At 34.4% G+C, this 60,948-nt stretch overlaps 4 protein-coding genes across 4 annotated transcripts in view; 2 read left to right on the top strand and 2 right to left on the bottom strand.

The window, feature by feature from the left end:
* Nucleotides 1-3,014: 3,014 nt before the first annotated feature.
* Nucleotides 3,015-8,239, bottom strand: LOC136039378 (dynein axonemal light chain 4-like). The gene is made up of 3 exons (XM_065723053.1): nucleotides 8,106-8,239; nucleotides 7,231-7,314; nucleotides 3,015-4,355 (listed from the first exon to the last, which is right to left on the bottom strand). The coding sequence occupies exons 1-3, from the start codon at nucleotides 8,154-8,156 to the stop codon at nucleotides 4,191-4,193; spliced, it is 300 nt and encodes a 99-aa protein (XP_065579125.1). The 5' UTR covers nucleotides 8,157-8,239; the 3' UTR covers nucleotides 3,015-4,190.
* On the top strand, nucleotides 8,202-28,076 carry LOC136039377 (large ribosomal subunit protein eL18-like). The gene is made up of 5 exons (XM_065723052.1): nucleotides 8,202-8,334; nucleotides 15,334-15,420; nucleotides 18,745-18,951; nucleotides 23,036-23,159; nucleotides 27,891-28,076. Exons 1-5 carry the CDS (start codon nucleotides 8,332-8,334, stop codon nucleotides 28,010-28,012), a joined length of 543 nt encoding a protein of 180 aa, XP_065579124.1. The 5' UTR covers nucleotides 8,202-8,331; the 3' UTR covers nucleotides 28,013-28,076.
* Nucleotides 28,077-37,036: 8,960 nt separating this feature from the next.
* On the top strand, nucleotides 37,037-54,564 carry LOC136039376 (N(6)-adenine-specific methyltransferase METTL4-like). The gene is made up of 4 exons (XM_065723051.1): nucleotides 37,037-37,670; nucleotides 40,555-40,729; nucleotides 49,448-49,616; nucleotides 54,400-54,564. Exons 1-4 carry the CDS (start codon nucleotides 37,090-37,092, stop codon nucleotides 54,543-54,545), a joined length of 1,071 nt encoding a protein of 356 aa, XP_065579123.1. The 5' UTR covers nucleotides 37,037-37,089; the 3' UTR covers nucleotides 54,546-54,564.
* Nucleotides 54,565-57,002: 2,438 nt separating this feature from the next.
* The window catches only part of LOC136039375 (uncharacterized), a 23,458-nt gene continuing 19,512 nt past the window's right edge, over nucleotides 57,003-60,948 (bottom strand). The window contains exon 3 of the mRNA XM_065723050.1: nucleotides 57,003-57,157. Within this exon, the coding sequence (XP_065579122.1) occupies nucleotides 57,070-57,157 (88 nt within the window). The 3' untranslated portion in view covers nucleotides 57,003-57,069. The remainder of the gene's footprint in view (nucleotides 57,158-60,948) is intronic.

Genomic DNA, 60,948 nt, shown 5'->3' with positions numbered 1-60,948 from the left:
AGAAGTAGTCAATTAAGATATTTTAAGATAATTTTTAGGTTTGAAGGATTCATTTAGTTCAGTGATACTGAAAAGAGATTTGAGGCTTTTCACTTTAAGAAAAGTTAGATTTGTTAGAATGGTGAAATTCTGGGAGAAAATAATCACGCTACTTAGAGTTCGGCTTCTTAAGTCAGCTAGTTTGGAGAATTTCAAGGATAGTAGACGTGATTCGTGGCGAAATCAGGTCAAGATATTACTGGACCTTTTGGAGATGTGGAATGAAGGAACAGGCCCAATGGGCGAAATCGTGTCAGCATGGAAGGAAGTCAAGCGAACCCTAAATGACCAAGAAATCCCAGAGTGGCAAGCTCACAAGGGCCAATCTATGTCTTTGAGGTTTTACTCCCAAGCTAAAAAGTGTTAGGCAGAGGATGTTTATTTTAAATTTGGGTTGAATAAAGAGGATTTGTTGTTGGTAAGAGGGGATACTTTGGATTTAGCTGAGAGAAAGAAATATGTGGGAAAATTTAGGCTGGCGACTCGCCTCTATTTTTGCCCTCTGTGTGGATGTGTGACTGATAATCTATTTCATTTTTTATCCGAGTGTGAAGAGCTGTCTCAGTTGCGGATTGAATGTTTTGGACGAGTGTTTGGGGGTGAATGCTGGTTAATTGAGCGGATGGCTGAGAGGAACGCATGTGCTATTAAACAGTTGTGTAAGTTTCTTCGTTTAGGGATTAAATATAGGGAATCATGTTTGAGGGGACAGCTTGTTACGGCTTTTAGGATTTGAATTTTATTATGATTGGTGTAGATAAAATTGTTGAACCTTGATGTGTTTCTTTTTTGTATTTTTGTTGTTCTTTTTTATTTATATTATCTAAAGTTGTATTTTGTTCCTGAGCTTTGTTTGTAGACTATATTCTGTGTTGCTATGGCCCGCAGGCTTTTTGCAATAAATCTTATAATATACGCCTCTCTGGTAGCAGCAAACTGAAAATAAAATCAATTTTCTAAACATGTTGCCATGGACCATGGTTTAAGGTTTTAAGTTTAAACCAGTAAATGGCATAAATTTATATGAAATTTGAGTTTTAACAGATTAAGGTCTCATTTCATTCATTCCTGTCTCCGTTCACTCATAGTTTTGCCATTAATGTCATTTTATTGGTAAATATCTAAACCTAAAAATAAACTGACCATCAATTCAACGAATGAATTAGGTCTTTCAGGTAGAAGCACTAGCTGTTTTCATAACCAGGAGGGATACAACGTTGCTAGGAAGGATAAGCTACCAAACACAATAGTAAATATCTTGACTAACGGAGTATTCAGATAGCTAAGAAACGAAACTAAATCTAGAATCAGAATTTTATCCTTAATCCAAATATGATTGTTTCCGCCACATAATTCAATTTTAAAGACCCTCAAAGATGGTACATTTTTTATTATTAAATACGGCTTACATGCCTGTGTTCTTGTGAAAACCGGTTTATCCTTAGATTGAATCGACGGTGATAAAAAAAAAAGAATAAAAAATGCATAGAAAAATATATAATATAGGCAATATATTTGGATACGGTTAGAAAGGATAGGTTAGGCTAAAATTGACTTTGTGACGGAAACAAAGGTCATATTTGGATTCTAGATGAAATTCTGATTCTAGAGTTAAGTTTGTTTCTTAGCTATCTGAATACGTTAATCAAGATATTTACCATTTTGTTTGGTAGTTTATCCTTGCTAACAACGTTGTATCTCTCCTGGTCATAAATACAGCTAGTGCTTCTGCCTGAAAGACCTACTTCATTCGTTGAATTGATGGTCAGTTTATTCATGATATGCTCTGAGGGCCCTTGAGACATCCCTTGTGACAAATATTATATTCGCGGCATTGTGACATTGACCAAATTTGAGGCTTTTGCAAATTGGATTGTCGGATGGGATAACTGCTGGAGTTAATCTTATGAAAACCTCGCACAAGGTGGTAATCCTTGGGAAATCATAGTTTTAAGTCTTTTAGATACGACCGGGTAGGGCAACAATGTCTGGTCTTGTAAAGATTATAAATTTATGTTTCAAATCGAACAAGATACAATTAAGAAATACCAGTTGACACTGCGCTTATTTAGTTCATAGCAGTCATAACTGTGTGTCCCGACATTCTGATAGTCACAACGTTCTGAGATAGATCAAATTCGAGGCTTTTGCAAATTGAATAGGCGGATGGGATAACTGCTGGAGCTGATCTTATGAAACCTCGCACAAGGTCATAAGTCCTGGGAGATCATAGTTTAAAGGCTTCCAGATGTCACCGGACAGGGCAACAATGTCTCATCCTATAAAAATTATAAATTTATGTTACAAATCGAACACGGGGCAATTAAAAAATACCAGTTGACTCTTATTTTTGTTATATTTGATGTGCTTATTTAATTCATAGCTGTCATAACTGTCTTTTTGTCAAAGCATATTTTCTGAAAGGATATTTTTTGGAAAATAATTTAATTGGAAGATACAATAAAAGGATAAAGTAAAAGATGTGAAATAATATAAAATATGTCAAAGATAAGTTATCATCCAAAACTACACGAAGATATCACGTTGATAACAAGATTCTTAGGGTCATAACGAGAAAAACTCTTTACAGAGGAGGGGGCTCGAAAATTTTATGTTTGTTATATACCTTGACTGTAAAAAAGAGAAAGATATAAACCCAAATTCATGGATATGTCCTTAAGGTTGTGTTTAGAAAATTTTGGGCCTAGTCAATTAAATTTTGAGAAAATAATTCTGACTTTAAAACACGAAACTTTGCAAAAAACAAAAAAAAATCTTAAAAACACTTTAAGCAATGTACTAAAGGTCCTTAAGAATATATACATATCTTCTCTTTTTATGACGGTGACATTTAGTCTTGTATACCTTTGAATAAGTTTAGTAGTTTATAAAGAATGCTCTATAACAGTAGCTCAATGATAATATGACATTTAACCTAGTTGCAAAAAGGTAAAATGAAACAACAAATCCTAGAATAGAGCTCAAAGAGATATAATTTAAAAAGGCAATAAGAATTTGTCAAAAAGGAACAAAAAACAAATGGCAATGAATTTTTTAACCACGACACAAAGAATGTATTCCAAGTGAAAAAGCCTAGAAGTTCAAGTTTAAGCCGTCCAAAGACAAAAGTACGTATAAATTACATATGGTTCAGCTTTGAATATGTTGACACAACCGTATTAAAAGTATAAACTTGACCACAAAGTATATGCAAGAAGATTATAATCCTATTTCATTAACGAATATGTCAAACGGATATAGCAAGCAGATGACAAATTCATATTATTTCCAAAATGAAAGAATTTCACAAATAACCCTATCATTAGTAACAAAGAGTAACGACAGGCAGTGATGTCGATTGGGAGGGGGGCATTTGCTTTTGCCACCCCTATATTTTATGGCTTTCTGTCATTTTTTATGAAAAAATCCCCCCTTAGATTTTTAAAATTACATTTGCCCCTCCCCTCTAATTTCCGTGAATTGGCGCTACTGATGACAGTAACAATTTAATTAGTTCTTGACTTTATTCAACCGTTTCAGAGGTCCACTCGACAAAGCCAGTAAAAAAAAAGTGAGGAAAATTCAAATCAAAGATTGTTTGCTAGTTTTAGTTTTAACACATTAAGCGCTAGGAGGTGAAAATGTGGTTTCTGGTTTTCTTAATGTATTTACGAATAGAGAATATTTTTAATGCATAAAGTGTGGATTAAGAATTGGATTTCTACGAGCTTATTCAATGGAAAACAACTTTTTGCCATTTTTAGGTACTAAACCTTATGTTTAGGTATTTTTTTTTTGCGGCCTAGGGGTCAATCAGGTGTTTTGATGCAAAAAATCCTCAAGAAAAAAGAAGACAATATATTAACATTAGCTTCTGTATATTGATTAAAACTGAGTTAGGTACTAAACCTTATGTTTAGGTATTTTTTTTTTTTGCGGGCTAGGGGTCAATCAGGTGTTTTGATGCAAAAAATCCTCAAGAAAAAAGAAGACAATATATTAACATTAGCTTCTGTATATTGATTAAAACTGACCCTTGATTATGTACTGAATCAGCTGAGATCATTAGTGGATGTTTAAAATTTCGGAAAAATTGAACCACGCCTTTTCTAGGAGTATATACGTACTTTTGCTTTAAACAAACGATAAATTCAAGAGCATCTCCATGCACAAACTGCAAGCGAACCACTGTAAAACATATAAAGTAGATTATTTTGTTCGTGACTGACTTCAAATCCAAAGCTTTCTCCAACGACGACATGCCATGCAGCCCCAAATTTTTTATCTAAGGTTTCTTTTATTAGTCTTGCAGCACCCTAGAAAAAAAGAATGTTTGCATTTGGCTATAGCTCAGGCAAGTGCTATAAGCACGTGAAACCTGACATTTTACAGAAAGATCTAAGTTCAATTTGGAACTAAAACTAAGATCAACCTCACTAGTTTGGTTTCTAACTTGATTTCTAAATAAATTCAGTAAATTGCTGTCTCAGTTCACATACCAATATTTTCTTTCTGTAATTCAGTTCAATTTCTGTATCACCCAAAAGAAAACACAAAACTTTGTAATATAGTACTCACAAGGGTGCACAAAATAAACAAATAAAGAACCTACTGAAGTTCACAATGAGATTTTAATAGTACCAAGGCTTAGCTAGAGCTCATTTGAACTAATCAGAATTTTTCAGACAATTTGAAAATTCTACAGAACTTCGTATTGATTCATATTGGATCTAGCTAAATCTAGGCATCAGTAAAATCTCATTGTGAATGGGCCTTAAACCCTCTACGGATAAGAAAATATTCAACTTGTTTAAACTGAAAACAAAACGACTGTGACTCTGCTCAGATGTGGGTAGGACCTTACTTATTCCTTATTCTGAAACCGTAAACTTAGTCTACAAAGTCTACAAGCCTTAGTCTTAGTCTACAATAGTCTACAAAGCAGAAGCTTCACATAATGAAAATATACTGAGGAGATATTTTTCTTATCTGTAAACTTTCGTCAAAAGTCAGTCAGTTCAAGAGCATGGGGCATTGCCAACACGTTTGAAACGTAGACCCTGTGAACCCGCAGCTCGAGCCCTGTGGCTATTACGTTCACGCTAATGTAAAACTTTGAGTAAAAGCGGAATTTGCAGAAGAGATCCTTGGATCTGGCATACATGTATTTTATTTAAAACTTCCTATTCGGGAATGCCAGCCATAACGAAGACTTATGCTGACTTATGAGTCCCGTTCGAGCACTGCAATAAGTTATTATAGTAAAATTTACCTTGGATAGACCAAAGGATAATTTTAGATTATTTTCTCATATCTCACCATAGTCAACAACCATAGAATTGTTAAAATACCATTTATTGTTACGTGCCAGAAAAGGTTTTAATATATTTGACAGCAATGCCTTTGCATTTTTACTTTATTTGACGTTTTCAGTTTGAACAGAAACGACCAAACTTGTATTGTAAATCTTGGGATTGGAAATATACCGAGCCTGCTATCTCAAGCAGATCGCCGACACTTGGTCAAAACAGAAAAACTATGTATTTTCTAAAAGCAGAATTATTAAAGAAATCAAACCTAGGAGTTTTGTGGGCCACCAGTAGTTCAGGGACCAGGACAACTCAAAACATCTAATGATGTATTGCGGTAATTATTAATGATGGAGTGATAGTGGTGACGATATGGTAAATGGCGACAGTACCTGTGAGGTGATGAGCATATTGGTGATGATTACGATACTGGTATCAATGAAAAAAAAAATACCTGGTATTGGTTTGATTCAAGACACTAATGATGTTTGGTATCAGGTATGATACGCTGGGGGTGAACGAGATTATGCTTTTTTACACTAGCCATTTACACCCCCCTTTTTTTTACCAGAATTAGGATTATTTAGGGTATGCTAAATAAGCTTAAAAATAGCCCAGAGTCTTCGCTAACCAGTGACCTTAGTATTAGGACTGTCTGTGACGAAAGCTGAGTATATGTTTCACTGCCAAGAATACTAGAGCAACTACGGTTAACATATTTTATTAAATATGCAAGAACCCACACAATATACAAATTACAAGACACTGAGTGAGAGGGCTCTAGAGGCCCTGTTTACTCCACGCTTGCCTAGCTGCAACCAATCAATATATTGACATAGTTTTCACAAAATTTAGTTCACTGTTTTTGGAGCATTCTAGTTTTAACAAATTAGAGGTGACACCTTAGCCTTAAGTGAGGGGTGTCGAGCGAGCAGCAACTTTTTTCTCATTAATGATCATTGCTGTTGATAGTAAGTTTTAAAGTTCTTCTATTCTTCGTTTGGAATCTGTTCATGAATATGTCAGGTAAAGAACAGTTCTTTTTAAAGTATCAATGGAAAAACATGAATATGAAATTATGATCTTCTTTCTACTTGTACCCTCATGCAGAATTCTCAGTTTAAAACTCTTAAACTACTTATTTGTATAGACAATAAACGAACATAAAAATTGTCAACACCCTGATTTTTTTTAGTTACTATTTCGCTTTAGCTACCATCTATTTTCCTAAGCATGTTAATGCTCTTACAATGTACGAACATATTGCTTCCGATCAATGAGGTTAACATAACATTCATCGCTTGAATGTCTATCTAATCACTATAAAATTTCAGACAATTATTTACGATATTCAATTTCCAAAGAAAGAAACCTAAAAACCCAAGCTTTTCCAACTCAGTCAATATTAAAACTAAGTTTAAAAAGCGCGAAACAAAAATGTTTAAAGTTAAATGAGGAAATATATAAAATACAAACAATTATTTATGTTCTTCTTTGAAACCAATAAAAACTTGCATTCAATCGGGCAAAACATAAGCTAAATTCTGATGTAACACACAAATTTAGTCAAGCATGAACAACTAAGTGACGGCGGTATCTGAATTCTGGCTTGCGATGTACTATTCGACTCTTTGCAGAACCTGCCGTTTTCAAATTCAAAGTGGCAAGGTAATTATTGTTTATTTCGCAAGCCACCTACAGCAAAAATTAAAAAAATTCATCTTTGACCGTGTAAAAATTAAAAAAATTCATCTTTGACCGTGTAAAAACCTTGCAGGACCATTAGTCATATTTTATAAGGATAAAATCATTTTTTATCGTGTTTAAAAATTCGTATTGTAATTGCGGCTTTCGCCATCAAGAGAAACAACCGTAAACACACCTCATTATCTCCCGAGTTTTTGTCACAAGCAGACACGCATAGCTCAACAGCATCATTCTTCAAATCTTCTGGTAATTCACAGTGCTGAAAAATAAGACATTTGTATATAAAATGCTCAACAATGAAAGTGTAAAAATTGTTTTACCGTACTTCCATTATAGTTTGTACATTAAAACGCACAAAATGTTTACATAAAACAGCAAATATTTCCCTTCATCCCATTCCTTTTATGAAAAGAATAAAAAAAGGCTAAATCAAACACAAGAAGCATAGAAAGCCTTCTAGTCTGGTGTGGGGTAGGAAGGGTTCCCAGCACCAAATGTAAAAACAAGAGGTTAAAATAAACAAACTTCCCTTGCATTTTTCTTTTAACATACTAATTGAATACATCCCTTATACTTGTTCACTTATATGTGAGCAAATGCACACTTCCATCTTATGATCAACTTTTGTTTTAAATGGAATTATCATCTCAAGCCTGTTTTAACTATTCTTGATTTGTCTGACTATGAAGTTATGTCTTTATGAGACATTCAAAAGTGTTTCTTCTGGGGATAAAAAATGGGATAAATCGGAAAAATAGCAATACTTTCAGAGGGAAAGGTAAAAACATTTTTAAATACTAGCTTAGATATCTTAATGAAAATTTTAGAGCCCTCTCCTCACGCATATATTTATTATTCTCTTCAAACATTATGTTTCCCTGATACGTTTTAAGGCTTGGGAAAGAACGAAATTTATGGTCAATCTTCATAGTAGCGCTACCTACAAAAACAGAGTACTAAAAATGTTAGGTCCTTTTTAAATTCATAACTTGAATTAAAAATATTAAAAAACATAACTCTTCTCGCCCTAAGAATTACTATATTACTTACCCTTACTAGAGGGTAAGAATGAATAATTTTTCTTTGAGCTTCTAAAGCCATATTATATCTTCCAGAATGTTTAAATACTAAACGGCAATTACAAAGGATAGAAGGCACTTAACAAGTAATTTTTACGCTACCTATAGAATAAGCTGCGATAATCGTGCCATCTTTAAAATAGCTTATAACTTTACAGACCAACAGCAATTCTGAAGTTTACTTTTAAGAATTCATAATGGCAAGTTTAAAATCTTCTTTAATCGTTTTTTTCTGTGTGTAGATTTAATCCAACAACCTGTCATATAGCTGTTCATTAGTTTGAGTCACTTGTAATATAAATTTGGGTTGAAGTTTATAAGAGAATTTGCAGCTCACTTTTTGAAAATAAGACTTTTGTCACAAAATCGACCATGGCCTAGATACTTTGGTAAGACAGCTTATTCTTCTAACGTTGCACCCAGGGTTTATTTTGTTGGCGTCGGAATTGGCATACAACCTATATCTGGCTTATAGCCTGAAATTTTGTTTTCAGTCTCAGTATTTTCCTAAATAGGTTTGATGGAATGCAGCAAGAGTTATTGTATGATTTGTCTTTGAACCACAATTTTAAAAACAGACTATTTCATAACTGACATGACGAAGGTGAACACCTGGGTCAATTCCTTTTTTAGACTATGCTCATATAATAGTTTCACTCAAATACATCTCCCCCCTGATTGATGGTACTTAAAAGAGCCTTGTGAATGTATTTCTTCATTACTTTAATCAAACATTAAAGCCATTATCATGGAATTCATCATTGTGATTTACCAAAGTTGATATAGGCTATTATTTGCAGTGATTTCAAAAAGTTGATAATCATTGAAGAATTCATGATAATCTGAATATAAGATACATCCTTTATGTTTTAATAGTAACCTTGGTATATATTGAACAATTCACATAAATGACCTAGCCTAGAAATAAAGTGAACATACCACTTATTACCTTTTTCATGTTCTTTTTAATTACCAATGCTCTTATTCTATGACTATCTGAATTAAAATGACAGTAAGATTCTAGTTAATTGACTTCTTGCTACCTTGGAAAGGTTTTAGGTTAGGAAAATGAAACTCAGGGATGGGTCTACCAGCTAAAGTATGTCCCAGGAAGGTGTTCTAAAGTACCCACTTCCTCTCCTTCTCCCTCTAGAGGGCCCTGAAATTTGTCTACATGACAGGTCTATACCTATTGAAATTTTGACAAAACAACATTTTACCTTAATTTTCAGTAATTAGTTGCTTTTTCTCTGCCTTTAGTTCAGAAAATGCAACTCCTGTTATTTGAGTAGAATTTTGAGCCATATCAATGTTTTTTTTCAAAATTTCAGAAATGTATTTGCAAATCTTTAAAACCTTATAAAATGGAATTGAGCTAAGTTATGAAGCTGAAAACAATTGTATTGTACTTCAATTAAGCAGAAGATCTCTTTTGCAAGGTTTCACATTTATAACACACATGTTTTTTAAAGGTCAGGGCCCTTTAGAGGGAGAAGGAGTGGAGGTAGTTGCTTCAAAATACCTTCCTGGGACATACTTTAGTCTGTAGATTCATCCTTGAAAGTTTCATTTTCCTAACCTAGACCCTTACTGAGATAGCAAGAAGTCAATTAACTAGAATTTTACCAAAATGACATTATTTTGTACAATCATGAAAAGACCATCTATCTTGGCTTTCTTGTGAATTAGCCATGGCTCTTAATTTTTTCATCTAAAATACAACCTTTTATGGTGCAAGTACAAATTTAACCTAACTTTGCACATCTTACCCAAATACATAGCCCATATTATATATTTCCTGTGCATTTATTGATTCTCAAATTCGTCACTGATTTAATATATAGATAAATTGGTTTTAACAAGTGATGCTAACAGTGGTGTATATGCTATATCTTGTATAAGAGAAAATGTTTTCAACTTGTAAGGGCTCAAAATTGATTTGCACCAAAGGCAATGTTCAGAGAGAGCTTAAAAACAGCATTGATTGGTATGTTTACTTTATTTGTAGGTCATTTATGTGAATTCAGGCTATGTATCAAACAGTTCATGGCAATGAACTGTAGTAAGCTGCAACCCAGCTCAATAGTAACCAAAACTGTAAAATTGGAATTTTGATACCAATATATACATCAAAAGGATTGGATTTCTATGCTGATTTTAAATATATAAGTTTCATCAAGTTTAGTCTTACCCATCTCAAATTACAAGCCTGAGAAAATTTGCCTTATTTTCAAAAAAAAGATGGAAACACTGCCTAAAAGTCATAGAATCTTAATGAAAATGACATCATCAGATTCAGCATATGAGGGAACCCAACTGTAGAGGTTTCAAGCTTCTATCTACAAAAATGTGGAATTTTTTTTTGTCAGAAGAAAGATCACAGATTCATGTTTATTTATTTTTTTTATTTTTTTTTCATGGGTGATCATGTCAACCCAGTGATCCTAGAATGTTGCAAAAAGGTCCATTCTAATGGAAATTAAAACTTCTAGTCCCCTTTTAAGTGACCAAAAAATGAAGGGCAACTAGGCCCCCTCCCATGCTCATTTTTTCCCAAAGTCACCAGATCAAAATTTGAATATATCAAGTGAATACATCAATTAATGCTCATTGCAAATTCAATCATCACTTTTAGTGCAAATACCATTTGAGCCCTTATTAGAGCCTCAAAAAGGTACCTTATTACCTTGTCTATTTTTTAGACTGTATTGATAAGTTGAAAACTAATTAGATATAAAAGTTATATTTTAAGCAATTCTATGATGTTTTTATTTAAAGTTAGGTCAGTTTGTATTATTGACCTATGAATAATGTGGTGATGAGCCTCCTGTAGAACATCTTGCTGGTGGTGTGACATGGCTATGGTTTTACATCCCATGTTAGCCTGCACTTTGCAACTGGCCCAGTCCTGATCAACTCCTTTCTTGAACTTGTCAATAGTTTGGGACTGAATGGTGGCTTTGGAGAGGCTGTTCCAACAAGGGACAGCACATAGAGAGATGAAGTGCTGGTGCTCATGTTGATGGCAATGGGGGACTTGTAGCTTCTTTGTTTGACCTCTGGTTGTACTTGCAAGGGATTATATGCAGAATGACTGTAGTTGAACACATTTTGACTGTAGCTCCACTATACTTTACCCCCCCCCCCCCTGCTGTGCAAAAAAGTCAAACTTTATATTTCTGATGTGTTTTCTGGTTCTGGATTTTTCTCTGTTGATATATTATGGGTAGACGGGTTTACAAGAGTTCTGCTAACATTAGTGTATAAGCAGTATGTAAAATAAGAGAAAAGGGTATCATCTTCAAGGGTTTATTAAGGACTTAAAAATTTTACTTCCAAGTAGAGCAATTATTTGTTCAAAAAGAGCATAAAAAAAGGCATTGAATGATATGTTCATCTTATTTTTACATCAGTAATATAAACTGCCCCAGATTAATTGATGTTTTGGCATGTTAGTGACAAAGAAAAAAGTGGATGCATCAGTGCTTCCCATCTTAAAAAAGTGTGATTTTCATTGTTGTTCAATTGGGGGGCTGTAGATTTTCTATTTTGAGTTTTCAACAATGGTGTACTCTTGTTTTTCTAACACTTGGGATTCCATCAAGCCCATGTTCACTGCTTAAGGCATGGAGCCAGTAAAAAAAAAAATGCTCAAATGAAACTATCAAATATATTTGTAACTAGTCAATTAATTGCAACTTGACTCCCCCAGTGTGAATTAGATGGTTAGAGCCTCAACAGGTTGATCCTAGTTTGGCATTGTGGAGTGACATGCGTGAGAGGTGTAGCAAAAGTGAGAGATGGTGACAATAGTGATGAGGGGGGTAAAATGAACCATGACTTGATGCCCACTTAATTAGACTATCTATCTTGGCTTTTTCTACAATTAGCCTTGACTTGCCAACACCAGAACTATTCCATTTTTTAGGAGTTTTGGGCTATTTTAAAGTTTCTGCAAATTTGTAGTCAAAGTAAAATTTGAATACTGAAAATAATAATTACCATTCCTGAATCAGCTACAAATTGCAAATTTTCAAACTAGATGGTTTTTGAAGAAACATATGGTAAAACTTATGGCTATTTTCAGCCCCTTTAAGAGCTCAAAATGGAATTTGTCCCTGAACCAATTATTGAATTTGGAAAGAATATAAAAGAGACATTGAGTGATATATTCACTTTTCCTAACTAAATTATATGAATATATATATATATATATATATATATATATATATATATATATATATATATATATATTTATTTTATAAATTTGAAATTAATTTTCCAATTGAAAATTAAGGTAAAATATTTTTTGTCAGAATTCTGATGGGCATAAACCTGTTATGTGTGCAATCTTCTAAGCCCTGAAAATCAGAAAAGGTTGGATTTTCCCATAGTACATTTTTGGCTCTGGATTCATTCCTGAAAGATTCATGTCTTTCAACTACTTTAAAAGAAAGACAATTTTAGCAATATTATTTATTCAATATCCCTTTTGACTTCTATGTGGTGTCCTATACCAACAGATTTGATCAAGAATTATGAGACTGAGTTTCATTTGAACACAATATTTTTGTTTATCCCAGATTCAACAAACTCAGGTTGAACACAAGCTGTGAACTGCTTTTTAGCACAACATATTCTTGTTGACACCAAAGTTCTAAAAACACATATGCCTCTAAGACTCTTTCTGGATATACTAATTGATAACATTACAAATTCCATTTTTAGCCCTTAAAGTGATATCTTGATCTGAAAAAGAAAATATACTGTAAGATTGTATGTTCAGTGGTCTTTCCAAATACAACAATTACTATTGCTGAAATTGCATCTTAGCACCCCTAATTGCACCACTATAACCATAAGCTCTATGCAAAGTCTATTGATTATTGTTTTTCTTTTCAAATTGGCTGTATGTGTCATTATAATTGAATGTGTTGCATTGAATTTAGAATTTAAGGGTATATTTGTTTGCTACCTTTAGTAATTGCTGGTGTTGAAATTGTATCTGAGCCCCCCTAATTTGGATACTCAAAGTTTTTTTTTTTTTTTTTTTTTTTTTTTTTTTTTTTTTATGGATTAGGGGGACTATATATTGTCAATTTGACATTGAAAACCAACTGTTTATGTAAAATAGGCACAAAACACAATACCAAACTGTTTTTATATTTCTAATACAATATCAGCAATTAATTGGAAAGAAAATTGAATAGACAATCTAAAACTTTTTTTTTTTTTCTTTTTTTTTATTCAGTTATGCCCTATTCTATATCTTTGTCAGTTTTTTGGCATATATAAAATCAAATGTTAGTCTGTCTGTGTGTTCTGTATGCACTACTAGATTGTTCATCTGATTACCAAGAAACTTTGAGAAGTTGTTGATTACACTCTTGCAAAGATTTTAGATATAAAATCCTCCTCTTCAAGGTTTAGATACTTTTAAATACTTTTCACACTGACTGAAATTAAGAGACTCTTCAGCAGAAAAGTTCCCATTATTCACAGCTTCTGGATATTGATTGTCCAGTAGTACCTGATGGTTAAGTCAATAGCTTAATCTTTTTATAATTTTTTGAAAATGTCTTAAGTAAGATAAAAAAGATTTTGTTTTACAAGTGTGGTGAATTTTCTATGAAGGAGGGGTTTCCTGCAGGGGGAGAATTGTCTGTGAGGGTACATAAAAAACCACGTTCACCATACCCTTTGAAACCCATTTTAGAGCTCAAATTAAGGTATACAATAGTAGCAATGGGTACAGGAGTTTACAGCCAATTTTGGCTGTCTAGGCCTAAACAATATTTTTAAGGAAGTCTGGGGGCTTTCAAACTACGGCCATCAAATTAATTCAAACATCAAAAAATTTACCAAAATATATTTACTTAGTTTCTAATCATCATCTTGCAGCAATCCTTGTCTAAATAAGCTAGATTATAATAACAATAATAGAGCAATGGCATTCAATTCCCATTTAATACTCTTTCCAAAATTGGTCTGGTAAGACCTTGGAGTTTTTCACAGATACAGTCTGAGGACTGGTCTTACTTCTTAGGCTATTTGTTTGAAAATCGAAGCTTATTCTGCTCCGATCTTTTGTTTAAGGAAAGTGATAAGAGTATCACCAAAGTCCTCTGATCAATTTCTATTGGTTGTCGAAATTAGGTTTAAGCGCCTTTGATTAAGGCTATTTTGTGTCCCAAGATCTAAGCACTATGATTAAGCAAAAAAAAGGACCAGAGTAACAGAAAATCAGAGGAGTAAGATATTCAAAGAACAAGTATTTCTAATTATATGTAGCCTAAGGCTAGATACAGGCATTATAAGGGGGGATTGAGACAGAATTGTCATAGTAGGCCTAGGAAATAGTTTATTTGAAAAGAGAATTGAACAGAAAACTAAATATTATTATGTTTTATTGTAGCTGATTTAGAAGAGGAGTCTCGAAACAAGATGAACCATCTCCTTCTCACTGTTATAGATTTTAATTAATATCATAGCATAATGATACCTATTTTGGAGAGATTATAAGTTCCCCATCAAATACTGTGGCCTCTGTATCCAACTTAAAAGTTTCTCTTAATATCTGATGGTTATAAAAGCTTTGAATTCTGGTTACCATAGACTTGATTGGGTCAAAACAAGCAGATGTAAAACCGCTTTGATTTTGGTTTGGAGACATGGATAAAATTGATTTGTCTTTATTTAGAGTTGAGTTTTGCAGTTATTGGATTTTGAGTGTTGAGTTATGAGGGTACCAAAACAAAGATTTAAAAGGAGTAGTTCTCTCTATTAACTGTCAGCACCAATAAGTCATTTCTTAAATGGCATTTGATTGCAATATATCTTACCTCTGTTATTACATCCTCATTTTAGTTACCCTCCTATTCTTTCCCATTTAATGGTGGGTAAACTAACCATAAAAATGAACTTATTAGATTTCCACTTGGAGGTATATATAGAACTTATAAATTAGATGGAGTAAATCATACAAAGTGAAATTCATATCTTTTTGGTAATGGGTATGATAATATATTTTCTATATTGGTCATGCTAGAAACAACGAATTCCTATTATGTGTATAAAAAAAAGCTGCAGGATATATGTGTTTAAGAATACTCTTTATGAAATTTCAAGTAATTTATTTGTATTTCAGTAGTATTTTTTTGTGAGACCAAAACTGTAATTAGTTTTCTATATGTTTTTAGGGTATTGACATCAGTCACAGGTATGACAGAAAAGTTATCAGGAGGGAACCAAAATCCCAGGATGTTTACTTGCGACTTCTTGTAAAGGTAAAGTAATAATCTTTCTTTTTTCAGATTGAATTGTAGTTTAAGCCTTTCCCTTTTGAAAAGACATGTTATATCTAAAATATCAAAAACAATCTATTGGAAAAGGAAAATGTTCTTCTTTTTAGTTACTTTAAAGCATCATAATATTAATTAACATTTTGTAATTTCTGAGGATAGTAACATGATTTGCCCTTAACTCCCGTAGGTTAAATTGGGCAATTTTTTAATGCATAAATTAGCAGTGTAAATATGTCAAACTTCAACAGATCAAATTTTGTTGATATTCTGCTGGTAAGTTCCTTTCTAGACATTTTTTTTTCTAATGTAGATGGACAAACCTTGATCTTTTAAGAACTGAAGATAACGTTGAGATCTTCCCAAAATAAAATTCCTTATGTTTATTTTTTTTAGACTGATTTTGTAAATTCCCTAAGTAAGCTAAGCTATTCAGAAATTAAATAATGCTGAACTTCATATTGTGTCCTCAGTAACCTAAGCAAAATTTTCGTATCTCTAAAATAATTTTTTAAATGTTTATTACATCTTGGACTTTTAATGTCATGTGAAATCAGCTAGAAGACTTGCACTCTAGCCATACACTAAGAAATAAAGGTTCTCATAATGAACCATTTCATAAATGTCCATTAACTGCAGTAAATAATACTAAGTCTTAACATAGACAAAAACAAAACAGTGTGGAAGCAGAGTTTGACTACTGTCTTTTACATACAGAACCTATTGCAGAAGTTCTCTGATTACATGTTGACCTTACAAATGATAACTTACAATAAGCATAATGCATGTGCTAACGTAAAACGGAAGCATAGACATTGATTATGTGATCCATGGATAACTGCTCCAACTCTCCACTGAGCCTTGACGTTAGTAATCTAGATAACTTGTTAACTGGGATTTTTTTTTGGAATAGGATATGACGAGTCTGCAATTCTTGTTTCAATATAGAGGAACACAAGGAGTCAAAACAGTCTTTAAAAAAGATACAAAAATCAAATATTGTTATGTTTGCCAATTTGGAATTAAAAGTGGATTTGTATACAAAATCTCTGTTATCTAGGGAGAGTAGTAAGACAAGGCAAATGAAACGATTTTGAGATCATCTTAGATATCAATTCCAGAAAATCTATGAATATTTTCATCGAAAAAAAAAAACCAGACAGCTACAATTGCTGTAATCTGTAACAATGTTTATAGCTTTTGAAAAAAGAGGATATGTTTCAATTAATTTTTCGGCCTTTTTATGGCAAAAATGTTGGCCCTTGTAATAAAAACAGTGCGTGCCTGAGTTTGCAATTAAACTAGTTAAAGAAATTACTTTATTCTGCGACCCATGAATATAATCATAGGAATGTCAAAGGACATTAATGCCCATTCCTTTGCTTAGATCATCAGAACCTACAATTACCTTCACCTTAGTTTGCATTTATATTGAACGAAAACAAAAAACTAATAATATGATCGATGGAAGGGAGAAGAGCCAATTATTTCAATGTTGTAAACTAAGTTGGAGTATTGTTTGTGATCATAGGACCCTTTGAAGAGTGAATTTGATATTTCTCCTGGGAGGGGAGGGGATTTAATAGGATCAATCTTAGTTTCTCTCTCTCTCTCTCTCTCTCTCTCTCTCTCTCTCTCTCTCTCTCTCTCTCTCTCTCTCTCTCTCTCTCTCTCTCTCTCTCTCTCTCTCTCTCTCTCTCTCCTTAATCTTCTATGTGCAAATGTGTCCATAACGTACTATCAATATGACCTAGTAGTACTTGAAGGGCTGATGTTAAAGTGGAAGAAATTGTGAGAAGTAGGATATTCTGTGGGGCAATAGGTTTCCGAAGTTAAGCAAGAGCAAACGCTTATTTTCTGCTAAAAAGTTGCGTTTCCAGTTCAAATTTCTCTAGGCGAATTTGCCTTGAGACGCATGATAGCTATCCGTCAAAGGATGGGAACAAAAACCTTCCACAAAGGGAAGTGGGGCTTCGATCACACATTCTATGAAGTGCAGTTCGATGTTATGAAGTACTTCAGCAACACCATAAGTATGTCCACTAGCAAATAAGCTTGAACTTAAAACGTTTATTCTCTGGTCCCAAACTATGGGTAGTAACCCACCAGTGGGTCATGGTCACAAGCATTATTATTGGTAATGCTCATATTCTGTAGTACTGAGTAATGAAACCTACTTATTCTAATTAAAATGTTTTTTTTCTTTTTACAAATGTTACCAATATGAATTAAAGACTTAAACTTTTTTATCTCTTCCCCCAAATAGTCATCGAAATTATTTTTTACCAGTAATAAATGACGTGAAATTTCAGACAGTATGTTCTTATTAGGCTGCTCTTAGTTTCCAATTATAAAAGATTCAAGTGTTTTAAAACAGTCACACTTGCCATTACCTACGCAACTTTTCCATGCCATAAGGGCTTTCAAAAACTGCAAAAATGTCTGATCCATTTGAACCTTACAAATGCAAATTGAGTTCGTATTATTAAGTTTTTCCTTCCAAGTAAATTGTAACTTCATTACGCAATTCCACTAATCATGCGAGTACGTTTCCCCTGGATAACAAGCGAACTTCTGTATGCAGAAGAAGGCATGTATCACGGCTACCCATTTCCTCACACAGTTTTTGGAATAGGTGGGCTTTTATGGGTTTTGCTTTGACATAATTTATAATTTTCACAATTGTATCCAGTACTGTTTTGAAATCATCAGGCAATGCTTTGAAAACCAGTGCTTCTCTATAAAGGCAGGGTGTCCACAAAGTACACGGACTCACAACCACGCTGCTATTTTTTTCCGTACATAGTCCGCGGATTGTCAGTGCATATACCGACACAGTTCTTCCACAGTAAAGCTTTTTCTTTTATATTTGAAAATAAATTGTATTGGAAATTACCTCACTAGTTCCACGACTTATTGGCTTGCGGAACAAGATGTCTTCATGCATGTTTTTCTGCCATATATAACGGACAAAAACAAGCAGCGGAGATATGCTCTGCACGTCGGTAGACTCGTCTAGCCTCAGAGTATAATATTTACTACCTCTTTTCTCTAAGACAGCAAAAATGTGTGGTCCAAGATTAGAAATTTTTGTTAGATGGGCTGGAGCCCTATGAACTTTGAGAATCACTGCTCTGTACGATATAGGGTTTCATTTGTGTTGGGGTCGTGATGCTTGGATAATGGCAAAACAACGATCTGGTCCACTTTAATATCTTGCAGTATGAAAAGAACCCTTAGAAATAAATTGCTTTTTTGTTTGTGAAATATTTTAAATTCGTTGTCTTAATAATGTGTGCACTGTTTTAGCTTTACAGATTCTTGGCTCGCCGCACCAGAGCCAGGTTCAATCGTATTATCATGAGAAGACTTTTTATGTCGAAAATTCACCGTCCTCCCCTGTCACTTGCCAGGCTTAGAAGATTTATGGCCAAACCTGGTAGAGAAGAGAAGATTGCAGTTTGTGTTGGAAGGGTAACAGATGATGCCCGATTGTTCAACGTCCCTAAGCTTACTGTAAGTCCCTGCTTGTACTTCACTAGTTCTAGTCTCTATACTATTCTGGATACTCTAATAACAAACATTTTTCTTTCTCTACTAGCTAATTATTTTTAAAGCTGGACACCCAGTCCAGTTCAAGGCGTCCACTGGCGTTCGACACTGATCTGCCGGTTTTCATCTGTTGGTGTTTGTAAAAATGATTAGTATACAACTGTCAAAAGATTTTTCTATAAGAACTTTTTAGATAAAGTAGACGATGATCAGGTCTATTATCTCATTTAATTCCATTTAAACAACGCATTTCCAAACTGTTTTAATGTTTTCTTATGTGAAGACTAAGGGTGAAAGGCAAAACCGTTTTTTTTTTTTCAGTGTTAATCGTTATTTAATGAACAAGTTTCTGTGTGCACGAAGGCAAGCTTGAATCAAGCGCTTTGGTGCTCAAAACTTCAAAATTCTTAGGAGTTCCCCCGTGTGTCCTGTGGCTCAGGTTAGGCTGGAAAAGCAAACAAAAAGTCTGGTCACTAGAGACTTTAACATTAAAGTCATTCAGTTCATTTATCAATGCTTTTCACATAGTTACGAGTGATACACATAAAGAAAGACCAGCGATTGAAGAAAATATCTGGCTTGGCAGCAGAAAAAAAAATCTGGAGTCTAGTCTTCAGTCAATCATGAGGCAGTCGATTTTTAACTAAAATCATGGTTTAATTGTAGAAAAAGCCAAGACAGATAGTCTGGGTGAGAGGTAAATCTGGTAAAAGCCTTTTTAAGGATCGTATAAAAATGATGTCATTTCACTTGTTGTTAGATAAGTTTATCATCCATCCGTCCATACACCATACAGCTGGGGAAAGGTTACTAGATGTGGAAACCATAATAAATTTACCAAAAAAACTAGAGCTTAAGGTTATGAACATTCAATGGTTAAGTACGACATAAGTCAGCTAGAACGAAAGTCAGTTTTTTTGTAACTGTTGATTACATTGTCCTGTTCAATAACGCCACGCGTCAGGCTAATGGAAAATCATAAATGTCGCTATTTTGGATGCCATCCGATTTAGGCTAGTTAAGATTTTTTTTTTGGTCTTCGAGTAAATATTTGGGCTAACTCCTGTTGAGTCTATTTGTTTTGGCATTTTGACTCAACAGGACTGTCATGTAGCTGTAAACTTTGGTAAATATTTTACTTTGGAGCTATGCATTTTGAACTCATGTCTAAGTCTAATCTTGTCAAGTCTAGTTTAAGCCTTGCAATACTTTCAAGAGTTAATTGATGAACTCACAAAGTAGATCACTAAATGGTAGAATGCTATCTCTTTTGCAAAAGGGTAGTTAGTTACATGTGTTCAGCAAAACATAGGTTATGCTAGACCAATGTTTTTAGTAAAAGAAAGGATTCAATACGTTTGTTTGTAACCCTGTCGTGGGTTACTATTGTTGGACGAGAGCACTTATTTACACAACAAGAGAAATTGGTGTAAATGCACCTAAGCTGAGAGTGGGATGGAAATCGAAATACTAGGATTTCCTTAAGAGGGGGGGAGGTCAGTATCAGAAAACGAGAGTGTCTTTAGGCTAAAAATTTCTCAAATGGGTTTGGCCATTTAGACTAGTTTCAGAACACTTGTATCCTTCCGACTATGTGGGTATGACGGTAACATGGATAGATTAGTGCCATGTGTGAATGAATGAATATAGCGTATAATTATATACAAAGAATAATATTGACCATCGTCCTCCCCAATTCGGAGAAAGGGTTAATCAAAAATGAATTTGAGAACAAGAAAAAATCCTGTAGGGAATCCGTCTATTAATTGCATGTGCATGGGCATATTTAGTTGGTATGAAGTAGATGAAACCCACCATCTATAGGAAAACACTCGAAACCCACATGAAAACATATTTCGTCGCACCTTCTGCATCTAGATAATAATATGCATTACATAGAAAAAAATCCTGGTGTTCTTTTGTTCAACAATTCATAATACATCGTATTATAGCTGAAAAACATCACTATTATAGAGACGCATGGAGTTGATAGCTGTAGTATATGAGTCGAGAAGTTTTTAATGTATTTTTAATCTACCTAATATATCCCTGAAGTGCTATTACCATAAATCCACACATACTTCATTGCTGTGAGCTTGAGATGAGCTCCATATTTATGCCACAGAAAAGGGAATAAGAAAGAAAAACAAGAAGTTCTGATTAAGTTAATTCTCAAATATTCTAATCTGAGAGAATTTTTTCTTGCATTTTCTTGCTATATGCAAGAAAAGTTCTCTCAGAGGGCGCATACAACAGAAAAAGCATTTGATTTATAAATAAAAAGAGCTTTTCTTTATTTTTGCAAGTTGCACGACCTTTGAAGAGAATACACACAGGAGAAAAAAAACATTTGAATATAAACCCTACTAGAGAGCATTTTCAACAATTCTTCTTAGGCATTGAAGGGCCATTCATGAGCCAAACCATTTGAGTGTGGAATTTGCAGGACAGATCCTTGTTCAACGTTGAATTTCAAGTTCTGTTTCAAATACCCTAATTGTGAGAAGCTTTTCTTGCATTTTTCATGCTGTATGCAAGAGAGCCTCTCACAATGTGTACATTTGGGTATGCACTAAAGGGTACTTTGGTACCAAAGGCCAGAGACTGACAAGAGATTTCTCTCATTTGCAAAGATTGCACAACCATTGAAGAGTATACATGCTGTATATAAACTATTTGAAAGCAAAGTTTACAAGGGAAATTTTTTCTTCTTGGCATTATTAGGTATTAAAGAGCACATCAGGAGGATAACTATTTGAAAGCGTAATTTGCAACACAGGCTATTCTTCCAAGTTGTCTTTAATATTTCTCAAATACCCTATTCTGAGAAAAGCTTTATTTGCATTTATTCCAAGTTGAATTTTAATCAAATAAATAATTCGAGAAGACTTTTTTCTTGCATTTTTTTGTCTTATGTAAGAATAGTTCACTCAAACCGAACATTTGGAAGCGAAGAAAGAGAGAAAATCATTTATTAACCTGCACGATTGGTTTTTCTCGTTTGAGCTATCTGGACAACTTAGAGTATACATGCAGGAGAAAAACTGAATAAAAATAAAATTTGGGTGAAAAGTTATTCTTGAAAGCTGAATAATAATTTTTTTTTTCAAATAATGTATTCAAGAAGCTTGTATTATTGCTATATATAAGAAACCTTATCCCAATGCGTGTATTTTGGTATACATCAAAGGGTACATACAGGAGAAAATCATTCGATTTACATGCTAGAAGAGCTTGTCTCATTTGACAACTTGGATAACCAGATAAGAGTAGAGGATGGAGGAACAGCATTTGAATGTAAAATATGCAAGAGCTCTTTTGGAGTCGAATTTTTTCAAATGCTCTAATTGAGAGAGAACTTCCTGTTTATAGCAATAAAATGCAAGAGTCGTCTCAAAAGTTCTCAAAACCGACATTTGGTTATGCATCATAGGTTAATTTCACTCAAAATTGGTCTTTTGATGTGCTTCAAAGGTTTTACATGCGAGAAACATTTTGATTTACGCAAACAGCTTATCGGTATTGAGTAATGCGGATGACCATAAGCATAATCATTTGAATATAATGCACTCAAAAGAGCCTTTTCTTCTATGCTAAGTTCAAAGGTTATGCTCAAATACTCTAATTTAGAGAACTTTTTCTTGTTGTGTGCAGAAATATTTTTCTCAATATCAGCATTTGTATAAGTTGAAGTGTACAAATAGGGGGATATCTTCTCTCTCTCTTTCTCTCTCTCTCTCTCTCTCTCTCTCTTTCTCTCTCTCTCTCTCTCTCTCTCTCTCTCTCTCTATCTGTCTATCTCTTTCTCTCTCTCTTCATATGTTTCCTTGTTTCATTTGTTAATAGTGCAAAAGATGGTATTTTGTCCTGCATGAACACTTGAATGAGTCAGTTTGGGCTATCCCTTCTCTACTCAGAGGTCTCATCCCAGAATCGAAAAATGCTGTTACTAACTATGTTATTTTCAATGAATGAATATTAAGTTTGAATGAGGTTGGATTGAAAAGGATTTATTTGTTTCTAAGTCATTAAAAATCTTGTTTTGCAGTTATGTGCTCTACATGTTACCAAACGAGCACGTGCTCGTATCTTGAAGGCTGGTGGTGAAATCATCACCTTTGATCAACTAGCGCTTCGTGCTCCAACTGGCAAGAACACTGTCCTTATTCAAGGTAATCATTGTCCATTTTCGTTGACTCTTATTTTGTACACCCTCCCCATGGGATTAATGCTTTGAAACTCTGGACACTTGTGCGCTTATACTGCGTATTTGTTTTAATATGTAAATATTTTTTCTTTTTATAGATGAATGAAAATAGAAGCAATATTAAAACGGGTCAGATCTAATCCCTTAGTTTGTCGGGTGGAGGTTGACTACGAAGCCAGTGGTATTTCACAGAAGTGGAAATTAACTATCAACCCCGTCTAACGTGTGGTGAAACTTGGTATTTTTTTAGTTATGTAATCATTTCTATGTCAGAAACTGAGATGAGATGCTTATCAAACAGTTCGTGGTAACGAACTGTAGTAAGGAGCGACCCGGCTCAATAGTAACCAAAACTCTAAAAAATGGAATTTTGATACCAATAGCTATAACAAAAGAATCCCATTTTAATGCTGGTTTTAAATATATAAGTTTCATCAAGTTTAGTCCTAGCCATCAAAAGGTACGAGCCTGAGAAAATTTGCGTTATTTTAGAAAATAGGGGGAAACACCCCCTAAAAGTCATATAATCTTAACGAAAATCACACCATCAGATTCAGCGTATCAGAGAACCCTATTGTAGAAGTTTTGAGCTCCTATCTACAAAAATGTGGAATTTTGCATTTTTTGCCAGAAAGCAGATCACGGATGCGTGTTTATTTGTTTTTTGTTTTTTTTCTTTTCCCAGGGGTGATCGTATCGACCCAGTTGTCCTAGAATGTTGCAAGAGGGCTCATTCTAACGGAAATGAAAAGTTCTAGTGCCCTTTTTAAGTGACCAAAAAAATTGGAGGGCACCTAGGCCCCCTCCCACGTTAATTTATTTTCCCAAAGTCAACGGATCAAAATTCTGAGATAGCCATTTTATTCAGCTCGAAAAACCTTATAACTATATCTTTGGGGACGACTTACTCCCCCACAGTCCCCGTGGGAGGGGCAACAAGTTACAAACTTTGACGTGTGCTTACATATAGCAATGGTTATTGGGAAGTATACAGGCGTTTTCAGGAGGAAATTTTGGTTTGGGGGAGGGGTTGAGAAGAGGGGGATATGCTGGGGGAACTTTCCATCGAGAATTTGTCATGGGAGAAAAAAACTTCCATGAAGGGAGAGCAGGATTTACTAGCATTATTTAAAAAAAAAAATTAAAAAATAAATGTGAAAAAGCTTTTTCAGCTGGAAGTAAGGAACAGCAATAAAACTTAAAACAAACAGAAATTATTACCCATATGAGGGGCTCACTTCCTTATAATACCTAGCTCTTTACGCTAAAGTATTTTTAGTAATTTCAACTATTTATTCTATGGCGTTTGTGATTCGGGGGTCATTCTTAATGAATTGGGATAAAATTTAAGCTTTAGTGTAAAGAGCGAGGTACTGACGATGGGGCGAATCCCCTCATGTATGTAATAAAAACATGAGAATACAAAAGTTCTTTACGTAAGCTAATTTATAAGTTACGTAAATCTTTTACTAATAAAAGATTCGTAAAAAATTAAAAGTTCTAGTTTCCTTTTTAATTAACCAAAAAATCGGAGGGCAACTAAGCTTCGCCCCCGCTCTTTTTTTCTCAAAATCATTCGATCAAAATTATGAGAAAGCCATTTAGCCCAAAAAAAATATGCAAACTTCGTTTTGATTATTCCTCTGCGGAGAGCCAAAATCAAAACATGCATTGATTCAAAAACGTTCAGAAATTAAATAAAAAATGAGTTTTTTTAACTGAAAGTAAGGAGCGACATTAAAACTTAAAACGCACAGAAATTACTTCGTATATGAAAGAGGCTGCTTCCTCATCAACGTCCCGCTCTTTACGCTAAAGTTTTTTACTGTTTTAAAAAGAAGAATTGAGAGAAAGAGTCAAACTTTAGCGTAAAGAGCGAGGCGTTGATGAGGAAGCAGCCTCTTTCATATGCAAAGTAATTTCTGTGCGTTTTAAGTTTTAATGTCGCTCCTTACTTTCAGTTAAAAAAACTCGTTTTTTTTTATTTAATTACTACCTTAAATCTACCAATTTCGCAAATTAAATTCATTATTTTTAATAATACACTTAAAAGATGCCAGTTTCACCAAAAGCTAGATGGCATTGATATTTTTTTTGTATCGACATTGGTTTCAGTTTTGACTCTTATAGGTTTACCAATACTCTTTAGGTACTGTGTTGTAGAATCATGGCCTCAAATCAGTATTTTTTTCAGGTTGAAAGTAAATCTTTTCAGGTACACTAGCGTGAATTTTGATGATATTTATTGATGATTTATACTTTTATTATTTATATTTCATATTATATTAATTATATAAATAATATATATTTAATATTAAAATATAATAATATAATCTATATATATAAAAATAAGTTGTCTGTGTGTGGATCTGTGGATGGATCAGGTGACGTCATGTTTGTCCGCATATGACGTCTGAATTATTTCACACTAATACAAAATAAGAAAAAAAACTAAAAAAGGTAAAAACTACAAAAAAAAACTAAAAAGAAAAAAAAACTAAAAAGCTGAAAAAATAAAAAAAAAACTAAAAAAAGGTAAAAAAACTAAAAACTAAAAAAAAACTGAAAAAACTAAAAAAAGGCAAAAACTACAAAAAAAACTAAAAACTAATAAAAAAACTAAAAAATCTAAAAAACTAAAAAAAAGGTAAAAAACTAAAAAAAGAAAAAAACTAAAAAAAGGAAAAGACTGAAAAATAAAAGAGAAAAAGAAAACTAAAAAAAATATGAATAAAAATACAAAAAAATAAAAAAGATAAAAACTACAAAAAAACTAAAAAGAAAAAACGAAAAAAAACTAAAAAAGCTAAAAAAAATAAAAGAAGCAAAAATCTAAAGAAGGTAAAAACTACAAAAAAAAAGAAAACAAAATAAAAAAATCTAAAAAAGCTTAAAAACTAAAAAAAAAGATAAAAAACTAAAAAAAAACTAAAAAAAGGAAAAAAACCATAAAATAAACTAAAAACTAATAAAAAAAAATAAAAAAAGCTAAAAAACTAAAAAAGGTAAAAACTAAAAGAACTAAAAAAGAAAAAAAACTAAAAAAAAGGAAAAAACTGAAAAATAAAGGAGAAAAAGAAAACTAAAAAAATATAAATAAAAATAAAAAAACTAAAAAGATAAAAACTTCAAAAAAAAACTAAAAAACCTAAAAAAAAGGTAAAAACCAATAAAAAAACTAAAAACAAAAAAGAGAAAAAATTAAAAATATTTCATCATAAGTTTTCAACTGACGAAATTACAGACCGGGACATCGGGACACAAATGACGACCGGGACACCGGCACATAGGGAATATGAATGACGACACTCAAAGAGAAAGCGACCGGGACAAAAGGAATGTTCGATTAGCAATCAACAAAGCACCAGGACACAAATGACGACCGGGACACAGGGAGTATAAATGACGACCAGGATATAAGTAAAAAAACTAAAAAAAGGTAAAAACTACAAAAAAACTAAAAAGAAAAAAAAATAAAAACCAATAAAAAAAATCTAAATAAACTAAAAAAGAAACAGAATAAAAAAGGAAAAAAATAAAGGAGAAAAACAAAACTAAAAAACGAATGTATATACAGACCGGGACACCGGGATACAAATGACGACCGGGACACAGGGACACAACTACAACGGGGACGCCGGGGGGCACAGGGGGATATAAATGACGACCGAGACACCGGGACACATGGAATATAAATGACGCCCGGGACACTCAAAGAAAAATCACAGACTGGGACACCGGGACACAAATGACGACCTGGACACAGGGACAAAACTACAAAGGGGATGCCGGGGGGCACAAGGGGATATATAAATGACGATGGCGACACAGGGAATGGTAGATTAGCAATCACCATCAACAAAGCTCAAGGGCAATCATTAGAATCATGAGGTATAGATCTGAATACGGATTGTTTTCCCATGGACCATTATATGTTGCATTTTCAAGAGTCGGTAAACAATCTATTTATATGCACAGACAATGGGACAGCAAAGAATGTTGTATATTCGCAAGTTTTACGTAGTTAAAAACATATATATATATATATATATATATATATATATATCTATATTCACAGGTGGGACATAGGGACACAACTACAATGGCGCGTAACGACTTACGCGCGCGGGGGGGCTTGGGGGGGGGCGCGAAGCGCCCCCACCAACTAGGTGTTGGGGTGGCGCGAAGCGCCACCCCAACAGCTAGTATATTATATATATATCATATTTATTATATTATATTTTAAATTTTTGTATTGTATTTTATACTCTATTATATTTATATTATATTTATATTTTTGGTGATTTTGATGAGATCAAAACATTTAAAAGGCTATCGACAAGCACCAACAATATGATAGAAAAAAGATGTGTGCCCAAGAGAGGGAGGGGTCTATTGGATTTGTGTAATAGAAGTCTCTTAAAAAGTGCGCAAAAACTAGTGTTTTTTTCTGATTTTCCTCATGTAGTTTTTAATCATAGAACTTGTTGCCTAACACTGTTTATCTTTTTTGGATTCTACTGCTGTTAGTATAAGGAGAGTTTTACAAAAAAAAATACTTACATAGTTTGGTAGAATGACAGTTACACGCTTTATCAGAATGGTGACAGTGCTCAAACATCATTGCTTAAACTTTATAAGTTCAAACCGTGGTTTTGAAGGTTTCATGTCCACTAGTTGAAATGTTTGTTTCCAGGACCCAGAAAGCAACGAGAGGCTGTTCGTCATTTTGGCGCTCCGGGAGTTCCAGGAAGCCATGCTAAACCATACGTTCGCTCTAAGGGAAGAAAATTCGAACGTGCTCGTGGTAGACGTTAAACCTAAGGTCATAAATAAATTATTGTACCTTTGAAATAAACATGGCTGTTTATTCCATCAAAAAGTTATGTTTTTTATAGGTATATAATTCTCATTGTTTTGTATTTTAAACTTCTTGCAGTTGAAGTAGTTGAAGTGTGTTTATTGCATAGCTGCCCTACCAGTTTGGAGATGACTTAGGGATTGGAAGCTTATGCTTTTTTTGTAATGACCAACTTAGTAATCACTAAATGTGTACCCAACTACAAGCCAGTATTTCTTATCTTTTTATCATTATCAGTTAACTTGGGTATCAATCTAAAAAGATGGCGCATAAGTAATTGTCAACCACAAATGGTATTTAAGAGGCTCTGAGTTTGCTTATTACAAATCAAATATTAAATTGAGTAGAATTTAACACAGACAGGGGTTTTGCTGCCTCTAAGAGGCTAGAGTTTCATTTGCACTTTCCTGGAAACAAGATATAGCTGTTATTTTTTCATTAAAATTTTAAATAATTAGCCTAACTTTCAGGGATTCTTTATCAATACCAGATAACTTAGGTATCAATCTTAAAAGATGGCATAAAAGTAACCGTCACCCAAAAATGGTATTTAAGAGGTTCTAAGTTTGCTTATTACAAATCTAGGTTTAATTGACCAAACGAAGCATGATAAGTACATATCTAAAAAAAAATGTTATCTACAGGTTCCTTTTTTAGGCTCCTTATTAAGAAAGACTTTTCTATTAAAATTAAATAGTGAATTTAAAACTTAAAAGGAGCGCAAATGAGCTTATATAACACATTCACCTGCAGAAACAAAAGTTACAATGAATCAAGAAGTTAAACCTACAGAAATGAACAGGAATTCAAATGAATCAAATAATAAACAGAGTAGAATTTGACACAGACATGGGTTTTTGCTCCCTCCAAGAGGCTAGACCGTCATTTGCACTTCCCTGAAAACAAGATATAGCTGTTATTTTTTCAGTAAAACATTAAATAACTAGTCTTAACATTCAGGACTCTTTTTATCAATATCAGTTTGTAGCAATCGATTAAATTTTATTAGTCAAATTTGTAACAGATTTTAGTAAAAATACAAAGACACTGTCCTCTCTATAGAACTACCCTTATATGTCGTATACAAATTTCTCATTGAAGGGTTTTTAGTCCTTTCTACTTTCTAACCCGTTTAAAAATTCCTGTGTTCAAATGCAGTAAAAAACATGAAAATTTGGTATGCAATATTTACAAAGTATGGAATTTAAAGCTAATGCGCTTATGAGTAGATCTTTATTCTCTCTTCATTCTCAAAGTGGGATAGAAATGGGCCGATTCTTGGTATTTGATCCCATCAGTAGATGTATTCATTCCTTTTATGAGAAACTGTTTTAAGTTAAAACTTGTCCACATTTGCGTGCAAGTAAACACTTATTCTATTTCGGTTGAACGTAGCCTGAGTTTTTAAGACGATCGTCACACTGAGAGAGGCTCTAGATTGTCCCACAAAAGTGCATCATCCTGTAACTTTAGTTGAAGAAGATTTAGGTCATTTGCAATCCTATGCCATCTTTTTCTGATCTTTTATTCATTTCAATGTTCGAATTTTCTTTAGCTTTGATGAGGTTGGAATATGTAACAGATGACGGAACTTGGGCAAGTTGTTATTTCGTGAGTGTGCGTTGCACTTCGGTTACTATAGCTTTTGCATATATTATAATCAAATCATGGTTCTTAATAAGTTCATTATGAAAGACTTTCAATGCCGGAATGTTCGAGAAATGAATCGTATATTCTAAAGGCAGATGAGGAGACACTAAATGTCCAGTGCAATAGAAAAAAGAAATGCACAATAAAACACTGAATGTTTACAACACGGATGTCGGTTCAAGAATGTTAACTGCCACGCGTCGAAGATGCTGGAGAACCAAATTTAAGTTCAAGAACCCAGTTTTGGCTGTGCTAGAATTACAGCTAGTTGGCCTTCAATATTCACGGAATTGGTGCATGACTAAATGCTGACTACAAAGATTATCAATCATGCCTCTCGGATGAAAATGAACCACATTTGCAAGTTGTGCTAATTATAGAACAAGAAACGTTTTGAGAGAAATACACAACCTAGTAAAGAACTAACCCTTTTTATGCAATTAAAAATCCTCTCAACTGCTCATACTGGAGCCTATCAACGTCATAATTACCTGAAATGAAGTTACCCTTCCTGAGTTTCAACTCTAAATTAACTCAGGAACTTCTTGATGGTTATCTGTACTTTTAGCATCAATAACAGAAGTCGTACGGATGCTAGTGTACTATATCGATCTTCACCGTCTTCACATCGTTTAAGTACCATGTTAAATTATGGATTACTTTAAGGCCAAATTCTATATTGGTCATACATAGATTAGTGTAGATACAAAATTGTTGCAGTCTATTGCCATTGCTGTTTTCCTTCGTATCACAAAATGTCCTGAGCTAGGGCATTAACGTCCCCTAGTTTACTGTTGATTAAAACTATTGAAAATACTAATGGAACATATTAGCTTCCGTTGTGTTAACTTGTAAACCTAGTTTCAATGAAAAGTAAAGAGTAGATTTCGAGCTCGAAAAGCTAAAAAATTATCTGGTATAAGATCTCAAACCTAAATTGTGTAAAAACTGAATTTGAGAATGATTGCTTTTACTATTTAGGTTAATAAAAATAAGAGTAACCGTCCCTGAATTAGCTTCAAATGGTGGTTCTTCCTTACTTGATAGTTTACTCACACAAAAAAAGCACTTTTTTAAACCTTTGGTTACTATTGTTCGCTCTTTACAAGGATGTAGCTGCAGCCATGATAGACGGCAAATTACAAATTCGCTTGTTTCTGAACCGAATCGGGACTTATCTTATTTTGCACTGAGTAATTAATTTTGTCCTTATGGCCCCAAATTCAAGAATTTTATCGTTTCTACACCTAATCAAAGTTTAGTCAGAACTTTTTGCACTGTGTCAAGCAACAGCCTTTATTCCACTGAGTCTGGATTTGGCAAATTTTTCCTCCAAGTCAGCCTGCAGCTTGACCTTAGTTCAGTTTGTTTACATGGGCATATTGTCAAGTTAGGATGCACTATAGTAGGGAAGAACTTGTCGGATCCCTATTTTTTTCAAAACAGCTTGGGTTACGAGACATTCTGTAAAATAGGTTTAGCTGAGCTCTACAGAGGAGGTTATCCAGATCTGTATTATCAGTACAGTATTTACCCCCCGACCCCATTTTTAGTTTTCACTATCATTATCTTGATTTGGAAAAATTAGCGTCGGCTTTACTCCCTACGCACCCCAGGGTTGTGACAAAATTACGCTACTGGCTGAAGTCAAAAGGGTTCTGAGCTATATTTACATTTTTTTGCTTAGAAAAAAAAGGTACAATAGATACACAAACTATGCTAATATAGCAAGAAAGATCCGAAGGGTGATCCACCTTTTTTTTTCCTTTTTTGAATTGACAAAGCTGTCTAACACAGAAAACTCTCAGATACGCTCATTGTACGTGGACATAATAGACAATGAAGCTGAAGGGGTAACAGTCGGTAGATGAAATTTAAGAATACCATTCACTATCCATTGACTCATATGTTCATTATTTTGTAATATGAAAGAAGATATTACCTTTTGAAGTTCGTAGCTTCAAATGATAATAACTTGCTACAGTATTAAGTTCTTATCATTCCTGAACTTGGTTAGACAGGGGAGGAGTCATTCTTAATAAAACAAGAAAAGTTTACCTATTGCTCTTTATTGATTTATTTGTCGTTTGTTCATCTTTCACACCTTTGTTTTAACTTATGTAAGATGCTGCACTTGTTCATTTCCTTTTGGCCGAGGTTTTTACAAAAATACAAAACCCTCTTGTTATTTTGAAAAGTGAGTTAAGAAGTTATTATTAGCTTCTCAGGCATCCTAACCCCACCCTTAAGTAATTTATCAGACCCCACTGCTAATATGTTTAAAAACCAATGACAAGAAAACATGACAAACTTAATATTTGCTTTGCTTTCTGGAGAACAGTTCCTCAATAAAACATAAAGTGGTGAGTAAAGTGAAATGAGTATTTCTTAATAAAACAGTCCTTTACTGTGCTTACAGTATATTTCTTTTAACCCTTTGATAAGCTTGTAAAAATCATTTACAAAAAGAAAGTTTCTTCGTCCAAGAAGTTTCATCACCTGTAATCAGATTATGAAGCTCATGGAGAAAGGAGAAGAAAAAGAGAAGGAAAGGCAATCGTACATACCATATCAACATGAGTTATGACGTCATCCGGATCAAACGATATTTCATCATCTGCTTGTGAAAAAAATTATAATGCTATGAATTATTAAACAATACAGTTAACTTCATAAGAAACTTAGGTTGATCAGTTTTCTCAAAAAGGTAGACAGAAAAAAAATCGGGAAATTAATGTCAAAATGACGTAATTTATTTTCGACACTTGATGCAACTAATTCGTGAAGGTAATCAGAAAGCCCAAAAAGCAACCTTTTGTTGCCTAAAATTCTTTTCAAAAAATTGTTATGCTTTTATTTTCTTCAGTTTATTTGTTTCTTCAAAAAACAGAAAAACTCGCAGGTAGAAAGTTTAGTTCAAGATATACAAATGCTAGCAAAAGAGCCTCCACTGGTTTTTCGTTCCTTCCATCTGCTCAGTCGGACATTGGGCCCTTGGTTACGATGTTACTCCTGGTCAAATGTATAAACTTCTCTCTTCCATTGAAAGTTTGTATTTTTTCCCATTTTGATTCAGGACTATTTGAAGAGAACTCCAAGCTTTTATCTTAAATAATTTAGCTGCAAGTTCAAAAGAGAGGTTAAAATGCATCTGATCATATGTACACAGGACTTTTTTATATCTCACAGGGGATACAAGTAAAATAGTTTGCGAGGCCAGACGGGGAGAACACATGACACATGATACAGGATACATACTGCATACTTATATCAAAACATCCTCTTCTGATCTTGTCCATACATGTAATTTTAGCTTTTTTTTTCTTTAAAAGAGACTAATAAACAGAAAACATTAATAGCAAAAAAAATCTATATATTTAATGAAGAAAGTTGCGCATAAAAAAGACTGCGAGTATTAGCTAAGCAAACAAAATGGAACTCAGTTCATTCACTGTCATATGTAACTAGTATTTAGCTTGTAATTCTGACATACATACATATTATATATTATTCGTACTATGGATTATTTTTCTAGTGAATACTATCCTCCAGGAAAATATGAGCCTGAAACAGATTCGAATAGATTTGGAACTAGACTGAACACGAGTCAAGAAAACACGTCAAGTTCTGAGTACTTATGCAAAGAAAATACTGCTGAAAGCATGGAAAATAATACTACTCCTCTATACGGGGTGACTGACAGCACTGGCGGGATGTCAAAGTCCATACCCCCTGTGCTAGTTCAAAATGTGCGAGATACTATGATTCCTCATTATGGTCAAATATCAACAGATCATGATTTATACCCCACTTTTACAGGAACTCACAGAGATCAAGGAGGTATGTTGCCTCCATATGAAATAAGCTATTCAGCTGAGCAATGTACTTATTATACACCCCCTCCTCCAATAATACACAATGTTTTTCAAGCTGGATTAAATTTGCAGGAGGAACCATCCACCTCAAGAATTCAAGGCAACATTATTTCTAAAAATTTTACACCCATTGAAAGTACAGAAGATGATCTTATGCCTTTGTACTGGACACAGCATGATGAGCAATCTACTTCAAATATACCCTATGCAAACTTTCAAAGCATGCAAGGTGAATTTCCTCAACCGGGGCCATATATGTCTAACGGTCAGTTTGTTTCAGATGCAAGTTCAGCTGCTACTAATTTATATGAAGAACAATCCATCTCAAGAATGCAAGAAAATGCGATTCCTCAAAATTTTACACCCACTTCAAAGATACAAGACGATGCTATGCTTCCTTATGGGAGAAAGTCAGCCGAGGAATTTAAAATTCCTCATTTAAAAGTCGTGCGAGGAAAGAAAATTCTTCAAAATAAGCGCAGTAAACCAATAAAGCGAAAAGCCAAGGGTGGTCATATTGTTAAAAAAAAGGAAAATATTTCTCCAGGAAAAAGAAAACTTGAGAATGATGTGGATTGCTCAACTGAAAAGGAGCTTTCGAAGGAACATCCCAGTAGATTTGAATGGAGCAACAAAGACATGTCAGCTTTGTTAAATCTTCTAATGGAGCGTGGTTCCAGCGAAGTTCTCTCAGAGAATTTCATGCTACACAAGAGTGAGCAAGACATAAGAAATCTTTTAGCCCATATTACAGCAGCATCTCGTCACAAAGACAAATCCATTAGTCGACATGACAGAAAGTTAGAGATGCTACCTGTCGAGCTCTGGTTGGAAAAACTTTTATTCTCTGGCTACGAAGCATTAAAAGCAAACGCTTTGCCACAGGCTCTTAACTTCATTGCTAAATTTGAAGCCCATGCCTCACCAGAAGAAAGTAATGGTGTAGATTATGCTGCTATTTACAGTTCCCTAGCAGAACAATCAATCGGAGCTATACCAAAAGCCCTAAATCCTCCATCCGCAAGGCTTCTGCTTGACATTTTCAACAAAATGCATGATGAATGTGACGATAAGAATGTAGCAACTATGTCTATAAACAAAGATGCGAAAAAACACATTCAGAGAATATCCAAAGTAAGAACATGGCAACAAAGTGTTTATCCCAGAACAACTAAACCTGTTCTTCCTACGGAAGAGGAGAGAGAAGATCTTAGAAAATGTGTAACCGAGACTAGAAGTGAAGCGCTGGAACGGCTTTGCCAAGAGCCTTCAATCAATCCCTTTTCATTTGAAAAAAGTCAATACAACTTTCGCAAGCAGGAAGTAATAGAAGGGACCAACAAGCAAGAGGACCTTTCAGTGCAGAATATGATGCAGGAAATGCAATCCTTAAGTAAAAAACTGTAGAGGAGAGAGAAAATCAATGAGAGCTATCGTTGTTCCTCAACCTTCAATTGCAGAAAATATTGCAATCTGAAATAAATACACTCTCGCCCTGCTAGTTGAAAAGCACTTTTACTTGTATCGTCACTTAACAAAAATAAAAGAAATCCTCCCTCTCTATTTTTGTGGATTAATGTCCATGGATAAAAAAGACGAAAGACAAGATCGCATGGATTTTTATCATACAGTACATGAAAACAAAATAAAAAAATTTATCGCGGCAAAGGAAATATAAAATCATATTGAGCTAGCCCACCCCCTTGAATACAGTCGATACAAACTCTGATATACACTGCTTATTTTTGCCCTTTTACTAATTTTGTGTTTGTGCAATTCATTGTTTCTTCCCTTTCTTTACTTATTTCGTCTCTTTCTATATTATTTAGACGGGTTTAATAGTCGCATATTATTTAGACGGGTAGACGAGTTTAGTTTTTTGGTAAATCAAATTACTGTTAAAGAAACAAAACCATGGACAAATTATATACAAACACCATTCTGCAGGGTTGAAGTTTAAAAAAATTCTCATATTTTTATTATTTTGTAGTCAAGATTCTTACGTTTGATTATGCCGAACGTTCAGTTTAAAGTGGAGCGAGCTATCCATGCAAAAAGTGACTTTTGCTATTGTTCAGTGTAAGGAATGGGAGCTGTAAATTGTCTATCTTGGGTTTTTGGCAATGGCAATTCCAATAACGTACTTAGTGTTTCAATCCGACATTATTTTCAAGGGATTGCAGGCTGTTTTCAAATATCCCATAAAATTATTTTCAAAATAACAATTTACTATCAAAACTAATTGAACCATGATGAAACCAGCACACACAACACAGAATAAAATTCCTCTAGGATGAATTGATATCATGAAAGAATTCAATAGATAAGAACAATAGGTTTCTTTCTTTATTAACATCTAATCAGTGTTGCAGTAGTACCAGTGTTGCACTAGTAAGAGACGATCCCGCCCCTTGCTAAGAAAGAACAGCCCAGAACTTCTAAAAAAAATGTGTTAGATCGGTCTACAAAGTGCACAAATAAAAACTTTTTGTCTGAAACCCATATAAAGGAAACTTACAGCCCTTGGTTTGAGAAACAATTAAAATCCATTGACTTGAAAACCATAGAAATCGTTCATTATTATGACATTTTGATAGCATCCTTTTCCTCCTTTCTAGATAGTTTTGCACTGTAACATTCTAGAGAGCTGTTTAATGGTTTGCTTTGAAGGAAATTGTAAAAAAGTAAATGCTATATTATTAGATTGTATATAAAGGATAGGCATAGTTTATTAAAAATTGACATTATGTAATTTTCATCGGTATCATGGCTGTAAAGATAGATAAAACCTAGTACAGACCAAATCATGGCACATATTGGACTTATTTTAAGCCTAATTGTTTTTAATTTTCTTTGAAAAAAATCTATATTAATGGGAAACCTATATTACAAAAGCCTTTTGTAATGTAGGAAAACCATAGTATGAACTATGTAATAGGCCCAAGAAAAGTATGAAGAAAAAATTACAATTATCTCACCTGCTGATAAATGAGTGACCGAGTCTGCTTTAATAGTGCTAGCAAATAATTTAGCGAAAATATTTATATTTTCTGCCAGTCCCAACAATTTGCAACAAGTTTGCTTTTTACATATCAAAGTACTTAGACCTTGCATTTACATCTAATCTCACTTCTTTCAGCTCAGATTATTATTTTTTGCTTTATCAAATTGCTATGATTTTACAGCTCATATATTTTCCTTTTTCTCTTTGCCAAAGTGCTAAGATATTGCAGCTCAATGCCAAATAGAACATTGGAGGGAGAACTTAATGATAGTAATATCATTGAAGTCCTTAGATTATTTATAAGAGTAGAATAAAAAATTCCACAAAACAGCCTAAAAAGTAAGATCAGAGTCCTTGGATTTTTGTCAAAATCAGTTTTTTGTCAGATGATGTAAGATGGTCACCCTTTAATGATCGTAGAATCGGAGTAATTATTTTTATGGCTACGCTGACTGTTTCATGCCAAAATTTGAAATAAGAACATACGAAATTTGTGCCTGTTTTGATGACAGTATTAATCGAAAAAGAAATTGGATATTTCCTTTGTCATAGAAGATGGTCGTCCTCGAATAATAAAGCAGGGATCCCTAAAATGATTCTGTGCAAAGACCTTTTTGAAATAGATTGTCCATTTTTATTTGATTTGCAGGCGCAAAAAATCGCTAAAAATTGGTTCAATAAAGAAAAGGACATGGGTAGGCCTATGAAAAATTTACCAAAGGATGAACTAGAAATAATAGAACATGTGAGTGAGATAGTAAGGTCAGCTAAAGAAGCTGGATATTTAAGAGATTCTTCAAACTCTTGTGACTATCATGAGAACAATAAGAAAGCAAGAGAATTTGTGAAGTGCTTTTTGAGCAACAAAAAAGCTCTTCCCTATGGAAAATTCAGTTCAACAGATCAGAAAATTTTAAGTCTAAATGGAACAAACTACCTTTTCTTTCCAAATGCTAGTGCTGTTGTTTGTAATATCTTGTCCATTGATGTTTCTGAATTTAATGATAAATTCAACTTGATTGTGATAGATCCTCCATGGGTTAATAAAATGGTATCCAGAAAGAGGAAGAGGAATGAAAGTCATGGGTAAGCTCCTATCAATAAAGTTTCAGATAGCCTAGAGGGATTTTGCTATCTGGAAAAAATAGCTGATTTAGGTGAATAATACCCTTAGATTGTTTAGGTAAATGTTTAGTTTTGTTCCAAGTGCTCTAAAGTGTGTATTACTGCATATAACAATATTCTGATGATTGCATATTGTTTCTTAGTCATTATTAGAGAAGTGCATCCATTTTTTAGCTTTCTAAGATCCATCTGCAACAAGACTAAAAATTTGTAAAGTGGACTTGCTTATAGGTAATATTACATATAGAGTGAAGCATATTAGCCCATAAGCCCTGCAGGCAGTAAAGCAAGGTCTGTATTCTATATTTATTCAGCAAAGAGTAATAAAACTAAAAAAAAACCTCAAACAAGGTTTATTAAATAAACATAGAATACAGATCTTGCCCCACTGCCTGCAGAGCTCATGGACTAATATGCTTTGCTCTATAGATAATGATACCTATAAACAAGTCCTCTTTACACATTTTTAGTTTGCCCCATTGAGGAGGATCAACCAGAAATAGATACACTCCTAGAATTAACATTTCTAAGTGCTCTAAACTAGAACAAAACTAAACATTTACCTTGTTTTCTGATCTTTTCTTCCTCTAAAGGCATTAATGTTTGATGAATTTGTGCAAACTTTGTATTATGATAGTGAAACTTTAGAAAAAGACTTGTAAAATAGAAGCATTTGAGCCTCATAACCTTGCTCAATTCTGGTCTGGGTGTAAATCTATGAGCAGTCCAGTACATAAGGAAACATATTAAGAAAAGAATTCCCACTTTATAAAAGCCTATGCAGAATCATCCTAGTTAACATATTTTGCAGGTAGAGAACCTTTATCTTCACTTCTTTCCTTGTATTTCCAGTTTTTTTACTACATTTTTTAATATTTGCATGTATTCTTTGAAAATCCTTTATAAACAAACATCCAAGTACAATCTAACTTAACATAACCATACTTAACCTAAATCAGTATTTGTCTATTAATATGTTTTAGTAGGTGGCATAGATGGTGTCTAACTATAAATTTAGATTATTTGAAAACAGAGAATGCAGTCAAATTCATGTCCATTTTTCAAAATTTTGTTAGAAAAATTCATACAACAGTAAAAGTAGTGAAGATAAAGGCTCTCCCTATGCAAAATATGTTAACTAGGATTATTATGCATATTATGAACTAAGAATTGTTTTCTTAACATGTTTCCTTATGTACTGGACTGCTCCTAAATATACACTCTGGCCTGTTATTGGTACTGAGAGTGTTCAAGGAGAGTTGTCCAGTCAACTGTTGTCAATGCTTCTGCTCAGATATCTTCCAAATTATTTTAAACAAATAAGTTAGAATTTTGTAAATCTTTTTGGTAGCTGCATCTTAGTATATTTTGGGGATAACCTGTTTTCTGGAGTCCATGGCTACCACTAAAGAATGATCTTGAGAACCTGGGTTTTATACATACAAATTCCATTTCCAAGATACCTCCACTTCCTGTCCTTCATTGTTTTTGTTATTAGAGCCCAAGGCTTGTTTTGCTGCTGGCCCATATCACCGTTTTGATTTTTGGCATCCAATAAATGTTATGGATCTGTCTCAAGCAGTATGTTTTTGAACCCTAGGAGTTTCCTTTCTAGCTATTGATTGAAGTTATATGTTTCTGGGCCATTGCAATTATGAAGAGCATGTTGATGTTGAAGAGTCTCAGCTTTAGTTGCAGAGAGTACTTTTAGATTTGGCAGCATCTTTGAGCTTGGTTGAGGCATTGCTTAAGCTTTAGCTTGCAGAGATTTAGAAGACTAATATCATGGGCAAATCTAGATCTTTGAGGCTCTTGTTCTCTAGCTAGATTTGGTCACTGCAAGTACAGAGAATGTAGTCCATTATGTAGATAAAAAGCAGCAGTGGTAACATGCAATGTCATTTTATCTTTGTTATAATGCAATTGAATTAGCATCTACCATCAGTGGTTTTGATGGAGGTCTTGATGTCTATGTATAAAGCTTAGGTAATTTGGATAAGCTCATAAGGAACACAATAGTATCTGAGAAATTTCCAGAGCTTTGGTGATCTCAAAAAATCATAATTTTTTAAAAATCTATGAAGACTTTTCTCCAAGGTAAGCCATATTTCTCCATGTGTTGCTTCTCCTACAAGCCTTACAAGTGTGAATAGTTTTATGTCATTTCCAGCTGTAGGATAAGATTTCCTATATTTTTTTTCTTTTCATGTTGTTATGAAGAAAAACCCATCAAGTCCCAGTTATTTCAGATTATAAAGTTAGCAAAAGTTAACTAAAGGAAGTATCACAAACTATGTAGCTGTTTACACCTTTTTTGTGTTTGCAATCTGCAGTTGCTTTTATGGCAAAAATGTGCTTCAACATAGGTACATGCTGGTCAAAGTCTGAGGGTGTATCTAAAAATTCTCTGGGGGTTTAAATCATGACAAGTGAAATGTGCTTCATCATGGGTACATGCTGGTCTAAGTCTGAGGGTATACCTCAAAATTCTCTGGGGGGTTGAAATCACAAAAAGCGAATTTTTGCCAACATTTTCTGGAGGCTAGGGTCCTTTGGATCTATCTTAAGGGACAAAATCTCTCCTATTAATATTTTGTCATAGCTGGTCAGCCAAGCCAACAGTATGGCCAAAGAAAATCGTTTTCCTCATAAAATAGAAATAAAAAAAAAGAAGCTGCAGTTGTTTATTGTATGTAAGATTGCACAAGTGCATCTACAGACCTTCAATGCCCCTTTCAAGCAATTTAGCAAAACAATACCTCTACTCATACTTGCTTTTATGCAATACTGCTAAATATTTATTGTTATTGCTTAGTTGATTTTGCTAGCTCATTTATTTTTCTAGGTATGACTTGATGGAGATTCATGAAATCCAAAAGCTTCCAGTAAAAGATCTTCTATCAGAAAATGGACTTGTTGCTCTTTGGTGCACAAATAAAGCTGCTTTTAGAAGTTTTGCACTTCAAAAGTTTTTTGAATGTTGGAATGTTGAACTTGTTGCAACATGGTATTGGATCAAGGTATTTGGTTGTTTTTCAATAGCTTTAAGGAAGTTGAGACCAGGGTTAGTATGTTGCCCTTTGCCTTGACTGTTTTCTCCTTTTTTGGCAAATTACCTTTTGATTGTCTGTCTGTTTTGTTGCTCAATTCTTATGTCTTAATTCTGTTTTGAACTAGAAAGGCATCCTGAGAATTGTATTTAATATTAATGCTATCTTAGATAACTTATTGCAGTTCAAGCCACCTGAGGCCAACACAGCTGAGCAAAGCCTAGTTAAAGAAAAATAACAACGAAAAGCCTCTAAATACTCCAGGTAAACTTCCAAAATGCATAATTAGAATACTATCTTTTACTTCTGAATAAGCCTGATTCATACCCAATCACTGCTCCCAGGAGGTGTTTTGATGACTGGAAATTAGGGTCTATCATCCTTGTCAGTCAGAGAGACTGGATAAACCCTATAGTGTAAAAAAAACATGACTATAACATTAATCATTACCTCTGATTCAGTTTGGTTGATATATAACTTCTTGTTCTGGCAGATGGCTTGATGATGACCTAGAATCCCCTCTTTCCACCTCTATAGAGATTAAATCTAGTTTAGATCTTGACCAGGTATAATATGAAAAATAGTTCTCAATATCCACTAGTTGTCTTTTTGAATTGTCAACCTGTACTGGTAGATGCATTAAGGTCACTCCCATTCCCAACAGAGAAACTATCTGGCTCAAACCTTGAATAGGCACAACATAGTTTTTACTGTAAAAAAAAATGTAAAGAAGGGATTGAATATTTTGGTCGAGACCTCTGATCGACGGTCTTTATTCCAGAATAAACTAATACATTTTACAGGTAAAAGTCCACAGGACAACATAAAACAAGAGCTAAGAGCTCATATGGCACTCGTGACGAGGCAAGAAGAGCTAAGAGTCAAGAGCTCATATGGTATGAGCTCTAACAAAATTCTAAGAATCAATAGATTGATTTAAAAGGAAAATCAGAGGCTTAATGCTGGTCAGGATTTAAAATAAGAGCTCTGAGTCACAATGTCCTTCTAAATATCAAAATTCATTGAGATCCAATTACCCACTCGTAAGTTATAAATACCTATTTCTTTCTAATTTTCCCTCTCCCTTCAGCCCCCCAGATGGTCGAATCTGGGAAAACGACTTTATCAAGTCAATTTTTGCAGCTCCCTGACACGCCTACCAATTTTCACCGTCCTAGCACATCCAGAAGCACCAAACTCGTTAAATCACTGAACCCCTCCCCCAACTCCCCCGAAGAGAGCGAATCCAGTATGGTTACGTCAATCACGTATCAAGGACATTTGTTTATTCTATCCACCAAGCTTCATCCCGATTCCTCCACTCCAAGTGTTTTCCAAGACTTCCCCCTCCAACTCCCCCCAATGTCAAAAGATCTGGTTGGGATTTGAAATAAGATATCTGAGACATGAATTCCTTCTAAATATCAAATTTCATTAAGATCCAATCACCTATTTGTAAGATAAAAACACCCCAATTTTCACGTTTTCCAGGAATTCCGGTTTCTCCCTCCAACTCCCCCCCCCCAATGTCACAGGATCTAGTCAAAATTTAAAATTAGAGCTTTAAAGCACAAGATCCTTCTAAATATCAAATTTCATTAAGATCTGGTGACCCTTTCTTAAGTTACAAATACCTCAATTTTCAAAATACCCCCCCCCCCTAACTCCACCAAAGAGAGCAGATCCGGTCCGGTTATGTCGGTCACGTATCTTAGACAGGTTTTTATTCTTCCCATCCAGTTTCATCCTGATCTCTCTGCTTTAAGTATTTGCTAAGATTTCCGGTCCCCTCCAACTGTCCCCCCCAATGAAGCTGGATCCGGTTGAGATTTAAAATAAGAGATCTGAGTTACGAGGTTCTTATAAATATGAAGTTTCATGAAGATCCGATCACTCCTTCCTAAGTTAAAAATACCTCATTTTTTCTAATTTTTCAGAATTAACCCCCCACCCCCAACTACCTCAAAGAGAGCGGATCCGTTCCGGTTATGTCAATCATGTATCTAGGACTTGTGCTTATTTTTCCCAACAAGTTTCATCCTGATCCCTCAAATCTAAGTGTTTTCCAATATTTCAGGTTTCCCTCTCCCCCCCCCCCAATGTCACCAGATTCGGTCGGGATTTAAAATAAGAGCTCTGAGACACGATATCCTTATAAATATCAAATTTAATTGAGATCCGATCACCCATTCGTAAGTTAAAAATACCTCATTTTTTCAAATTTTTTAGAATTAACCCCCCCCCCCAACTACCCCAAAGAAAGCAGATCCATTCCAGTTATGTCAATCATGTATCTAGGACTTGTGCTTATTTTTTCCACCAAGTTTTATCCCGATCCCTCCAATCTAAGTGTTTTCCAAGATTTTAGGTTTCCCTCTCCCAACTCCCCCCCCCAATGTCACTAGATCCGGTCGGTATTTAAAATTAAAGCTCTGAGACACGATATCCTTCCAAACATCAAATTTCATCAAGATCTGATCAACCGTTCGTAAGTTAAAAATACTTCTATTTTTCTATATTTTTTTTGAATTCACAGGCCTCCCACTCCCCCCCCCCAGATGGTCAAATCGGTAAAACAACTATTTCTAATTTAATCTGCTCAGGTCCCTGATGCGCCTGCCAAATTTCATCGTCCTAGCGTACCTGGAAGTGCCTAAACTAGCAAAACCGGGACCGACAGACAGACAGACCGACAGACAGAAAGACTGACAGAATTTGCGATTGCTGTATGTCACGTGGTTAATACCAAGTGCCATAAAAACTTAAACTAAAAGAAATAATGCAATGACTAAGTGATGTAAAGTAATGGAATGACTTTCCAAATAATGGTTAAAGGATTAGTTGAATAAAAAATACTATAATGAATGGTATTTCAAACTTTCATTTTATGTTAAGCTTTTTAAACTTTAAAAGCTTGCACTCAGACATTACTTACGACCAGAACATAGGAATCACTCCTCTTTTCTTCCCTTCAAAGCCTGACCAGACTCAGAAAACAAAGGTCAGGTTTGACACAGATACCCAAGAACAATGACCAAGACCATATCCTGATGACGTTAATTCTGGGACGTCTCCCCCCTCCCCTTAAACAACATGGAAAGTATCTGGGCAGTCTACCCAAAAGGCTCAAATTAGAGACTACTACTATTTATCAAAAAGTTTGAGAGAGGTCCAATTGCTCCTGATGGTATGAATTTAAGAATACTCCCCCCCCCCCATAAACGGAGGACTGGATCTGGATCCTCGTAGCATAACTATAGCATTAGCTCTTGCTTCCTAACAAATTTTTTGGAGATGTGACAACATTTTCTGATAGGTCTCGTCATGGCAACAAATTTAGAAACGCTTTTTTTCTTCTCCATGCAGAGGTCTCATTGTTTTCAAACACTAGCAGGTACAATTAGGAACTTGCTCTTACTTGTATTCAAGTTTTGTTGAAATCCAAAAGTTGCCTTTGGTAGATGTCTTGATGATAGTGTTTTAGCCTTCCCTGCAGAGGTTCAATTAGATCAGGATCCTTAAGGGGCATAACTAGAACACTAGCTCTTACATTTAACCAATTTTTGTCCTATAACCCCTTCTGATAGATGTCTTGATGACAAGAATTTTGGAATCCTTGTTCTCCCTCTTCAAAATATTAAATTTGATTCGGATACCGGAAGCACAACTAATTTAGTACCTTTTATCGAATTTGATTGAGGTGCAACATCCGTGTTTGGTGGATGGGTTAGTGTCAAAACCCTTCAAAATCCTCCTTTCCACCTACCTATTAGTCGAAGAGATCACTAGTCATGGTTTATTTCCAGGTCCAAGTGTCATATGCATATACAATTTCAGAAAAGCACATCAACAAAAGAAAATAATTTGGAAAAGCCCAAGAATTGGAATTTAGGATTTTAATATTAGTTTTTTTCCATGATTGTTTCCTGAATACAGATCTTTGGATTTCGAATTCTGTGCTCTACACAAGCCTGTCATTACAGCAGCTCCTAGGTATTCTTTCGTGGCTAGGACAGCTGTTTTTTTTTTTTATATATATATAGTATTTAGTTGTTGAGAAAAAAATAATTAGAAAGTTTCCTGGAAAATTGGTAGAGATTTTAAAAACTTTGGAAGATTGTTTCTTACCCATTCACATTCCCATTATTGTGAGAAAGATTCAAATTTTCGTCTTTTACCGTTGCCGACCTTAATCAAAGTAAAAATTAAATGAATAAGCTTAGAAGCTGCAGTGATGCTGTGCAACATGATAAATCGAAGAAGGTGAATCAAAAGAAACAGAAAGTACTGAAATTTCTAAGTAAAAAAGGGAGAAGAATGTAGTAGCTTTCTCAACTGCAAATGAAGGAGAATGTAGAAACAAGCAGTTTATAGAAAGAGGTTGACAAGAATAAATGACAACACACAGAACTTTCAGACTGTTTTCAGACTGTGAAAACAGATAAGAAAGTAGTTTGTTTGGATGTTCTAATTTCATAAATCGCTTTTATTTCATTTGGAATAATAGATATGTTTCAATTTCAATTGCTGTATTTTCAGCTAACGGCAACGGAAGACTTTAACATTAAAAGACTAACTTGGGAAAACACTATAGCTGTAGTGACATATTGGCCACCAAGGAAGGCAAGGAGAAAGTGGCTGACAATTGTTTTTGCTTTAAGTCACACAGAAAGGATGATGCAGCTTCAAAGCTATAGCAAACTGGACAATTTAGATTTGGAGTATGACTTGTTTAGTCATAAATGACTTGACAAGTTGATGTTCCTGGGTTGATAAACCGGAAATAAGGACTTAACATGTAGATCTATTATCTGAATTGCTTTGCTTTGTGGGTTATCCAGTCGAATAGCTATTTATATTGTATAAGAGTTTTAGCCTTAAGCTTGTCTTCAAGTAATTGATTTAAACACTGTTTTATCTTGCATAAAACAAACAAAACTACTTCTGGAATGTTCCTGGGAAGGAATGGAAGCACTTAGAATATCTTTGGGCCACAAACACAGCTTTAAAATAGGCCAAGTCCATCTAACGAATATAAAGTTATTTTAGGGTAGTAATGCTCCAGTAACACCACGTTAGACTACAGTGTGGCCTAAAGTTTGATGATTGGCTTTTGATTAATTATAATTAAATATGTTCTTGCTATACAGCTGCGGCTCCGAATCAATCATTAATATTTAATCCATGTTGCTAGTCCCCCCCTTACCTGGCTCCGGTGCTAGAATCTGATATATTTCTTGAGCCTTTTTTTAAGAATTTGATTGACGGGTCTGACCACATATACTTTTCTCAAGTAAACCCTCCAAATAGATCTGCACGAGATTGCCACCCCTTTTGACTTGCAACCAAATTAAGCAATCTTGTCTGTAACAGTGAAAATATTTAAGTGATTTATTAACCCTTGTGATTTTTTGTGGTTTTCTTTGAAGGAAGCGTAGAGTTCCTCGGCAGCGTGCTGTGTAGCAACATGACACTAAAAAGGACCGAGGATTGACACATGTTTTGTAGTTGTGAGTCTTGTATTTCAACTGTATTCTTCGAGTTCTTTTTTTCGTATTTGATGTTTCAATATCAATTTTTTTTTGTATTTCTTTTTTTTGTGTAAATTCTTTTTTATTCTTTTCTTTTTATTTTTTTCTTTTTATTCTTTTTTTATTCTTGTAAATTCTTTTTTTTTTGTATTTGATGTTTCAAATATAATACCTATTTTCCTATTTTATGTGATTTTTTGTTGATGCTGGTGATGACCCTGGATGTATATTGTCAAGTAAAGCTGCTTCTCAGGTTTTCTTCTAGACATCTATTGCAAATTATGTCGCTTGCAATCACAAATACAATTACATTTGTACAACCTTTTGCTATTCTCACTTAGTTTGAGCTCAAAATGCTTTTATCATTTCTGTATACGTTTCTTACAGTGTTGTATGTTTGTCAGAACTATTATAGTATCAAACTCTTTTTAAGATGCAAACACCTCTGTTTGCCAAAACTCAAACGTAAAGAAAGTAACAAAGGCAAAAGTAATCAGTTTTTGGGTGAAGGATAAGCAAAAGAATTCAAGAGATAGGACTTTCAAAAACAGTGTGACGCAGTGATAGTTAAAATCTACCAAAATTTTAGAAGAGATACACCATATGTTGAATTAAAAAATGTCAAATAACACTTTGACTAAAGAACTTTCAAAGTGGGCAACTGTAGATACCACGAAATGTTCAGAGGGGAGCGGGGGGAGTTGTAAGTGCTTTAAATTTCTCAGAAACAACAAAAGTGTAACGAAATTTTTTTTCAACTCTGAAGGGTATCATATCTTGTTTCAAACATTTCCTAATGTTGCACTTTTCACATATTTTTGTTCTCTCAGGAGGGAAGAGGTGACGATATTGACTTGAAAATATGATTCCATTTCGTGGCTTATTTCCTTTTTCGGGAAATAAACGAAAGTATAGGAACAACCGTAGGAATCTCGAGAATCTGCCTAATTCCTTAATCCCGTATACGTTCTTTGAGTTTAGCCAACAAATGTCCTACTCATGGGATGCTTGAACATTGTTTAAATTCTATCTGTCACATATTATCTGTCTCCTATTTAAATATTTTATTCCCTAGAAAAACCAGTATGTTTATTGAAAGACATGCACAAGATATCACACTTTCATTTTCTCTTTTAGTCCATCATTATTATGCATTATAGGTTTTTAAGTTCATTAGTGTCTGTTAGCTGTTTTTTTTCTGTAAATTGAGGTTATCTTTAGTTTTTTTTCTTTTACTTTTTCATTTTTGTGCCAAACAATACATACCCCAAATTTACACTCTTAAAAAGAAAAGAGGGTTTTTACGAGAAAAAGTGAAAATTATCTTTCGAGTTCAGAGGAATGCTGGTCTGAACCTTCCCTGATTAAAGGTCGTTGTGAACTAAAGGTAGAAATCAAATAGATCTATTTTTTGGTATTTGTTTTATATTGGTCAAATTGCATATAATGTTCTTTGCATCTCTTTCCCGGATGGCTGTCAGTGATTGATGGTAAAGGTAAACGTAAAGAATACGGCATTAGACTTCACAGTCCCTACCGGTGGTGCTGATCTCTGTTTCTCGGCCCTTCAGCCAGGAAGTGCAATGGGGGGCTGGGGACCAACCATCCTGTGCTTTCGCACACCCTTCCTGTTTACCTTCCCCAGATTTCTCCAGGTCCCCATTTAGAGCTGGGTCGACTCTGGCTGGGCTTATAGAGTCACGCCACTGACCCCCGTCCCAAACCAAATAATCGGGTACACTAGGATTCAAAACATTTGAATTTCTATTTTTGTTGTTGTCTCAAATTCTAAATTTTAATTACCTTTTAGAAATCCCTTTTCTGCTTTCTGTTGCTATGTCGAAATGAAAAAGAAGTTTCAGTATGCACTTTGTTGAATACAAGCCAGGTTTTTTTTCAGAGTCAATATGATACTAAGGATGAAGATCTATCGAAGGGTTATCCAGAAGGCAAATCTATTCTGTTCACCTGTTATTCCATTCAATAGAGCCATTAAGCTTTTTTACGCTGCTCAGACAAAAACTATTACCGAAAAAAATTTCCAACAATGACGTTCCCGCCGTCTAAGCTAAAACTGTTGGCTAACTTTCTCAGAACATTTCTCTAGCAAATCGAATTATATACTGAAGAAAATTGCTGGAGAAATATAAGCACAGCATTCAAACACCATATTATGCAATCATGCTTGTTACATGATATCCTAAAGTAGTACTAATCCTAAAGGATTTAGTACTACCAATTTTTCTTGACAAAACCTGTGGATAAATTTCACGCAATGTGAATAATGTGATGAATAATAATAAGAGACAAAAATTCATCAATCATTGCATGCAGTCTTGAGAAACAATCTTGGCCCCACAAACAATCCCTGAAATTTTCAGGCCTTCGATCGTGTTTTGGATAGTGACGCCTCTTGACAGCTAAGGTCCTTGCGTCGGCCTTGCAGTCTGTTGCTACAGCTGAGTTCGATTTCCGAGTGCCGTATTTCAGGTTTAGATCATACCGACTGCGCCACCACAGGACAATTTTCAAGCCTTGATTCCAAGCTTTTGTTTTTTGAATTTCCCGCCCGATCATTGTCCTATTGATCCTATTAAAAATGGTAACCAACATTGTTAAGCTAATAATCGAATGGCAGAAAAAGCCTATTCATAAAGATTTTTATTTTTGAATATTGTGGTAGATTTCCAGACGAAACTTTGCACCAATAATAGATACGCGACTTTTAAGTTTACTGTAGTTAATTTAGATATATTTTCGTTTAATATTTTATTTCTGTAGCCTGGTTATATCCAACCAGACCTGCAGAGAGACAGGTAGAACATTTAGGCTAGACCTAAAATAAGATACAAATAATATTACAGCAATGTGAAAGCAGCTACTGGCCTACTGTAAATATCATACAATTTAAGTTTTGTCATCAATTATTGTGGGTGTATAAGCGAACATGAGATTTAGATCCAACCAGTCACATGGATCTATTTTTGATAAAGCTTAACAAACACAAGAAAAAAAATCATTAAAACCAAAATGAAAAAAAAAAAGTTAACTCGTGTTTATGATCGATTAACGTGGGCTGCGCAGTAATTTTTGATGCTAGCGTGTATATTGCTACACATTTGAAAAAGCCAGTAAAACCCGTAATTTCTATTTATAGGTGACAACGTCAGGAGAATTAACAACGCCCATAGGAAAAAATAAGAAGCCATTTGAGATTCTGCTATTGGGTAGAAATAAAAACTGTGTTAATTACAAACCAGTACCATCACACAGGATTATAGTAAGCATTCCTGCAGCTATTCATTCCTTCAAGCCCCCGCTAGATGGTAAGTCAATTCTGTGTGGAGAAAGGAAATAGCATTGGTAATATACTGCTACTAAGCTTTAGCCAAAGAAATCTAGTTATAGCCATTGCGGTATTTGGTCATAAAATCGTCCATAAAATCTTTCATGTTGGCAAGACAGCCAACCTTAGTGATTACGTTATTGTAAATCGAAGACTGACATGATCGGTTCAGGACCTGAGGGTATATAGGAGTGCTGTTATTACTTAAAATTAAAGATTACCATCTAATAATGCCAAGAGTATATTTAAGTTCGAATTCAGAAAGGGTTACTACCATCCGGATAGTCATGATATTGATAAATTCTATGACGAAAATTTGTGAAGAACTTGTCAAGAATAGTCAGAATATGAAACTGAAGAGTTTAGAATTAAGTATTGTAGAGGATGAATGGAATAGATTTACAAAGCAGCGTATTGATATGTTAAGAAAGTGATACTCTGGACGTGTCCCAATTAAAAATAGGCACGGGATCTTAATTAGTTTGTATAAAAAAATTTGATTTAAAAAAAAAATATTTTGGGAACATAATGTCTTTTTTTTGCCAGGCATGCTAAAGTAGATGATCTAATCATCAAGATTGTATACCTTTAAGGATGTATTTCGCCACTGAAAATTAGCAAGTTTTTTATGCTAATAGATTTTCATGTATATATAGTTCAGGTTTAAATTCTGTGGATTAGCTTAAAATTTGATTCTTCTAATTTAGCATAAGTATTACTCAGAGATATCCATTATTTTAGAGGTCCATTGTTATTTACGGGCTTGGCAGGGTCTTTTTTGCTTAGTATTCATTACTATTATGAAGGATTTGATGACATGCTTATTTTTGTGTTATTTAATTTGATGACAAAAAAAAAGATTGTATTGCTTGAAACTCTTGATTTTAGAGCAGGATTTAAGTTCAGTGCCGAGGGGGAAAATTCAGGAGTCCCGTTAAGGGATTCCGTAATGTGAATATCCTTATTTGTATTATAAAATGCAACTGAAACGTTTCATAAACTCTGAACTCGTTTGTATTATAAACAAGTAAAATATATTATAAAACGTATCTGAAATATTTCTAAAAAATATGCATATTACAGAAACATTTTGACAAGAAATTGTATTGCTGTGTTTTCACACCTTTGTCAAGAAATGTGCCAAATTTGTCCAGAAGGATTGCAAAAAAGTCGGAATCAGTGAAAGTGACCTCAATGCCCAAATCGTATCTGAAATCTGAAATACGAGTCATACGAAGTTTAAGTCGGTAACCATGGATGGATCTGACGCCTATCCTTTCTGCCATAAGATTCGTTCTAAAACAGAATAGTTTTAGTTTTGTCAAATGATTCATTTTGGAAGTATTGTTTCTTCTTGAAAGATAGATAAATCAAATATTTAGAGATAAAATGTTGTAGTCCGATAAATTGATTTATGGTTGGTTTTAAACAAATAGTGCTTTCTGACGTACTGATAAGTCTAAATAGGCGTTTGAATCATTTGGTTTAAAAGATAACAACAATTGCTTATTCATCCGGCTATGATATTGCGGCAAGCATCACGTGCCAATAAAGATTATTGGGCATTCGATTACATTGGGGTGGGGGGGGGGGGTTCTTATCTTAATGAGAGCTACTGGCTTGTAAATGTCTCATCCCAATGAGGTACTTTAAATTTCGCTTTCTTGATGATGTAAGCTGTTTATATCGAGATTTGAATAACCAAAATCAGACATATCTTTCGTCATTCGTAATGAAAAAAGTAACTCTTACGCTCAACTCTACTTTTTAAAACAGTAAAAACATTAGCGTAAAGAGCGGGGCGTTGAGGAGGGAACAACCCCTTTCATATTCGCAGTAATCTCTGTTCGTTTTAAGTTTTAGTGTCGCTCCTTACAGTTAAAAAAAAATATTTTTTTGTATTTCTGAACGTTTTTGAATTAATGCATGTTTTGAATTTGGCTCTCCGCACATGAATAATTGAAACGAAATTTGCATATTAATTTAATTTTTGGCTAAATGGCTTGTAACTTACGAATTAACTTACGCAAGGAACTTCTATATTCGTATGTTTTTACTACGTGTATGAGGGGGTTCGCACCCTTGTCAATACCTCGCTCTTTACACTAAAGCTTAAATTTTGTCCCAATTCCTTAAGAATGACCCCTGAATCACAAAGGCCGTAGAATAAATAGTTGAAATTACTAAAAATACTTTAGCGTAAAGAGCGAGGTATTACGATGAGATGAACCTCTCATATGCGTAATAATTTCTGTTCGTTTCAAGTTTTAATGCTGCTCCTTACTTTCAGTTGAAAAAACTTTTTCATATTCAATTTTTTTTATGCTAGAAAATCTTGCACCCCCTTCATGGATATTCTCTTCCCCCATGACAAATTCCTCCATGCAAAGTTCCCCCCACATAACCCTCTCCCCTCAACCCCTCCCCCAACCAAAAACCCGCCCCGAAAACGTCTATACACTTCCCAATAACCATTACTATATGTAAACACTGGTCAAAGTTAGTAACTTGCAGCCCCTCCCACGGGGACTATGGGGTGTAAGTCGTCCCCAAAGACATAGCTATTAGGTTTTCCGACTATGCTGAATAAAATGGCTATTTCAGAATTTAGATCCGGTGACTTTGGGAAAAAATGAGCGTGGGAGGGGGCCTAGGTGCCCTCCTTTTTGTTCGCTTAAAAAAGGCACTAGAACATTTAATTTCTGTCAGACTGAGCCCTCTCACGACATTCTAGGACAATTGGTTCGATACGGTGACCCCTGGAAAGAAAAACATGCATCCGTGATCTGACTTGTGGCAAAAAATACAAAATTCCACATTTTTGTAGATAGGAGCTTGAAACTTCTGTTGTAGGACTCTCTGATACGTTGAATCTGTTGATGTGATTTTGTTAATATTCTATCACTTTTAAGGGGTGTATCCCCCTATTTTCTAAAATAAGGCAAATTTTCTCAGGCTCGTAACTTTTGATGGGTAAAACTAAACTTGATGAAACATATATATTTAAAATCAGCATTAAAGTGCGATTCTTTTGATGTAACTATTGTTATAAAAATTCCGTTTTTTAGAGTTTTGGTTACTATTGAGCCGGGTCGCTCCTTACTACAGTTCGTTACTACGAGCTGTTTGATGTGCATGCCAGTCTCTTAGCTGTCAACTTTTAGTCTTGTAGTTGTCCTGGATTAAAAAAAATAAACTAATTGCGGAATCTGAAATTGCTTCCTATGCAAGACGACTATTTTGACTGAACAAAACAAGGGTTAATTCGTTTAACCCTCATCCATATTAGAACCTCTCATCGTCGTAAAAAAAATGTAAAAGAATAGAAGCTAGTAGTCAAGTGAAACACGAATTGTCGTACTATTTCTTTGAATAGGGTAGAAAGCCCATTCTTTGATTATATTAGCTCTTTGGTTTTTACTTTAAATCAATTTGTTTGGGACATCTGTATTACAAATCTACTAAAAAAAAAACAAAAAAAACTGCGGGTTTTTAGACGGGTACTCAAAATGTTTTTTTTTTTTGCAATGAAACTTTACCTCAATCAGAGCACGAAAAAAGTCTATCAAGCATACCTCTTTTGTTTTATGATCCATTTGGGAATCTATGGAATGAAATTTTTTTATCTCTCAAAATAGATTTTGTGCCCAAATCACTCGACCTCTTAGTTTTTAGCGAGCCTAAAGTCGAAGAGAATAATCTATATATATAAAAATAAGTTGTCTGTCTGTCTGTCTGTGGATCAGGTGACGTCATGTTTCTGTGTTGACTGACGTCATGAAATTAGTTGTCGTCATTTTTGCTTAAGTGACGACCGGGAACCTCAAAGAGAAATTACAGACTGGGACACCCGGACACAAATCACGACCGGGACACAGGGAATATAAATAACGACCGGGACACAGGGACACAACTACAACGGGGACGCCGGGGGCACAGGCGGGATATATAAATGACGACCGGGACACAGGGATTGTTCGAATAGAAATTACAGACCGGGACACCGGGACACAAATGACGACCGGGACACCGGGACACAGGGAATATAAATGACGACCGGGACACTCAAAGAGAAATTACAAACTGGGACACCGGGACACAAATGACGACCGGGACACAGCGAATATAAATGACGACCGGGACACAGGGACGCATCATTAGAATAATGAGGTATAGATCTGAATACGGATTGTTTTTCCCATGGACAATTATATGTTGCATGTTCAAGAGTCAGTAAACCTCACAATCTATTTATATGCACAGACAATGGGACAGCGAAGAATGTTGTATATTCGCATGTTTTACATAGTTAAAAACATATATTTATATCTATCTCTATTCACAGGTGGGACACAGGGACACAACTACAATGGCGCGTAACTAATATGGCGCGTAACGACTTACGCGCGCGGGGGGGCTTGGGGGGCGCGAAGCGCCCCACCAACTAGGTGTTGGGGTGGCGCGAAGCGCCACCCCAACAGCTAGTAATAATAATAAAAATAAGAAAGAAATAAGAAGAGGATATTGTGGTCTCTGTGGGACCAGTTAAGCAATATTCACCACTGATGTAACCATTGTGTGTTTGTCTGAGGAATTATATTTGTTGAACTACCCAGTCACCATATATCTACCTCTTAACTAAAAAAAAAATTTCTTCTATGTGTGAAGGACGTGCCCTATCATAATTGTGCGTACAAACAACAGCAATGTATTCTTTTGCTAGTCTCAGGAGTCACTTTTTCATTCATTTTCTTTTTTCTTAGAAGTTTTGAAGCCGTATATACAAGATGAACCGCGTTGTCTTGAAATGTTTTCTCGATCCTTAATTCCAAATTGGACTTCAATTGGCCTAGAAGCATTCCAACTACAAGACATAGCCTTATATGAACCACTAGAAGAAAATAAATAAAATTGTTCTCTTAAAAGAATTGTTGTACAAGTCTAGGAGTTCTTTTGAGCAGGAAGGTGTCAATACCTGGATGTGGGGAGTCTGTGTTTATGTATAATTTCGAAACCAAAAGGATCTTATAGTCTGCTTTAGAATTGGGATTTCTTGTTTATATTTTACTGTGAATTTCCAAAACCTTTAGTACCCAAACTCATTTAAGAAAGCAAAAAAGCTTCTAAAGCTTTTGTAGCTTTTTAATAGGTTGAGAATCAGAGAATTGCAGCCGTCCAACTTGAGCCTTCCCTGGGCGGTTGTGTGCATGCATAGTTTTTGTAATTTAGTAGCTACTAAAGAGTTCATTCATTCTCTTAAAAAAAAATATCTTCTCTTAAAGAAAGGGGAAAATGGTAGACTACCTCCAAGCCATGAAGACTCGGTAGATCAATACTTTTCGAAATGTTATTGCACAGTTTTATGGATAAGTATAATAGAATGAATCTTTTCTATGCTTAATGAATATTAATTATATTATTATATATGTCTCACATTTTTACTGAGCTGTAGAACGCCTTTGTCATTTGTTTCCAATCCCTCAAGCTTCGAATAGGTTCAGCACTTCCTTGCGACAAAGAAAGGGATACTGCACGCTATTGGGATGACTATTAAGACTGCTGATCTTAGAAACATTTTGATTTCCTTAAACTTTATCTGCACTATATAATTACAAGTTTAAATTCATTTGAGTTGTAAACAATGGTTGGTTGTCAGCTATAGTGAACGTGTAAATTCACCAATGCCTGGGTTTTATTGTTTCCAAGACACAAAACTGGTGGCATAATCGTCCACTGGTATGAAGAATCAGTTTATTGCAGCATATAAACAAATTACGGTGGTTCAAGCACAGTGGTTCCACTTCATGAAAACATTGGAGTGGGGTGGCCGGCACTTGCCCAGAAATTTCTCTCTGGACCAACCAATAATAATAAATATTTTTTGTGGGGGGGGGAATAATAATAAAAACAGGAACATTGGTGGGGGCCTAATAATAAAAAAAACACAAAATTATTTGATGGATTTGAATAAGAAACGCCGAGAAATTGAAGATTTTGGGGAGGGAGCGGGTCAGAGCTCTTTCATGATAAGTCCTTAAAAATGTACTAAAACGGAAAAATCAAACTTAGACCTTCTAGTTCAATAGTCATAGAAAATGGTTTTTGTTGCGCGATGTTTATGTTAGTACTGCTCATTACCCATTCATATGAAATAGAGTATTTGACAGGAATGGTAGTGATTGTAAGAATTTTAGTAACATCTGATTTTTAAAACTATGGTTTAGCCGTTTATCACTGTTTATTCAACAACTATAGTGCATATTCCGGATTCTAATCATGATTCACTGATTTTAAAATTAATAACTTAAATTGGTCCACTGATGGATTTTTAATAATTAATTTTACAAAACTGGTTGTACCAAAAAAATTGAAGAAATCATCCGCACTGTCAAGCAAGAACGAAAGGAGGGTTCTGTTTTGGACAGAACCCTCCATAGAAAATGGACTTGGATTACGCTGAGGATTTAAGCATCCTAGATAAAAGTGTGAGCAAAATGAATGAGCTTTTAGAGGTTTTGTGAATTCAGGATGCTAGTATAGGTTTGAAATTTAATATTAAGAAGATTGAAGAGAATGAAAAGGTCACATTGGGCAATGAAAAGATTGGCCAAGTTGACACTTTTACTTACCTTTGTCGTGTTATTAGCAAAGAAGGTAGTAGCAGTGAAGATGTTAAAAGTAGGAATGGTCAAAGCTCATGTTTTTTTTTTCACCGTTGAAAAAAGTTTGGAAGAATATGAAGATAAGTCGGCAAATCATGAGTTTAAAAATTAAACTCATGGAAGCTACAGTGATAACAGTGGTCAAATATGGTTCTGAAGCATGGGTTCTCCGAAAAGCGGATGAAGATTTGCTATATATTTTCCAAAGAAATTGTCTACGGATTGTTCTGGGTACCCGGGTGATTGACTGCATTTCAAACAGTAGGCTGTACGAAAAGTGTCGTTTAATCAAGGGAAAAGTTGGCTAAGAGAAAATGTGGCTAGGGACATGTTCTGTGGATGAACGATGAGAGATTGCCGAAGATTGTACTTTTCGGCCAACCGTCTGAAACAACTGAAGGAAAGTTTTCCGCGGCTGGGGTGGAAGGATGTCAGAAAAAGAATATTTAAGGTAAATGGAACTCCTTGGGAGGGTGTGAAGAGCGGGTATTTGAATAGGTCGAGATGGAGGAGGAGTGCGTAGCTGTGGAAATGGCCTTGACAAGCGAGGGGCTACTTACTTTCTATTTAAATTTTTTCTGTTAAAAAGCGATAGTGTGAGATGAATTTTTTATCTTAAAATTTGTCTTTTTCCTTCATAAGAATAAATCTGAATTTGGCGTTTTATCAAATACTAAACAAAGGTCGGATTAACTGAGGCTATGCAAACAAAACACGGTTTTTATTCGATTAAATTACAAAATGAAATTTCAAAAATATAAACCAAATGTTTTAATATTTTGAATAAGTCACACTTGCATTACTTCTGGGATAATTCTGTGGATTGGCTACATTACTTGTACTTCTGTATTGGAGATATCTGAAATTAAAAATAAAGAATGCAATATAGAGAAGGTATTCGAAAATAAGCGGACACTAAAATTTCGTGAATCACATTACATATACGAGTAGAACCACTTCGACCTGCAACTAAAGTTTAATCCGTGGCAGTATTGCTAGAAATAATTCTACTACATTTCGAAAAAATGATACGAATTAGTTTGAGTTAGACCGCCAAATTATTCCAACTATCATCCCATCTAACGGTGGAGTAATTTATTATAAGTAGCTAAGTTTTAGGAAACCATTGGAGTTGAATAAAACTAAACTATTGACATGAGAGTAAAGATTATAACAAATCAAAGCTTGAAACAAACAGAAATTACCGGTATGCTAGCCTTTGCACTTTTTGAGGCTTCAGGCTTCCTTCTCTAACGAAAGACCTCCAGTTCTTCCCAACTCACCTTAAACTAGGCAATACTTTATTAGGTAACTTCAATTACTAAATTGTAGTTGAGGGAGACGTAATCTTGCCTAACTTGATGGATCATATCTCTGCTTCAGTGTTAGTTCTGCATCGGAAGTATAAACATCTACATCTTATTTTTAAAAAAGTAAAGATGAAATAATCCATGGAGACATGTGTTTACGATAAAGATTTCACAGCAATGAATGCTAACAAAGAGAAATATTTAAATTATGAAACAAGTGCTAATGGAGATCTTATTGGATATGTAAGCGTGCGTTGTCATGACACTAAGGGGCTAAATTTCTTTGTATTACTGAGTAAATTCAAGTGCTATTGAGATTTGGATATGCGAGAGTAACATCACCAGAGAACTTAGTGTTGAAAGAGAACGCAAACATAAAACCTTTAGTTGATGACGAAGGCCAACTTCTTCCAGCTGGTAACACATTACCACTTGATAATTCTTACTGCGATCCTCCTACTATTACCATTCAAAGAAAGGTAAAAACAAGGCATGGGTACCCCCGCAACGTCATGCAACATATCTTGTTTAGATTCCGAAAGTGTTACCTATGTAAAAAATAATGTGGTAATAGACAGAGGAATCGCTGGTAAAATAAAAAGGGCTCTAGAGGAGATTATCATTAAGAAAATTGAAGATAAATTGATGAAAAACAACATTATTAACATCAATGATAGTTTATCCACGTACACATTCATTAAACCATGGGCCAATATGTAGGAAAAAATGTTTCGGAAAATATTCGTTCGTTAGTTATAATGGCTGGTTACCGTTCCTATCTCTAAGGTACCAATAGTGACTTTATCTGGTACCTGGATTAGGCTATAGGATGGTGACGAGAAGATAGACAAATTTTCCATTAGTCTATATTCGGCGGTGTGGGTGTTAGTATACAAAATACAGCATACAAAATCTAGTGACTTTGAAAAATATTTGATTCTAAATGATGTGTTTTTAGAGTTATCACTTCAAAGAAAAAATTTTTCTCAAAGAATACTTAACCCTATTAATGAGAAATGATTCCCCGTCTTTGGATTATTGTATGAAACTCATGCGTCGTGGCCCAGATGCATTTACTCAATTCATTGACATTCAAATTGAAACGAAACAAAATGATACTGTGCTATTAACCACTATTTTGACTGCCATTTTGCAAGGCAACAAGAAATAAGTTGAGAAATCCAGTACAAATAGGTTTTGTGACATCACACGATTACTCCTCCTAGAAGGCATTCATTTTATTGATCGCGAGTCCGTTTCTTTTTAGAAGTGAGACAGTCAACATCGAAAAAATGTTTTACACACTTCCATTATATTTCTATACATTGAGAAGCTGGTCAACCTGTGAAAATTGTACTATTATTGATAACTATAATGAAAAGGGTAGATTATGCAAACCATGTAAAATGCATAGAGGATACGTAGTGCAAACTAAAGACTGTAATTCCTGTCTTGAAGATATTTGTGACTCTCAAACTAGAGGTTTCCTATGCTGCAATTGTCACTATGACAAATGTGATCAATGGGAAAATACTTACCCTGGTATGGTTGCAAAAAAACCCTAAACTTAATTTGAGTTTATTTTTAAGAGACTGGTATCATCGTTGTTTTGAATTTCATTGGGAGGAAGAACCCGGTGTACGCTTCAATTGCAGGATAAATAAGAGAGTTTCGTTTTTAATAAGAGAATTTCGTTTACATCGCTGTGGAGATACCGACTACTATGATTATAAACCTTCTGATTTTCATTTGGCTATTAAAGAAAGGGATTCATCATATGAGGATTTCATGCTTGACATTGCTTCAAACAAGCAAATTGAAACACGTGAATTAAATAATTTGAATCCTTACTTTACGAAGAGATGTGATAAAAATGAAGTTACATTAAATTGTAGAAAATGTAACCCTAAATTTGTATGCCAAGATGATTGCAAGTTGAATTCTGACGAGATGCCGCCACTTACCATTAACGATGGTTACCTATACGTAGAAGATGAAATATTTTAACACAGAGTTTTCTACATCCAACTTTAATTAATAAACAAATTTACAAACGTTTTTAAAGCATTACACTCTTAAGGCAATGAAATTTATAGTATATAGGTAGGAAAGAGTACTTTCAACTAGAGAGTCGTTCAATCGAGGATTGTCACCATAAATGCTGACAAATTCGCTGTAAGTGTATCAGTGACATCGACATAAAATATAATAGTGCATGAAAACTACAGCTATTGGTTGATGAATCTTGTACTCGCTTCCGATTTTGAATAATAGATTTTCTACTTTGCTCAAGAAGTTTTTTGATGTGAGGTGTGTAGAAAGCATACAGTAGGCCAAGAGGATCAAAAAATTAAATATTCTACGCAGTTCGAAAGATCCCTAGCCAATGTCTCGTCTTTATTTTTCCAGCCAAGTGTAAATCTTTAGTTGTCGCATCTCCAAGTATATTGGTAGTAACATTGTCCAATTTATATTCATGCCCAATAACCAAACCTCTCATTAGCTTAAATAAAATTGGAGTCATCAACATAAATTGTATATAACTTGCCTAATATGAAAGGTTTTTGCTTGTGCTCAAAAACTTTTGATTTATGTAGACGCTGATTCACCTAAACAAAGTGTGTAGCACAGAATTTCATTGGATAACCCCTCGACTGCATTCGGTTTTTCATTATTAGATATTTTCACAACCAGCTATAAATCTATAGTCGTGGAAGTCAAACTTATAAAAAAGTCTTCTCTGGATTAAATTTTAAAATTTTACGTTTTCAGAGAGCGATTGTTGTGGGTAAAATTATTGATACTAACCATAATTCACACTCACGTCAACATTTTCCGCGTTGAAAAGATTTTGAGATGAGGGAACTGATAGATGACATTCTTTATATGGTAGATATGCCATTTCTAGGAAAACATTTTTTGATCTACCAATTTTTACTCTTGGTTTCTTTTTCTTTTTTGACAAGGCTGATGTCTTAGGCTATTGGACTGAGTTGAGACTGATGAGCAAAAGGGTGTTTCTCACTCTTTTTAAAGCTTTTCCATTCGTCGTGATTTCAATCGCCAGCCAAGGGACCGCGTTTTGGTCCTGAAATTTTGTGAAACACTTTCTTTAAAATCCTTCCCAGAGCCCGAATCGTGTGGTTTAGTTTCTTGGCTACCCGTACAATATATTTTTAGCCAGGGGCAGTTCAAACTGAAACAACTTAGCAAACTAATTGCCGAGACCGTAACCAAACATTTACAAACGACCCCTGTAATAGTCCATTCCATGACACAATTGTCGTGGTCTAAGAATAGCAATATAGCAGTGAATATCAGGACAAACAAAAGTATTTAT

This window comes from Artemia franciscana, chromosome 19 (genome assembly GCF_032884065.1).
Source record: "Artemia franciscana chromosome 19, ASM3288406v1, whole genome shotgun sequence".
NCBI lineage: Eukaryota > Metazoa > Arthropoda > Branchiopoda > Anostraca > Artemiidae > Artemia > Artemia franciscana.
Note: the sequence above shows the minus strand (reverse complement) of the source record. Positions and strands in the feature narration are given on the sequence as shown.

Coding starts and splice junctions, on each gene's coding strand:
- LOC136039378 (XM_065723053.1), bottom strand. CDS start 8,156: ATGGCTTTAGAAGCTCAAAGAAAAATTATTCATTCTTACCCTCTAGTA. Junction 7,315..8,105: donor ATTCTTACCCTCTAGTAAGG/GTAAGTAATATA, acceptor CTTATTTTTCAG/CACTGTGAATTACCAGAAGA. Junction 4,356..7,230: donor AAAACTCGGGAGATAATGAG/GTGTGTTTACGG, acceptor CTTTTTTTCTAG/GGTGCTGCAAGACTAATAAA.
- LOC136039376 (XM_065723051.1), top strand. CDS start 37,090: ATGACAGTATTAATCGAAAAAGAAATTGGATATTTCCTTTGTCATAGA. Junction 37,671..40,554: donor AAGAGGAATGAAAGTCATGG/GTAAGCTCCTAT, acceptor TTATTTTTCTAG/GTATGACTTGATGGAGATTC. Junction 40,730..49,447: donor CAACATGGTATTGGATCAAG/GTATTTGGTTGT, acceptor TTCTATTTATAG/GTGACAACGTCAGGAGAATT.
- LOC136039377 (XM_065723052.1), top strand. Junction 18,952..23,035: donor TCAACGTCCCTAAGCTTACT/GTAAGTCCCTGC, acceptor CTTGTTTTGCAG/TTATGTGCTCTACATGTTAC. Junction 23,160..27,890: donor GAACACTGTCCTTATTCAAG/GTAATCATTGTC, acceptor GTTTGTTTCCAG/GACCCAGAAAGCAACGAGAG.